The 72,089-nt window shown below is 41.4% G+C and overlaps 2 protein-coding genes across 3 annotated transcripts in view; one reads left to right on the forward strand and one right to left on the reverse strand.

Annotated features, from left to right (window-relative positions):
* Positions 1 to 9,003: 9,003 nt before the first annotated feature.
* On the forward strand, positions 9,004 to 51,373 carry vcana (versican a). Its single transcript, XM_072664495.1, has 15 exons — positions 9,004 to 9,137; positions 10,537 to 10,604; positions 12,972 to 13,343; positions 13,997 to 14,171; positions 14,660 to 14,787; positions 16,087 to 16,380; positions 20,363 to 21,880; positions 25,674 to 38,495; positions 38,609 to 38,722; positions 38,818 to 38,931; positions 41,248 to 41,406; positions 42,046 to 42,128; positions 48,136 to 48,280; positions 48,504 to 48,686; positions 49,661 to 51,373. The coding sequence occupies exons 2-15, from the start codon at positions 10,541 to 10,543 to the stop codon at positions 49,804 to 49,806; spliced, it is 16,317 nt and encodes a 5,438-aa protein (XP_072520596.1). The 5' UTR covers positions 9,004 to 9,137; positions 10,537 to 10,540; the 3' UTR covers positions 49,807 to 51,373.
* A 10,825-nt stretch (positions 51,374 to 62,198) lies between these two features.
* The window catches only part of hapln1a (hyaluronan and proteoglycan link protein 1a), a 10,351-nt gene continuing 460 nt past the window's right edge, over positions 62,199 to 72,089 (reverse strand). Inside the window, exons 2-4 of one of the 2 annotated variants that reach the window (XM_072664596.1) lie at positions 65,661 to 65,993; positions 64,387 to 64,689; positions 62,199 to 64,247 (exon numbers count right to left, since the gene is read on the reverse strand). In XM_072664596.1, coding sequence (XP_072520697.1) covers positions 63,967 to 64,247; positions 64,387 to 64,689; positions 65,661 to 65,993 — 917 coding nt within the window. In that variant the 3' untranslated portion in view covers positions 62,199 to 63,966. Of the gene's footprint in view, positions 64,248 to 64,386; positions 64,714 to 65,660; positions 65,994 to 72,089 lie in introns of both variants that reach the window. The other variant, XM_072664595.1, reaches the window with a different exon arrangement.

Raw genomic sequence — 72,089 nt, forward strand, 5'->3', positions numbered from 1 at the left:
AAACTTTCAGATTTTTGTATGTCTTGGTTAATTGACTTCATACAATATACAGCCCAGCACTTTCCTATACTTTAGGCCTCTCATGAATGATGTAGTTGGTGTAATTTTTCTAGCAGTGGTTTAATAGACTTTTGTCAGGGCATGGATTTGACTTTTTGTTTTTGCGAAAACATGTGACTAAACACTTACTTGAGATTTGTTTTTAAAGACCCCTATACAAGAGATTTTCTCTAACCAGGCAGAGAGTTATTAATGCATTCCAATTGGTCTTTGTGTTGCCATGGTTCTACAAGAACCATTAGCCACTGCCTCTTTTGGAACTGCCGCTGATGCAGCATCACCAGGCGACCAACACACTCGGAGGAAAGCGCCGGGTACCCAGCTCTGATGTGTCGGCTAGCAGACGCCCAGTGCCGGCCAACATGACACTGTAGTGATGTGAGGAGAGAGAGAGAGAGAGAGAGAGAGAGAGAGAGAGACCTACCCACATGGAGTAAGGCCAATTGTGCTCTTGCAGGCTCTGGCTGCTGATGATAGGCAGCATGATTCGCTAGACCACTCTGAGCCCAGAACCCCCTTTTTTGGGGTGTAGTTAATTCAATAATTAATTCCTCCATTAGCAAGTCTACACTCCAAGTAGAACAATTTCTATAAAGCATTAAAAACAAATGAAAGCAGTGGAACCACTTCTAGTGCTACGTAGAACTGTTTTAAAAGGTCCTATAAAGAACATTTTACCAGGCCAGGAACTGGTAAAGCACTGGAATGGTTGTCTGCATTGTAATGGTTCTACTCTTGGTTTAGTAAAGTTTATAGTGTTTTTGTTCATATAGAGTAACTTGTCAGTTTATTTGACACCATTGAGCTAAAATGCACAGCTAGAGACCCTCCCTGATACCACATTTCCCCTCATTAATACTATTCAAAAGCCCCCTGGCACAAAGAGTGTTGTTAAATGGTAGATCAAGCATTACATTAAACACTCTCTCCATAATTATAGTCATAATAATGCTAAGAAGCTTTTGGTTAAATGGGCCCAGATCATATGTTCAGACCATTTGAAAAATAGAAAGCTTTTTTATTGACTATTTGTGCGGAATCAACAAACAAGTCAATTTAGGCACATGGAGAGTTTTCTCAACAATACATACAAGGCACTAAATGGTTGATCTTGCAAACAAAAGCGGCCTACGATTTGTGCTAATGCAAGGTTTGAGAAGAATGCTGACATAGTTAAGATGGAAACCCTTGATAAGTAAAATGCTGACGAGCTTAAGCTTTTGGCAAAGTGGCTGAACCTAGTGGTCTGTTTAAAGTGTTTAAAGTCCTGGGTGGCAAAAAATCTGATTTCCATTGCTCCAAACGGCCTCATTTAAAACTGCCTAAGGATTAGGCTATTTTATTAGGTTAACAATAAAAGTTAGCACGAGGCTAAGTCAGTTACCTGACACTTTGGGAGCACCGGTAATGGCATGCAGAACTGACAAGTTGATTCATGTTCTGTAATAAAATGTATTAAAACCCAACTTTTGATGGTCATGCTAACATATGTTACATTTTTTTATTTTTTAGGCAACATGTGCAGTAGAATTCGGCAGTGTACTTTGCCGGAGGGTGGTTATGGTTGGCTTAAAGCAGTACACTGCTTTACAATGGTGGGGAAAACTGAGGAAACCACAATCAGTTTACTGTAAGTCACTGAAAGCCAACCTTCTGTTTCTAATTATGGATCACAGTGAGTAAGCAATTATTCTAGGTAGGCATCACTTATACTTATAATCTCCAGAGGAAATAGTTGAACATTTGTACATAATTGATAGCACTGTTGAACTGAACTAGTAGTTCTTACAGATGCAGAACATATGTGGAGCATTTTCAGTTGTGTTAGCTCTGTGCCCTGACTCTGGATTTAAAAAGCAATGCTGGATTTAATGTTAAAGTGCAGAAAATCTCAATTTCATTTGCATATTTTTAAAATATTTATATTGTACTTTGTGCACACAGTCCCTCCATTTCATATGTAAATGGAAGCTCAGTTATTTGGCTAGCTGTGTGTCTGTCCCTGTTGCCTCTTAACATGAGGACCAATAAGAGTCAGTTCCAGTAACGCTGGCCAACAGAAGGCCAAAAAAATCTGAATAAATGAAAAAGACCCATAGCCAATACACAGAGTTTTATGATTCTGGCTATAATCCGAATGTCATCATGGTCACACAAAACCTTGTATCTCCAAAATGACAACTGTGCAGGAGAAAGAAAAATCCTTCAAGTCAATGTAAAAATATTTAAATCCAAATCATTTCTATTGGTCAATTTATCATAACATTTTACATGATATAAAAAAAAACAACAACTAGACTCACATTATGTTGAAAAGTCAGAAACAGCAAAAAATGAAGATGCAAGGGTTTTACTGGAGTTTCTAGACATTTTTTACACTTTATACTGCCTTGAGATTTAGCTTTCTTGCTCACAGGGCAAAATCTAAAGCTAGCTCCCTTATAATAAAGCCTTTCAAACCTAGTAAACAAAGATGACATGACAATGATAGCCTTTTTGGCTAAGGCAGTGGCGCATTCTCTCATTGAGGGGTAGCAAATCTAGAATTTCTTTGGTGCTATTCAAAGTACAAATGTTTGAAAGCAGTGTATGCAGTTGTTCTAGCCATTATGTATCTGGTAAGAGCTCTTAGATTATGATTTTGTGAAATTCCAACCATTTGTGAGGCTAATAGGACACACAAGACCCTGTCATGTTTATTGTTGACTAACATCTATAAATTAAGTGAAATTATACATACACCACTGCTCTATAACTCTCTTTAGCAGGCTAATCAGCTCTAGGAGGTCAACTGAGACAAGCTTACTTTAGTTTTTTACTGAAAGTCAATATGAAACTGCAACATACAACATCAAAACGTAACCTAGCTCTTGCAACCTTGAAACGTCTGAGTTTGAGCTATAACTGCCATCAAATATGAACATAAATGACCGTTAGCTTGGCGCTAAAACAATATGGCAAACCTCTGAGAAATTGCATCATCTTAGTGGAAATAAGGGATGTTTATATGACATTTTCATTCATTTTTCATGGAACATTACTGCACACTTGCACAGCTGCAAAACTATAAGTTAATGGCTGTATTTTGCTCTTTGCCTCTCAATGAATAAAAAAGTTTCTTGAAAAGACTGTATGGGTCAGGGAGGACTTCAGCTGTTGGAGCATTTGCAGATAGAACTAAAACAACATTTATATTCAAGGCAGCATTATATGAGAATTTGTGCTCCTGGGCTCGCCCTACAGTTGCGGAGTGTAATTCACTTGGACTCCACTGCCATAAATACAAATCATGTGTTGAGCTCCCCCTCATGGAGAGCTGTAAATGTGGATTTGGTGCCATATAGATATTGAGATACACAGACCCAGCATCTGAAGTAAAAGAAGCATGTGGACGGACATGGTGAGTAATGTTATAGTATTTTACATAAATTTGACACGAATACTCTACCAAAGATATATGGCATTCGCACCTGGAGTGGCAATAAAAATGACGCAATTCTCCCTATTACAGTAAGTGTACCATCAACATGACATGGTACGCTGTTATTTTAAGGTAATATGAATCTCGACTTTAGATTCTGTTATTGTGAGACTTCTATGCCGCTATGAGGGTTTAAACTCGTGAGTATAAAACTCGTGACTTGCCCTAAAGCCAAAACACTAGTCTGGTGAGGGCTGCGTTGACTATATTGGCGTATTACGAGGTCGACTGAAACTTGTGGATTAGTGGATTATGTTGGAACTGCCAATAGCTGCTGTTTACAGTCATTTTCTGTGCTTGTCCTGCCGCTGAGAGACATGAACGAGGACATTTAGGAATTTCAGAAATGTATCTCACATTAGCGTACGCACACTTCATGATTATTGTTCGTCCAACTGAATTTAAAAGTGATTGCAAAGGCGGAAATACGATGCCACCGAGCGGAACAATCACAGTTGTTGCGTTCCGCATCACCATGACATGTAGTAACATTGGCTACATTAACGCTACAAAGTAAGGTACAGCATAAGTTACCTTTTTTAACAAGCTTTAAATAGGTAAAAAGGGACAGATTTTGACTCACATACACACAATATTTTGTAATTCTGTCCTTTATTAAATGATTTAGCTGTTAAGAAGAGGGATCAACACTGTGGATCAGTGAGATAAAACAATGCATCCATTGCCAAATTCCTCCTGAAATTGTCTATACTAAGACGAATACTAGTACAAAAAATCAAGCTAATAAGAAAAGAATGATGTAATGATAAATTGTTTAGCACTGAATTAGCTAAAAGCTGTGGAAGCTCATTGGAGGTCAATTTTGCAAAAGCTCACATTGCTAGAGAAAATACAGTGCAATTTTCCATAAGGGGTCATGAAGGAGAGGTGAAAAGCCACGTGAACATCCCTTGGGCTGCTGCTATGTCATAGCGCTGGGAGATGGGTGACAGGTGCCAGTCTGTAATTAAGGCTCAGTTCCTAACTCTCCACACCTTGACTAAATACATACAGACTCACTTGAACTGTGATTAGCACTTCTCCTTTGACTGACACCTGGTGTCTTCACTCCTCCAGTGATGGACAGTTGTTCTTTTCAGTTGGAGGCCTTTCAATTATATTTTATGCTCTTTCTGAGAGTAGGGAAGACCATAGCTTCTTCTTTTCATGTTAAAGGAAACATAGTGTTCTACATAGTACTAAAAAGGGTTCTTTCACTCTTTTAAAATAGCACAATGCTATATAGAGCCAGAAAGGTTCCGTATAAGGCTTTCCATCATTTATCCAAGCAATTAACCATTTAAGCATATAACAGAATCTTTGAATTGTCATACTTTTATCACTGCCTTTACTAAAGAACCCTTGAAGAACTCCTATCGTAAGATGTGTAGAATGTTCAATAGCAGAAAATCGAGCTTGATCACAGCTTGATTAAGCTGGCGCTACCAATCTCTGGGCTCAGGAGACACATGCCACATAAATGCTCCTTATCTTCTGCAGTTGTTTTACAGTTTGTGAGCTGACACATTCCAAATCAAAGGACATCTAAACACAGCTGCCTGCTTCAGAAGCATGCCTAAAATCAACCATCAACATGTACTGCAATGCTACTGATTCTTCTCTAGCCTTTTAGTTCTCCAGAGATCAAGCCATTAAAAAAATGAACTTCTTAGGGACCCTGACTGGAGCACTGTACATGTCCTAAGAGACATTTCTCCATTGTAAATGACTGTGTGGTTGAGGTGACAAGACAGGCCTGATCTTGAAAGGTTGAGAGATGCAGGGAAAGTGACAGGCTTCCACCGCAGTGCTGGTCCATCCTCTTGTTGCAACTCGCATCGCCAGCGTCGTCAAATCCCCTTTCACCCCATCTGCCTCCCTTCATACAACCACCAACGCAGCTCAAAAGAAGCAGCCCTCTTAAAAAGTGCCGGCCAACCCCGATTACAGTCCACAAAGGAGTGGAAAAGACTCCAGGGGTTTTTACAGGAGCCCTGGAGGGGGGAGCGAAGAAACCACTTCCTGACTGAAGCTATAGTCTGCTTAGATTGCCATTGGAGAAGCTGCCAACGTTTGTACAAGGTTATTTTATGCCTTTTTTTTAATCAAAGACCCAGTGGTCAGATATGGCTGCTAACTGAAAAGTGAAATACATTTTAGAAGCTAGGATTTACTGTGTGTAAAGTTATGGGTCTCAAATTGAGGGTAAACCTATAGTGTAATATATCAGCACTATCTATTTACCCTTACACTCTTAAAAATAAAGGTATAAAGGTTCTTTGGGGGCTGCCATAGAAGAAGAAAAATATGTAAGTGTGGAGAACCTTTAAATTGGCAAAGAACCTTTACATCAAAGCAAAGGGTTCTTAGAAACATGATTCCTTTGGTACCAAAAGAGGTTCTTCTGGCCTCCAAGTGGTCCAGTGGACTAAGATCACTATGATCTGAGGATGATCTGAGGATCACTGTTGAAATCCTGGGTCATGTTGCTTGCCATCAGTAGCCAGAGTCCGAGAGAGCACAGTTAGCCTGGCTCTCTCAGGGGTGGGTTGATGGCACTTCCTAGTTTGATTTTATTCAGCACAGGCGTCTGTTAGCTGTTGTATTGGATTGAGGGAGCCTTGTGCACTGTCTAGCGATGCAGAATCAGTGGCAGCAGCGGCTGCCTTCATAAGTGTCTAGTATTGGGGGTATTGCTAGTGATTGCTAGTTCACATGACTGGGGATTGGGGGATTGATATTGCACTGGTAGTTGGCCTTGGGTAGACAATAGGAATAAATTAGGCCCATTTCTTTAAAAAAAAAGTTGTTCTTTTACAGCATCGCTTAAAGAACCTTTTGTAGCGCTGTTAATTTTGTTGTTGAAGTGTACTATAAAAGCTGTACCAAATCATATCATATGATTTTATGTGATTTTTTAGTCACAATGGCCCTTTTGAGTAGAAACCAAATATTGGGTCATAATTTTAGTTCTGGTTTGTTCTTGGGTGGCCATTTAGCTGATCCAGAATGCAGCAGACTACTTGTCTTCAGTCTTCCTAAGCTTAGCCATGTTGCTCTGTTGCTGCGTTCCCTTCAATGGCTTCCTGTAGCCGCTCACACCATACGTAAAACCCTGATGCTGGCCTAAAACCCACATGCTGGTCCATACCTACAGCCATTCTAGCTTCAATTAAGGCCTTCAAAACACATTGAGGACAAGTATCTAGACTTCTCTTTCTCCTGGCATCGTGGTGACAGAACAAACTTCCTCTTGGAGTCCAAGTGGTTTAAACGGCCATGTGAAGACCCACTTCTTTCAAGAGCAGTCAAATGAACACTAATTTTACACTTATTGAAAGATTTGTGATTGTGTTTGCATTTACAACATCTAGGGATATAGGGTCGTTTCTGGACAGCGTGGACAGTGAAGCACTGTTGTAAGGTGCTCAGGACAGGAGCAGCTGCTAAAGGTATATGTATCAGCTTTCATACTGTGCTGTCTGATATTTCAGATTTCATATCAATCTCAGTGTGAAATGACGCAGCACAGCTCCATGGGCCTGGGATTGTGGGTTCGGTCTTTCCACTCTGCTCACTGTCCGTGAGGAGTTTGGTGTGTTCTCCCTATGTCCATGTGGGTGTCCTCGGGGTACTCAGGTTTCCTCCCACCTCACAAAAACACAGATGGTAGCTGAATTGGCTATGCTAGGTTGCCTCCTAGGTGTGAGTAAACGTGTGTGTGTGTGTGTCTGTGTGTGGTGCCCTGCGACGGACTGAGGCTCTGTCCAGGGGGTATTCCTGTCTTGCTCCCAATGATCCCTAGGCAGGCTCCGGACCCACGGTGACCCTGACCAGGAAGAAGCGGATAAGAAGATGGATGGATGTGAAATTGCAGCAATAAATAAAATGAATACATAAATAAATAAATACTGCTTCTGCACTGTAAAAATATGCGATGAATAAACCTTGAGAAACAGCCTGTGTGTATGTACCATATTCTGAAGATTATTTCAGTGATTGCTTAGAAGAACCATTTTTGTGTGTGTGAAGAACCTCTCGGAGAACCTCTGCTTTATGGAACCAGAAATGGTTCTCCTATGGCACAGCTGAAAACCCCTTTGTAGGCCCGTTATTTTAGGAGTGCACATTACAGTCGGTATCGACCAATAACAGGGACCTCACTGGCATCACATTTGCATGTGTCTCTGCTTCTGTGCGTGCAAGCGCGCACGTGCCAGTGTGCCCTTGTGTGTGTGTGTTATACCACTTAACGAAATGCTCTGATTTAATGGAGCATTGTCTAATATTATTTAAATGACTGTATCTCAGCTAATATTTGGAGTAGGTAGCTAATATTGGTATCATCAGAAAACTGGAGCTTGGCTCTTCGCAGTTTATAACATATTCTACACAATGCTCGAAATGTGGCTCTGCGTGAGTCGAAATCCTGGAGCGTATTTATGCGTAATTATGTATTATACATGAATCCTAACGGCAATGAGAAGATTACCGTTGTGCTGGAATATGATGTATAAACGATGTGCAGGGCTGTACAGTCTGACACTTTGTGGAGCTGTTAGCGAGTGTAGAACCCCCTCCTTATCTGTCTTTGTGTGTGTGTGTGTGTGCACATGAGTGGTCGGACACTCCCTCGTGTGGAAAAGATGGGCAAAAAAGAGGAACCTTAAATTCCCATTTGAATAAAGCTACTACGGGTTAAAATATTGCTTATTTTTGTAATTTCATTTTATGAATGTCTAATTCCGACCCTTTTTCGTAAAAAAAAAATACATATTTATAATAATAATAATAATAATTATTATTATTATATTTTTAATAATAAAAATAATGATTACTATTGTCATTGAAACATTTTAGTGCGAATAAAATGAATAATTCCTAATAAAATGGCGCTTTTCACTGCATTTAACTAAAACAGCACCGATACGGTAAGCAGCTCAATCCTTATAGGCTACAAGTGTTCATGAATACCAGCTTTATACAAGCTACTCCTTCTTTTATGATCGCTATTAAACATTGTAGGCATTTTATCTTTAATTCGTCTATAATATTAAGATGCTGCAGGACGTTACAGAGATGCCATTAATCACACTGGCTAATAACGCATGTGCAGAGACCCCGCAGTCCCCTGTTAGGAGAAGCAGGCAGCTCCATGTTAACGATGTCCAATGTAGACTTTCTAAACGCCCCCCCCCCCCCCCCCTTTCTCTCTTTCTCGCCTCAACACCCTCCCCTCTTCCCCCCGGACCGACCACCCCACCCTACCGTCCACTCACTTTTTTTGGCTGGGCAGCGAGCGCGCCCCTCCTCTCCATCCCTGACGAAATAACAGTGAGTGGAGGAGCTGGTGGACCTCGCCGCAGACAGATCTGCGAGGGTCTCTCAGAGCAGTAGGGCAGACTGAGCCACCACAGAAGAATAGCGGGGCTGTCTGTGGAATAAAGCTCAGCCACAGGGACACATACACACATACACACACACGCTTCGTGGGCGCTGTTTCATTTGGACTCTGGACGCACTGGAGCTTAACACTGGAATTTAAGGACGTCTGAGGACCCATTCACCCACTGGAATTATAATATTTTAATTAAAGGTACAGTATTTCAGTGAAGCGCGTGAACTTCAGACGACACTGGCTGTGATCGATTAGGCTCCGTTAGTTACTGATCCTCGTGCATTTTTGGGGGCTGAATTGTGCGTTTAATTGTGTGCATCGGATCTATATGACTGAAATAGCATCAGTGAAATCGTTACTATCACTTGGGTTGTTTTTGGCAGTACTCCAGCTGTATTGAAGCGTAATGCAAAAAGATCTGTCACACGGAAAACCTTGTATCTCCATTTTTGCCGTGTTTGATGTTTTTTTTGGCATAATGTGTATCTGGCAGTCATTGTTCAGGATGAATGGACCAATAGGAATGCACCAAAATGACTGAGGGGGGAATTCCTAATCCTTTCACTTTGACTTTCATTGAAATGTAGGAACGGAGATACGAGGCTTTTGGGTGACGAGGTTAAAGTTAAAAAGTACAAAAAAAAAAAAAAAAAAAAAAAAAAAAAATATATATATATATATATATATATATATATATATATATATATATATATACATATATGATTTATTTATGAATTTATTTTTTATGAGTATTACGAGGAGATCTCAACCTTGGGCACGCGATTCAGAAAGCAGGTGCTGAGATTCGGTTCGGGCGAAGTCGGGAGTGGCGAAACTTCACGAAGTTGAGGACAGACACTCTACTGCCTTTCCATAGCAGATAGAGCTGAAATCCGCTTCTTGGGGTGGCGTAGTGAGGAAGATGAGGATGACTAGGTCTCACCACACACACGAACATAGGTTCCCTTATTATTGCTCCCTAAATATTAGTGAACGTGTCGACTGAACCTCACTCAACGTCGACTTGGGGCTAATGGTTGAGGAAACCCGTGGTGATATGCTAATTGATAATAGATATCATTATCATCATCATCATCATCATCACCATCATCATCATCACAGCCCGCACACAAGTTTGTAAGTCTTACCCGCCCCCCCTTCACATCCTCCCCCCGCCTGAAACTGAAAGTCATCCACAGTCTTGATCTCCTTATTTCCAGTTCAGGGGCTAAGGCTAGCCGGCTGATGCGTAATTAGAGCCGCTTCTTCTGTAGCATCTCGCCTCTTCTGCCCTGCAGGGGGTTAGGACAACAGAATACTCCACCACCCACCCTCTCAAAGGAAGTGTGTTCCGTTTGACCACCACCAGCCCATCAGACCACCGCAGGCTGATGTGGGAGGCAGGGCATTCACACATTGTTTAACAAACTGTAACAAGCCATTTATTCCTTGGTTGGTTTCATCTCAGGCTTGAAGCTCAGAGGGAATATAGAGCTCCAGACGCAGCCAGAAGACTCTAACGGGGCACCAGTTTGCGTCTTCCAGTGTGAATTAGGCTGTTCACTTTCACTAATCTGTTTCTTTCTTCACCTTTCAGGAAGATGTTACTGAATATAAAACATATACTGTGGTTATTCTGCCTGTGCCACACACCCCAAGCACTTGGTAAGTTCTGCTTTTGGCATGGAAGACGTGTGGTCTATTACTCAGATCCAGTTCAGACAGCAGTGTGTGACTCAGTTGTTGAGACTGTGGTGTGTGTGTGTGGTGTGTGTGAGAGAAAAAAAAGTGAGATTAAAGGAGAGTCCACAGGTTCCTTTAGCATAATTCAATAGATGAGGCGTAAGCAAAGCTATTCAGAGAAACCTACTGACTGATTTCTTCACTGTGGTGGTGGTGGGAACCAGGGGGCATACTGTCTACAGTGCAAATATAGCCCTTTTATCTACGTATCATTAACACCTAACTGAAGGCACTGTTCCTGACACCCACCCAGGCCTTTCAAGACGATTTACATAAACCTACAGAAACATTTCTAAATGCTTATTCCAACAAGTGTCGATTGTTAGAAAGGACGCTACCTCAGTCTAGAAGGTGTTATTACAACTGAGGCTTGTTGGAATAAGCCTTCATATTTTGTATTGTTGTTGTCATGCAAAAACCTTGCAATTCCCAGTGATTTTGGAGCATTTCTGTTGTTTCAGTCATCATACAATTGTGACACAGTGTGTTGAACAACTTATAGATTCACATTATGGCAAAAAAGGCAAAAAAAAGGGCAAAAGTTAAGATGCATGGTTTTTGTATGACAGCGACTAAATTTATATTTAAGGCCTTCTGAGTCAGTAGAGCTACCAGGGAATATAATTGTGTCTTCTGAGTTATAATGCAAAATATGTAATAGCCATAATATTAAAATATTATTAGAATCTAAAAAATATATAGTAGTTTTGCCCCACAGCGGCCTGCGTGAACCTCATTATAAGGCCAAAATCTCATCAAAACTGCTGTACCACAATATATTGTATGTGAGACAACACATTCATATAGTAACTCCATTTGCTGCAACTTTTAGAAGCATTACACTCTTCACACATCGGGTTCCTATCACCACCACTCTAAACAATTCTTATTTGGTAAGTTTCACTATAACAGAGCATTTCACACCAAACCACACTGAATGCCATTGTTTACGTCTCAGCCATGAAATTATCCAGAGCTTTTAAAAGGTTGTTAGAATGACCCTTTAATTCATGCACGGCAGTTTATGAGCATTGGTGCATGTTTCTCTAAGCAATATTTTCTTTCCCACAAAGCAAACTTTGCCCTGTAGCTCCCCAAGACTTAATACATTCTTGAATGCGCTTCCCAGGACCCATACCTTTTAATTAGGACACTGTCTGCGTCTGGTGAAAAACAGATGGCTTCACCTCATCACTTAGAAAGGCCTTCCACACGCTGTAGTGTATACAGCCCTCAGGGGTCATCCCACCTGTCCCGGAGCATTCCTCACTTTGTTGCTCAGAGGAACCAGTGATTTCCCTTTGTCTAAACATTGATGACTCAAATCATTTCCACTGTGTAATGAAAGTGTGTGATTTCTTAAACTGGACCACACTCTTTATTTAGAAGTGAATTGTCAGTACTCAGCAAGGTGAGTCGTAACAGTAACAGTAGTAACAATAACCGTAGTAACAGTATTGACCGTAACAGTAGTAACAACAGCAGTAGCAGTAACAATAGTAACAGTACTAACAATATCAGCAGTAACAGTAATAAAAATAGGGGTAGAAACAGTAACAGTATTAATCATAACAATAATACCAGTAACAGTATTAACCATAACAATAATAGCAGTAACATTATTAACATAACAATAGTAATGGTAACAACAGTAACAGTCTTAACTATAATAGTAGTAACAGTAGTAACAATAGTACTAACAGAGGCAGTAGCAACAGTAACAATATTAAAATAACAGTAATATCTGTGGTAGTAGTAACAGTATAAACAAAAACCATGACAGTAACAACAACAATAGTAACAGGAGTAACAACATCAGTAACACAAAGAGGAGAAATGTTGTTTGCAAAATGTTTTTTACAAGTAAATGAAAAGATTGGCATCTTATCAGTTCTCCTCTAAACAGCTGTTACGTCCCACTGAGATCTTCTAACGGGGGGAAAACAGTGACCTTTTGCTTTCCTATTCTCAACTGAGGCTTCTCCTTGTATGCGTTCCCTGCTGTTCCGTAGTGAGTGGGAGAAGACTTTGAATGCTTGTTGACTTCATCATGGGAAAAAAACATTTGAGATGTGTGATGATTTACACTAATATATCTGCCGTATCCTTAGAGGAATAACTTAATTTCTCTATAATACTTTTACACATAGATCAGATGTATCAACATAAGCAGATTTGTACATGCAAAACATAGGATGTTGGCGTTGGCCCACAATTCCAATATCAGTGCATCCCTACAAAATACCACAAATGCATGCATTTAACCTACTGTATGTTTGACTCTTTCAGCCTCTAGCTCGCTAACAGTGATGCGGCCAGTAAGCGGCTCTCTTTCGGGGAAGGTGGTCCTGCCGTGTCACTTTTCCACCCTGCCCACCGCAGCGCCCAGCAATGCCACCACCTCAGCAGCAGACTACCTGCGCATCAAATGGACCAAGATGGACGGCGATGTGGAGTCTACGGTACTCGTGGCCCAAAGCGGTGTCATTAAAATTGGACCAAGCTACAGGAACCGAGTGTCTGTGCCAAGTCACCCTGAGGACGTTGGGGATGCCTCTTTAACTGTGGTCAAACTGCGGGCCAGTGATGCCGGAACTTACCGCTGTGAGGTCCTGTATGGCATTGAGGACACTCAAGACACGGTCAATCTGAATGTCAATGGTGAGCAGCTCTTCATAAATGTCCATTAATGTCCATAAATTAAATATTTTGGTCAAATTCAAGTCAAGTTCTAGGACATTTTGGTCCCAGAAGTTATTTATTTTTTTCAATGTCAGTTAGTTTATCAGTTCAAGACGTTCAGGTTTAAAGCCCTTCTTCTGTCTTTATTCCCACGTTTTTACATAATTTAGCATAGTAATGATCTCCAGTACACTCTTTCGTCCTGTGGTGTCTTACAGTCTCCTCTGAGACCGTTCCCCATCTGAGGAACTGATTTATGTTTGGACCACGAGAAAGGATGCAATGGGTAGGGTTTGGATAGTTTTGGCTCTGGAAATACGGCAACTCCCATCTCTCTGTGAAGACTCTGCCATTTTAATTGGAGCCATAACTTATTTAGTTACTGTGTGTTTGAAAGCCACCATTAGGGTGGACGGAATGTCCCCTTCACCCACACGTTCATGTTATTGTTACAATTCAACACTCGTTTTATTAACTTGTTTATTAGTGACCCACAGCAATGTTTTTTTTTCACACTGTGGCTTCATCTCTGTTTACATTTTAACATCTGGCCTGAGAGACATTCAGATCTTAGAAACTAGAGTATTTTTAATAAATGGTTGGATGCTTCCTTCGTTTCTTCTTCTGTCCAGGTGTTGTTTTTCATTATCGGGCCAAGACCAGCAGATATACCTTGAACTACAACGAAGCTGTCGAGACCTGCAGAATTGTTGGGGCTACCATTGCTTCTTCAGACCAGCTGAAGGCCGCCTATGAGGATGGATTTGACCAGTGCGATGCAGGCTGGATTGCAGACCAGACAGTGAGGTTAGAGCCTTGCTTCTGTTTTGTACTATGGTTACTGTTGCTACTGTTACCTGTTCCTACACACCTTGCTGCTTTAAGAGAACCACTACTAGCAATACACTTCAAAATAAATGTTTTTTGCACAATGCCATAGAAGGACCTATTTTGGTTCCTCTAGGAACCCTTCAGTTTTCCCTGTATTCCATTTTAGGAAATATGGTGTAGTGTAGTATGAAATACCTTTTTTCTCCTACAAGGACAAATAAATTCAAGAATAAAATATAAATAAATAAAGTACAAATCATTACATGAAGGTTCCTCAACCCTTTAAATGGTTCTTTTTGCTCTGATATCCATAAAAAAACTTATTAACAGGTTCACTTATTAACAGGTTCCTCATGGAACCATAATTGAGTCTTTTTTTAGACAGTCTGAGTGGAAAAGTGCCTAATAAGCAAGATGGTCTGTTATACTGAGTCATTAGATGTTTTCTAATCTTGGATCTATAGATACCCCATAACTAAACCAAGGCCCGGTTGCTCGGGGAACATGCCTGGAAAACCTGGCGTTCGCTCATACGGACTTCGGAACCCCTCTGAGACCTATGATGTGTACTGCTACGCAGACAAGCTCGACGGTAAGAGTGCGAGGGAAAAGGTTCTCTATACATGACGTTTTCCTAGGGCTTTGGAACAGGCTTTGAAAATGTTTTGATAAGACCTTGAAGGGGTGACCTTGCAGACATTTGAGTTTGGACTTTCTTAAAAGGCGACTGAACATAGACAATTATGTGATAATAAACATTATTACTTCTGGCACGTGTGCTGGTACCTTAGAGCCAAAGTAGTTCATTTGATGATTTTGGCGCATTGATGACACATTTAGTGTGGTTTTGAACCACAGTCATACAGTGACATCAACCACAAAATGTACTGTAAGACGGTCACAGAACGTCAAGAACGTCAGTAATGTTCAGAATTGGACGTGGAGTATTTGAAATATTTTTGGCATCATAAAAGATTAAAAGATAGACTTGTGTGAACAGTGACATGTACTCCAGGTACAAGACAGCAACCTCCGCATTTAAAATTTGGGATTTGTCTTTGGTACCTGATGTACTTTAGCCTACAGTTCAGTGTGCTGTGGCCCATTTGGAGAGACACAGAATGAATGTTCACGTTAAGTTAACAGCATCGCCAAATTGCAGTCCCTTCCTGAGACGCCCTGTTGTATGCTGTGGTGGTTTTAATGTGCTCCATTTCTTAATGAAAGTGGATTTGGGGATGCTCGACTGGCTGTAAATTACTAAGATACTATGGAAACCCTGGTTATAACTTGTGACAGCTACACCCAAATCTAAGCGAAAACATGCACACCCTCTTCTGTGATTTTTTTCCACCACTTTCATTTGCATTTACTCCACCACATATGGAAAACATTGTACTTTCTGAGAAAACATTTTGTTTGCGACACATTTTGTCATCAGCTTGTTCAGAAAGACACATCATAGTGCACTGACACACTGTAGAATCTAATCAACTATTAGCCAATGCATGAAAGTACAAAATCCTTATTATTCGCTCTCAGAATCAGTGTTTCAGTACAGGGACAGTTAACCCTTAAACATTGTCCCTGTGTCCCTACTGCAAAACTAAATGTGTGAATCCCTAAAAACGCAATTGGATAGAGGGTCCAGCTTTTTGCAATCATGGCACTGCAAACAACCAAGTAGCTATGTTGTGCAGCCCTAATCACTTCATTGAGACTAATATGTTATCTCGTTATAAGAGTGATGTATTGAAGTCTGAGCCCACATTCAGTTTAAGGGGTTTAGTAGTATGCCGTTTTACAGATGCAGCTGTAGCATTCGAGTAAAATACAATATTGTGAAGATGGTGTCTGTATTATGGTTACTCATTTTTTTGTGCACATACAGGCGAGGTGTTTTTTGCCCCTACCACACGTAAGATGACATTTGAGGAAGCCAAAGCCGAATGTGAGAACAGGAACGCAGTACTGGCTTCCCCTGGTCAGCTCCACTCCGCCTGGAGAAAAGGTCTGGATCGCTGTGATTACGGATGGCTTTCTGATGAAAGTGCCCGCCACCCTGTCGCTATACCCAGAATGCAGTGTGGCAGAGGTCTGCTCGGGGTCCGGACCATGTACCGCTACCGCAACCAGACAGGCTTCCCCGAGACCACCATGAAGCTGGGAGCATACTGTTTCAAAGGTATGATACTTTCATGTGTCTTACAGAGTGCATCTGCGATTAGGTTTACATTTACAACAGCCAAGCTAGTCGTAGAAGTGGCTTTATTATCAGTGCCCAAGAATTAGATTAAGAATTTAGATTTTAGATAAAATTTACAGCCAACTGTGTCATACACATACACATACACCCAAAAAATTATACTTGCAGTGTGTATAATATAATGTTGCTCATTTCTTTTGTTCATCTTTCTTGAGCAGTCTGGCTAATTTCATCCAGTATCACATTTTAACAATTCACGCCAAGCTTAGGCTGACTAAGACCTTAGGCTGACTAAGACAGTCAGACCAGGACAGTTGAAGTATGTTTACATGTAATATAATAACTAATACAGACCCATTGATGCGCATGCTAATTTGGGACATTTGTTGAATGGCGTTTTGAGAGTTGACGCAATTGCTGCAAATAGATACCTGGGAGATTCTGGAGAAACAGTGGACAACTATGTAGCCAGACCTCCAGCTCCTTGATGTCATTTCTTAGAGTGTGCGTAATCTAGTCCCCCACCCATGCAAGCACACGCACTAACTCTTACACACATACACACACACACACAGACACACATGAGTTGGCATGTGGTTTTCTGCATCAATAAAACTCCTTCCTCTCCCACAATAGTGACAGTAAATCCAGGCAGAAGCTTAGACTGTGTGTACATCTAAGCTCTTTTTATTTGTGCTCAAAATGGCTTGCCATTGTTTGTTACATGGAGAGAGAGAGAGAGAGAGAGAGAGAGAGAGTTCACTTCAGTTTGAGACGTGGTGCGCTGGAAAAGTTTACATGAGCCTTAATAGTCTGTGGAGCAGTGGTCCTCTGACCTCACTCCATTTCACTTTGGGTTGCCGCCCGTTTCCTGGGAAACCAGCTTGGGCTTGGTTGGAAAAGTTAAATCATATTTCGTCTCACATCGTACGAAAAAAATAAAGGTACGGGAGACGGTCTTTGGAGCAAAGCCATAGAGCAAGAATATTTAATTTACTAAAGAACCTTTCAGTAGTTGATCATTCAGTGTTCTTTGAAGAACCGTTGCTGGGAAGGAGAGGTGCAAGTGTGAAAATAAATTAACTCATGATGTGTCAGCAATGTATGCAACGTAAAGTAGCCAAATTCTTCCATCTGTTTTGTAAATAAGTCGCATCCACTACGGACACACTTCTGCTGATTCTAAATCATAACTTCCCCCCAATATGTTCAATTTAGAAACTTGCAAAACTCATTGCTTAGTTTGTTATTTGCTAACATTGATCATTTTTGGGAAACTCGCCCCCGTCCCATGACTAACTTTGCCTCAGTATTTTACAGTATCAAAAAAGTATCAAAAAGGTTGACTCACTACTTCCTAAAGTTTCCTTATTCACTTAATACATTAACATTGCCATAGCCCTTCAGTGAACATTGGCCTCATCAGACGAATGTAAAAAAAAAAAAAAAACTTTGTGAACTTTGTGAACTAATAAGTGATTTCCACTGGCATGCCCTCAGGCACTGTCAAGGTCTATATCCATCAGCACGAGAAAGTGCCTAGGTGTTATCTGCTTCCCTTAATTCTCCCATCTACCTCTCATTTCCGCCCACCGTCTCGTCACTTGCACTCACGCTTATCAAAACAGACATGTGAATATAGTAGAAACAAGCACCATGGCTCCAGAATCACTGGCTGTGCTGACCTCTGACCTGGCAGGGCTCTATCTTTTCAACGGAGGCTAATTTAGCTAACTTCCCTCCTGCCAAGCAGGGCGCTCATCCAGAATGACAGCCTGCTGTGATAAGTATTGGACCCCAGGGGTCACCCCAAACAGGACACTGTGACCTCCCTGGTTGTTTGGTCAATTTTAGCTCATTCAGACCTTTCTGGGGTCCATTTGGTTTCCCAAATGGCTGTTCGAGTACCACTGTGTTGTTCGTTAGTCGTTAGCACTGGATTGACTCCTGGCTGTAATATTGGTATGGCGGAAGGCTAGAATACATTAAAATAAGCCAACTAACAAATTAGGTTGTTTTCATTGTGTGGTGTGAGGTTTCTGTCCAATCGCAGATGGTCCAGATGAGTTTCTGAGGGTGTTTACTCAAGGCAGTCCAATGTGATCCATTAAACAAGAATCATTTTGGTCAAAATAGTGCAGGCCAGTCTGTCATCGGCTGTGTCATTAAAGGGTCACTTGTGTTTAATTATAACTGTATTGTGTAGCAATATAATCATAGTTTTTAATAGTGTATTGAGTGTTAATGCTATATATAGCTATATTGAGCTATATATAATAGCTATATTGAGTTAACCAGAATATTCCGATCATTAGATCTACCTCCACCACTATTTAAATTCCTAAAATAGGGATTTTCACCTCTTTTTGTTTTATCCCAAAAGCCTCTGCAGTGTGAATTGACCCACTGTCAGTCAGCCACCTTGAACCCCCTTCTTGCATTGTGGGGCTGAGTGCATTGAGTTCTCTATTTTCTCACAATGACCTGTCTAGTGTGCCAGCCATTTAAAGAAAGAAGAAAGACTCACTCATTGACTGCAGCAGACCACAGTCTGCTTTTCTGCTAGGGAAAATAGTGCCTCACACCTTACATCAGTGATAGCTGGAGAAAGAGAGGGAGAGTGTGTGCTTAATGCAGAACAGCTGGACTTTTGGCTACGGTTCACGTCGCATTAGAGAGGAAAGGTTCCCTAGGCTGTCACTTTTCAGTGTGTTCAGCGAGGGGAAAAATGAACGTTTGGAGGTACTTGGTTACAATACAAATAAGACAAATAAGTACTTCGATGATTTGCTATTGAGCATTGTGTGGCTGTTATGAGACAGTCCTATGACTGACTTCTTTCCTCCTTCTCAAATAACGTTGTAAAATGTTTGCAGCTATCACAGCAGTTTGTAGATGTATCACAGCAGATTTTCTGTAGATGTAAAGTGCTACATTCCTAACAACTCGGGGAAAGAATGGATGGATAGATAGATTATGTAGGTAGGTGGGTAGATACACTATATAAACTAATGGTTGTGGACACCCATTTTAATAAGGGAATTCAGCTACTTTAGGTTGCACTCATTCACAGACTCAGATGTGCAAAAGCACACACAGTACTTGAGAAGTACTGCCAATAGAGTAGGACTCTCTGGAGCAAATAAACATGAACCATTTGACACCATGTCTAATGCCAGGCGTGGGCTAGAGGGGTATAAAGCAATACTTATGGGATGAGTTTAGGATGTGGTGGGGTGGTAATCATCCAACATCCTGACCTCAATAATGGCTGTTGTCACTGACTGCAATTAACAATGCTCCAGATTCTAGTAGAAAGTCCAAAGTCTAGTAGACAGATAGACGGTAGATAGAAAAATAGGTAGGTATGAAGGTAGACAGACAGACAACTTACCATATCGTGTTAAACCACTGTTACTAATTTGCTTCTCAGGGGGATTCTAGGAATATTCTTTTTAAAGGACCATCTCTATTGAGCAATGTTTGGGCAGTGTATTTCATAAAATCTTCATAATGACTTTGCAATAAAGACAAATATATGATGTTCTTATGAGGTAAATTTATTGTAGCAAACAGATATAAATTATGAGCTGTTGTGGGAAGAAGCTACACAACAAAGGGTATGGTGTTTACATGTTTCCAAACTATTTACTTGTGATGTGTTGACTGTTAGTTGTGGATCAGTACAATTGATTTATGAGTTGATTTATAGGCTACAGAAGTCCTTAACTGACACATTTCTTATTTTGACTGGTTGTGCATTTCAACATAGCAGCATTTTCCCAAGAGCCCAGATCTTACTCTTACACATTTTGTTCGTTTTGAGGCAGACATGCTTCAGAGATGTACAAAACAGCTTTCTCTCATGAGTCCTAGGTTTTTGTAGCTGTACAGCATTTATTATTTTTTCATTTATTTGAGTGTACAGCGAATCAGACCGTTTTTCTGTGTCTACCTGTAGGTCATGAGCTATTCAACCAGACAAGCTGGGTGGATGTCTCAGTCCAGCGTGTTACAACCGCCTCACCGACCACAGCCTCCTCAACCACCACCCAGACTACCTCCTTTGAGGCAGAGCCCTCCTTGGAACAAAGTGAATCCACTGACACAGCCGCCGTTCCTGAAGAAGACCATGAGTCCGTAGATGATTCAGGGAACCTAGCCCCAACAGAGCTTCCGTCCATGTTTTCCACCAGCATGGCCCCACTGAGTGCCTCTAGCAACCCAATGGATTTTGAAGACGATGACTCAGTGGTAACCCACCCAGACTTCAACATTGATGATTTTGGCTCTAAATTCACAGATGGGTTAGAGGCACAAGATCGTGGAGATGTAGTCCGTGTAGAATCTACAGGAGAACCGGTCACAGAGACACCGTCTGAAGAATCAGAAGATCCCAGTGTAATCAGAGTGGGCACAATTCCACCTGATGTTCTCATCTCCATTTCTCCGAGCACAGAGCCCATGTTTGCGGAGAGAAAAAATGAGGAATCTACAGTGAGGTTCACAGTAGATTCGGCCTCTTATCTTGAAGAGATGCACATTCAGACGACTCCAGGCATGCTGTCTGTCTTAGAGCCCACGAGCACGAATAGTGTATCTCCAGATTCTGAAGAAGCTTTACAGACGAGTACAAAAGAAGCAGCAGAAGCTGCAAAATCAGATATGGAGATGGTTGCCTCCAAGACCAGTAGTCAAGCACCCTTATTAAGTGAACCAACCACCACACAGGGAGACCTCCACAGTTCACCCCAAACGCCAGTACATATACTCTCCCCAAGTTCCCAGGAAAGCAGCTCCAGACAAAGCACGGAAACAGATGATGCAGGCTTCCCTGGCACCACAGGTGTTCCTACAGATGAAACTCAGACTGCTACGTTTTCTGAGTATGATGAAGATGAGAAAGCAACTGAAGTTGGTGTTATGGCTGGACCACCAAATCTACCAAACATTCCTGAGGCTGATGTATCAGATGTATCAGATGGATTTACCAGCCCTGAACTGGACACCACAACACCACTAATGACTACTGAGGCCACTGTGACATTCACAACCTTTATGTGTAACACACAGCCTGGCTCAGAAACGGAAACAGCAACTCAAGAAAGGGAAGAGATGGATCAGTCCATCAGCCCTGTTGAAGATAGTAGTAGCAGCGTAATTCCCTCTGATGTGACCACACCAGCATCAGCAGCAGTTTCTATGCCCACTGAGTTGGAAACAACTTCTGTATCCAGTGAATCATTGCTTGAGGAACCATCTGCAAGTGCAGCCATTGTGGAGGAATCACCTGCAGGCAATACAGATACCCTTAGTGAGACAATGATCGAAGGCGGAGACATGAGCAAGGACCCTGAGACCGAGCATAAGCCAACAGTGACTCCCGCAACAAGTCCTGCAAATTGTACAGTGTCGGCTGATGGCATGTCCATCCATGTGATCGTCATTAATGTGGACGAGCAGAAGCAGAATGATACAGGTAAGTCCCCCCTCAAATGATCTTGTCTTTTATCAATTGTGTTGCCCCATGCCAATACACATATAGGTCTATTATTCAATGTATTGCTTTAAATGTAGCTGTTTTTGAGGTAGACATTTGAATTTGAAGCACATGGTTCAGTCAGGAGCAGATGTTCGGATGAGTGGCTTGTTTTCAGTTAAGCAAGGAGGAAATAATGTGAATAAGCCTACGTTAAAGTATATAATACAACATATTGTATGGAGATAGATATATAGCATGACATGTACTGTCCATGGTGCTGAATAGCTGTTTTCACTGCCAAGTTCAATTTAAATACATTACATTAAATTATCATTTCTTAAGCAGAAACAGAATTGACAGGTTAAGGTGTTGCTCTTCCTCAAAGCTGAACATTTTAACAGTTTTACTGTTTGTAACAAAAAGCCTACCAAGCCATTAATAACAAATTGAGCAAATTTATGTTTAAGTTTTTATCACACTGTTTTTTGCTTGGAAGTTAGGTGTATTCTCCTAGACCTGTTTGGAAGTACTGGTAAAAGCGGGGCAGGCATGTCAGATCCACTGCTGTGCTAAAGACCTGATTTAATGAGGCTTCATTGTCGTTTTTGTGTGTAGTACAGAAAAGGTCTCTGAATAGATGTCTTCACGTGGGTTCTTTATAAGCGTGCTTTGTTCAGATTATGCTGAGATTAACCAAAGTGTTCTTTAGACTTGGCACTTTCAAACCCGTTTTCTGTTCACTCTCTGTGTGAAACCACTCTTAGCTGCTTTCAAATAAGGATCCCACTGCTTAGTCATTTGTTCAGATGCTTAAAAAAAAAGACTGGCATAACTTTGTCTTCTTTAGCTGCTGTGTAAGAGTGATTGTTTTTGATGATCAAGATATTTTAACGCATCGTATATCAAGATCTAGAAAGGCTTGCCATATGAAACACTGGCTTTATTCGTTGAAGCACCATAGTGACAGTGTCCTGGTTGTAGAACCTTCACTGTCCAGCATGCCGTGTTCTGGCTGGTTTCTTTATGTATTGTATTTTGTGTCAAACGCAAGCCACAATGCAAAGAACCAAACTGACTGTCACTGCGGTTTACAAGAACACTCTGGAGAGGAGCTTTGTGGACAAACCAAGGCAAAGTTGTTTACTACCATTAAACAAGAAGATATATTACAGCGGTGACCACTCATTGTCATCAGCCAACAACAACTGAATGTTATGACATCAGTAAAGAGGCTTGAAATGTGAGGATGAATATGTGTATTCGGCTCTTAGACTTACAGACATTTGGACAGGTTTCTCTGTATATAATAAAACTTGTGTTTTTAGTCATTCTTGACACCTCCAGCCTGGTGGTTGCTAATTATTAGCTTTTTTTCTGCTTTTTTTTTTTTTTTTTTTTGCACAGGTGATGTGGAATCATTTGTTTTCGCTAGGAGATCAATGTAGTCTGCTTTAGCTGGCCTGTTGATTACCGTAGGCCCTCTCCACTTTCTGTCCCACTTTCTGGAGGTTTGGCAGGCAAGCATCTTGGCCCAATACCTGAATAAACACAGATGCCTATTAGCACCGTGAAGACTGGGCACCACAACCAGGCTGATGTCACCTCCAGAGCAAAGTCTCTCTCTGTAAAGACAGCTGAGCAGCCATTGCCTGGCTTTGTGACAAAGGTTGATTATGGGCCACTCTTGCTGGAATATGTTTGGGAGCGCTGCTGGCATGATGGTCACTTAGCCAGGTCTACGCTTGTGTGATATAAACCAGTGGAAAAATTTGTTCCATCTTGTGTGGCATCATTTTAATAGACGCGGAGGTGAAGATTTTAAAGTTTTTTACACTGAAAATATATATATGTATATATACATATACATATATGTCAAATGTCAAATCATATGTTAATCAATAGTATAGTTAAGTTTTACTGCTAATGTAGCACCACAATATTCATGACATTTCTTAGAACCGGAGAAGGCAGATATTCCTTAACCTGTACCACCAAACTACTTAAGTTATGTGGTGACTGGACTCTTGCCCTTAGAGAACTTGTCCTGTGAGGCAATGATTTGAACACAAGAGTGCATTTATGTCTGCTTTCAGCTGCCTGCAATACTCGCCCTTATGACTACACTGCAAGTCGTTTTATGTGACGCCTGCTTTAACAGATGAATAATTTGGCAACAGGGCTTTGGTCAGTGTTCAGTGCCTGGAGATTGAGCAATGTGGGGAAAAGCAAAGGAGACAGAGGGGAGGAGGTCCGTAAATCTGCCTTCCCAGACTCTGTAGCTCGAAACAGGTGTCTTCATCTGTAACCTCTGGCCCTGCAGGTGTTGCAGCACTCAACCACTAATCTGGCCAAAGCTAAAGCTTGTGGGAAATGCTGGTAACTGCGAGCTTTGAAACAGTATGTGGTGGAAATGTGCTTAATGTTTGGTGAATGACTAGTGGAATATGTATGTTATTAGATGTTATTAGGGTAAGGGAAATCACTAATAGATGATTATATAAAGAAGATAAATATGAGCTTGCTGTTTTGTTGGAGAAAGATTGTGCATGACTGTTGAGGACTTTTTTGAGGCTTCTTCCACTTCTGAATGATCTACTGACATCAGTTTGGTTTTTAAAGGATAGATCAGATCACTTGACATGTCATAGAGGCACTTGTTAATAGTCTTGGGTGTTTATTCCCAGAGAAGTGTCTCAAGGGATGCAGAAAAATGTTCCTGCCAGTAGCTTACATCTTTTTTCTCAATACTGTCACATAGGGTCTCAATACTGTCACAAACATTGGGTACAAAAGCCGAATCCCAAAGGTTCTCTCAAGCTCAGCCTTAGTGGCGTGATTCAGCATCAGATGTGTTTCCTGTACAGCTGATAAAGATGAGCAAGCAAGAATGAAGGCAGCATTCATCCTAAGCAACTGACCCCTGGGGACGAACTCTTAATCCTGCCATTGTGCTCACTCTGTCTGCTTGCTCCTGCTTTCAGTATTTGTCTATGTGGTCCTAGGTTAAGTTTATATACACTCTTAAAAATGAAGGTGCTACACAGGCTTCCATTTTTGGTTCCATAAAGTCAACTTTCCTCCTTGCTAAGTCAAAAATGGTCAGGTGATCAGATATTGGGAACATTTACCACATCCACAGCATAACTGGCTCCTTCCACTCATTCTACAGCAATAAAACTGGAGGTCACAGTGTTACTCCAGTCTGAGGGCACAGTATCAGATCTGTGAGTGTGAAGAACATTAGAAAGGTTCTGAGAAGCTTCACTTGACCTAAAGGTCCTTAACTAATTTGAAAGCCCCTGGGAACACATTTTGATAAATTGAATTTTTTTAGTTTAGAGGTGATGGCCGCCAGATGTAAGAGATGACGGGACACACTGGGCAACCTCTCCCCCAGTTGTGGATCAAGCTTTAGCTAGCCATGTTTAGCTTTAGGTTTAGCTTGCCAGGTTGCTCAGACTCAAAAAGAAGGTGGAGCCATGTTAGCTTTGTGATTGGTCAGTTATGCTGACACAAACAGATTTATTAGACTTTGAGGAGATATTTCTAAGACATACTAAGACTAATACGTTTACAATGGGGACCTAACTTCATTCGAAAGAAAACTTCCTGGGTGTTTTAAAGGTACTTTACACCCGCACATCTTTATGGAACCGAAAGTGGTTCTTCTGTGGCATTGCTCAAAGAACCCTGCATAGCACATTTATTTGTGAAAGTGTAGAAAAGAAAAAGGAAGACCAAAGCATGCTTCCAGTTAATCTGACTTCTTCTACTTTCCTATGTTGCACAGCTGACTTGGACTCCCTGCTTCATGTGGGCCAGATCCCTGTTATTCCAGAGGTACCTGATGAGCCCATTCCCTCCCCTGTGAATGGTGAGCCTATATTGGGCCATACATATTTTACTGATGACCTCGCTTCTCCTGATGTCACCACTACACCGGCACTCAGTTTTATAAATGGCATGACTGAGGTGAGCTTAGAGCCCTTGTTGGATGTTAAGAAGGAGCCAAGAGGAGATGTGTTCGAGAGGGTGTCACCCATAGTCCACAACCTCACACAACTAGAAGAAACCGAAAGAGAGACAACATCTCAGTTTGATTACTCACAGATAGAGGTTGACACAACACAGGATGAGTCACTTGCGTCAAGCCAAGGTGTAACCTCGAATGTTCTCTTCAGCACATTGGAGCCAACACTCAATTATGGCCAAGAACAAACTTTTGTAGAAGCCACCCCTCTCTCACATCTTGTGTCAGATCCTGAGGACAAGACACTCATTCATGAGGGAACCATTGTACCAAGTATGCCATTTGAGGCTACAACTATAAGAAGCTCCTCACTAAAACCACACCAGCCGCTGAAGGGATTAGAACCTTCCTCAGACACTTCTGTGGAGCAGAATGCAACAGTGCTGTCATCTACAGCAGACCCTGCCACTAGAGTAGTCACTACAGATCCTAACCAGGTGGACACAAGTGTGAAGGGTTCGTCCGAGACCCCACCACTTGGCTCAGAAACTGTAACTTCAAAGTCAGTAGACGGGACAGAGTCATCTGTTCCTGTCGAGCAAGGATCTGCAGATGACTCGAATTCTACACAAGTTCCTCAGGTTGAAACGGTGGAGACACATGGGGAGAATGGAACAAAATTGTCTGGCAGTTCCTCAACCATTGAAACTGTAGATAATGAAAAATTGACTGATCATACAGAGTTGACAACAAGCACAGAAAGGTCATCAGTTGCTTCCTTCACCAGTACAGCAGAGGTAGTCACAGTTAGCATCTCAAGGCATCAGACTACCAGCTCAGAGAGTAGTGGCACAACTGATTCGGGTGGCCAAACACTTGATTTCATTTCTACAAAGCCTGCTTCACTGTATGGTACAATGACAGAAACTGTGAAGTCCCAAACAGAAGCAACCATACTATCTACAGAACCATTGCAGGTTTCTGTTAGTGGTTTTTCAGGAGAAACATCAAGTATATATAACAAATCGACTGTGATACTAAATCCAGTGACAGTTACATTATCTACAGAAGAAAAAATGAATGATGGGCTGCTAGTTACAAGTCCAAAAGTTCAGACAGCCCCAGACTTTCCATTTTCTGACTTTGGTGGTTCAGGAGACCAGACCCAAGAGATGCCAGTCACAGAATCCATAACAGTTTCTCCACTGCACACTACTACTACTACTATTCCAACTGCAGCAGATCAGTACATCACTAAAACAGCTCCAACGGTTGATGGCACATCAGTCCAGATTGAGCATACTGAGTCTTCTTGGGGTACATTAATGGCATCTGCTTCAGAGAAAGTGGAAGCAAGTTCAGCGCTGCCCTTAACACATGGTGTCATATCTAAAGAGGAGACTATTGAGACACATAGCAAAGGGCCTCTTGAAATAACTGCTTCCAGTGTACCCCAGACATTTAGTAAAGTGATTACTCCACACACAACTGAGCAATTGGTGCACATAAATAATACCTCTGCTGTAAAAGAGGCTACTTTTCCACCAGCTCTTGCAACGTCAGAAGATACCTCAGGTGATCAGGTTTCTGAGCAGATTTCTACAACAGTATCACCTACAGTGGTTTACACCACAGTAGCGGGTGAACAAACTGTGACATCACTGAGACCCAAAGTCACAGAGACTGCGACCATCCAAACAGAAGCAACATCAGGGCCGGCAAGGGCATCAGAAGTGCCTATTATTGATGCCTCTGAAATAATCTTCACCTCAAAAGAAAGCACACAAGAGATAACTGATAAATTTACTGTGGAATCCATAGGAACAGTCTCTATGATGTTTAGTACAGGAGAAACAATAAGCCAAGCTACACCATCAAGTTCAGAGTCAGCTTTCCCCCTTCCTGAGTCAGAATGGTCAAGTGATCAGATATTTGGTACATCTACCACATCCAGAGCATCACTGGCTCATTCCACTTCCACAGCTGTAAATCTAGATGCCACAGTGTTACCCCAGGCTGAGGGCACAGTATTGAATGTCACATCAGCCAAACACCAGGAAACTACCACAACACTGAGTCCCATCACCAAATCTTTGACAGACAGAACAACAGTCTTATCAACAACAGATTACACAAAAGGAACAGAGAGTGGAAAGCCATATTCAACTATAACAAGTACTGATGTCACTTCAAGCTTGCTTCCTGCAACAGGGGATTCACAGTTTTCTGGTGACAAGGACTTCAATTTGTCCAGCACAACCCCCTTTGCCACAGTGCACAGTACATTTACAATTGAACAGGATATAAAAACCCCACAGGGCACAGAAACAACTTTAGGGAGTCGTTCTACTGCTACTCCACAATCAGTCACATCTGGCCATACTACAGTAATCCCAATAACAAGATCAAGCCATACAACAACAGAGTTTGACCGGTCTAGCACATCTGTAATGGAGGCAGTGGAAACCATTCATACTACAACTGAGTCACACAGCCTGAGCTATTCGACAGAAAAGACAACTGACTTCAGCCATCCTTCAAATGTATCGGCCCAAGCAGTTCACACTACAGTTGCATCAATCAGTGAGTCAGAAGACCATGTCAGCCATACTTCAACAGTTTCAGTGAGACCCATCTTCAGTACAGTGGAAAGCTCTAGTACTACGCACTCTACACCAGAGAAAACTAGACCTGGCCACACAACAACAGAATCCAGCCACAAATCACCAGCATCACCAGAACAGTTACTTATTAGTTCTACTTTTTTACCGCCTGAGGAAGGCTCAGGAGATAACATCACTGAGTTGCCTGTTGTTGTTCATCTGACACAATCGGTCACCCCATTCCAGACGGTTTCTCACAGAGTTGATGAAACAGTTTCTAAAGAATCTGAAGGAACTACTTCTACTTTGTTTTCAAGCTCAGGTGTTACTAGTCAAGCCCCTGAAGAGTCAGAAGAGTCAGATGAAGACAGTGCAGATGGTTCTGGAGATGTATCTAGTGCAACTGGTCTTGAATCAGGTCCTCCTTCACAAGCTTCATCAATGGAGTCTAACCGGTCTAGCACATCTGTAACGGAGGCAGTGGAAACCATTCATACTACAACTGAGTCACACAGCCTGAGCTATTCGACAGAAAAGACAACTGACTTCAGCCATCCTTCAAATGTATCGGCCCAAGCAGTTCACACTACAGTTGCATCAATCAGTGAGTCAGAAGACCATGTCAGCCATACTTCAACAGTATCAGTGAGACCCATCTTCAGTACAGTGGAAAGCTCTAGTACTATGCACTCTACACCAGAGACAACTAGACCTGGCCACACTACAACAGAATCCAGCCACAAATCACCAGCATCACCAGAACAGTTACTTATTAGTTCCACTTTTTTACCGTCTGAGGAAGGCTCAGGAGATAACATCACTGAGTTGCCTGTTGTTGTTCATCTGACACAATCGGTCATCCCATTCCAGACGGTTTCTCACAGAGTTGATGAAACAGTTTCTAAAGAATCTGAAGGAACTACTTCTACTTTGTTTTCAAGCTCAGGTGTTACTAGTCAAGCCCCTGAAGAGTCAGAAGAGTCAGATGAAGACAGTGCAGATGGTTCTGGAGATGTATCTAGTGCAATTGGTCTTGAATCAGGTCCTCCTTCACAAGCTTCATCAATGGAGTCTAACCGGTCTAGCACATCTGTAACGGAGGCAGTGGAAACCGTTCATACTACAACTGAGTCGCACAGCCTGAGCTATTCGACAGAAAAGACAACTGACTTCAGCCATCCTTCAACAATATCGGCCCAAGCAGTTCACACTACAGTTGCATCAATCAGTGAGTCAGAAGACCATGTCAGCCATACTTCAACAGTATCAGTGAGACCCATCTTCAGTACAGTGGAAAGCTCTAGTACTATGCACTCTACACCAGAGACAACTAGACCTGGTCACACTACAACAGAATCCAGCCACAAATCACCAGCATCACCAGAACAGTTACTTATTAGTTCCACTTTTTTACCGCCTGAGGAAGGCTCAGGAAATAACATCACTGAGTTGCCTGTTGTTGTTCATCTGACATCATCGGTCATCCCATTCCAGACGGTTTCTCACAGAGTTGATGAAACAGTTTCTAAAGAATCTGAAGGAACTACTTCTACTTTGTTTTCAAGCTCAGGTGTTACTAGTCAAGCCCCTGAAGAGTCAGAAGAGTCAGATGAAGACAGTGCAGATGGTTCTGGAGATGTATCTAGTGCAATTGGTCTTGAGTCAGGTCCTCCTTCACAAGCTTCATCAATGGAGTCTAACCGGTCTAGCACATCTGTAACGGAGGCAGTGGAAACCGTTCATACTACAACTGAGTCACACAGTCTGAGCTATTCGACAGAAAAGACAACTGACTTCAGCCATCCTTCAAATGTATCGGCCCAAGCAGTTCACACTACAGTTGCATCAATCAGTGAGTCAGAAGACCATGTCAGCCATACTTCAACAGTTTCAGTGAGACCCATCTTCAGTACAGTGGAAAGCTCTAGTACTACGCACTCTACACCAGAGAAAACTAGACCTGGCCACACAACAACAGAATCCAGCCACAAATCACCAGCATCACCAGAACAGTTACTTATTAGTTCTACTTTTTTACCGCCTGAGGAAGGCTCAGGAGATAACATCACTGAGTTGCCTGTTGTTGTTCATCTGACACCATCGGTCATCCCATTCCAGACGGTTTCTCACAGAGTTGATGAAACAGTTTCTAAAGAATCTGAAGGAACTACTTCTACTTTGTTTTCAAGCTCAGGTGTTACTAGTCAAGCCCCTGAAGAGTCAGAAGAGTCAGATGAAGACAGTGCAGATGGTTCTGGAGATGTATCTAGTGCAATTGGTCTTGAGTCAGGTCCTCCTTCACAAGCTTCATCAATGGAGTCTAACCGGTCTAGCACATCTGTAACGGAGGCAGTGGAAACCATTCAAACTACAACTGAGTCACACAGCCTGAGCTATTCGACAGAAAAGATAACTGACTTCAGCCATGCTTCAACAATATCGGCCCAAGCAGTTCACACTACAGTTGCATCAATCAGTGAGTCAGAAGACCATGTCAGCCATACTTCAACAGTTTCAGTGAGACCCATCTTCAGTACAATGGAAAGCTCTAGTACTACGCACTCTACACCAGAGAAAACTAGACCTGGTCACACTACAACAGAATCCAGCCACAAATCACCAGCATCACCAGAACAGTTACTTATTAGTTCCACTTTTTTACCGCCTGAGGAAGGCTCAGGAGATAACATCACTGAGTTGCCTGTTGTTCATTTGACACAATCGGTCATCCCATTCCAGACGGTTTCTCACAGAGTTGATGAAACAGTTTCTAAAGTATTTGAAGGAACTACTTCTACTTTGTTTTCAAGCTCAGTTGTTAGCCATACTACCCCTCAGTCATTCACTAGTCAAGCCCCTGAAGAGTCAGACAGTTCTGATGAAGAAAGTGCAGATGGTTCTGGAGATGTGTCTAGTACAGTTGGTCTTGAGTCACATTCACCTTCACAAACTCCATCAACAGAAGATGAGCCTCTCTCAAAGTCAGAGGCAGTTAATCAGACTGAGGGCACAATCCACACATCTTCTAATGAGACATCATCAGTTTTTCCCACCTCTGCTTTAACAGGTACAGCAACAGCTTTCACAGATGATAAGGATGGATTAAAGGACCAGGGTGCTGACATGCCTAAGACTGTTACATCACCAATGTCTGTCAAAGGCGATACAACATCAGATGATGGACAGAAAGACACCACCAGCAGCAGTTTACGTTTGATAACAGGTTTCTTTACAACTGCACCGCTAAAAAGTGATGAAGTCTCCAAAAAGCAAACCCTTGCGTCAACTGCAACTACTGTTCTTTTTCCATCAACCACAGCTAAAACATCAGTGGCCATGCATTCAACATCAGTTAGCACTGATGTAGAAACATCTGGAGACTCTGACACAGAGGAGGATCAGTTCTCTCCCCTACCTGAAGGATCTTCTGAGAAGGTATTAGAATTACCAACAACTGAAGCCAATGAAGAATTTTCTGTGAGAACCGATGAAGCAGAAATCAGTTACACAAAGAGCCCATTCGAGTACTCAAGTGTAGAAACAGCTACAGTTTCCACACAGCATTCCACTCAGCCTTCAACTTCAGAAATTGCAGCTTCATTTGTGGAGCTTGGTAGTTGTGACACTGAGGACACTACAGTTGAAAGGGGAGAGACTGAAGATGATGGGTCTGGTGATGCAGTATCCAGTAATGTACTTGAATCAAATCCTCCTTCTCTAAGTCCACCAACAGTAGATGTGACAGCATCACAAATAGTGCTAGTCATGGACACTGAGGGAACAGAGTCATCATCAGTTTTTTCCACCTCAGCTTTGAGCGCTTCGACAATTGCCTTCACCACTAGATCAGCGGATCACAGCGATTACATGTATTCAACTGCATCACCAACTTTTGTCAGTGGTGTCACCATATCAGATGTCAGAGTGGAAGAAACCACTATCAGCAGTTCACTTTCACCGTCAACTGATTCAGAAGCTGGTCACAGTGAAGTATCAAGTGTCACCAGCCCAGCTATAACAGGTGATGAACTCTCCGTGAAAGGAATCCTACAATCAACTTCAGTTGCTTCTCCTTCTCCATCAAGAACAGATCAAACTTCTGAATCTTACTATAGCACTACCATGCATTCAACATCACACACTGGTATCGAAGTGTCCGGGGCCTCAGACACAGAAGAATCCGCTGAAGAGATGTCGGAAACACCAACAACTAAAGCAACTATGGAATTTTCTGTGAGAACGGACGAGGCAGAAACCAGTGACGAAAGGAGCACGACTGATCATCTAGGAATGGAAAGTTCTACCCTTTCTACTTTGTTCAAGTCTGACTATACTTCAACAGTGTCTTCTAGTCCACTTCAGGGGCATTATATGACTTCGACTACAGAGGCTGGAAGTGGCGACGCAGAGGAAAATGAAGAGACTGGAGATGAAGGTTCGGGGGGTTTTCTAGAGTCAGGTGCTCCCTCACAGGTGCCATCAACAAAAGCTGCCAAAGAGGCAACATCTGTGCTTCCCACCTCAACTTTGACTGGGCCGGTAGTTGCCTCCACAAAGGAAGAGGAACTTACCACACATTTTACAGAGGATGGAGTTAGCATTGCCACTGCTGGCTCTAGAAGTTCCACTGTTGAAACAACATCCAGTGAAGATGCATCACAAACTGAAGTGGTCTCCAGTGCTACACAGTTTACAGTTGAGGGCACATCAGACAATTTAGAGATGTCTGTTTCTAAGCAGGATTCTTTGACCACCACTTTGCCTACAGCTAGTACCTTCACCACTCTGGATGGAGTCAACATCCACACATCCACACAGTCAGTGAGTTCTCCAACTCCCCAACTCTACCAACATATTACAGATCATCAAAGTACCACTGCTATCCCATCTGTTAGTGAAATCGAATCTAGCAGGCCTAGCATGAAGCCCCAAGAAACAAAACAGTCCACCAGCACTGTAATCTTTTTCACAGAAAATGAGGATGAACTCTTTTCACCATTTACAGATAGTATGAGAGACCATAGCACTAAAGCAGAGCATATTACCAAGGATGATGTGATCATTGATGCAGACACCGTTTCAGTGTCAGAGCTCTCATCACTTTTTGCCCCTACAATCATCACAGAGCAAGCTGCAGGTGTACCAGCAGTCACCATGACACTACAATCCTCCAGCATAATGACAGAGGAACCAGAAGGATCTGGGATGGACAGTCCTTTATATGTTGCTCCTTCAAAGGTCATGACTTCAGGGGTATTCACTTCTTCATATTCTGGTCAAACCATCCAGTATTCCACTCCGAGTACCCGAAACACAAGGTTCAGCACATTACATCACACTGATGTCACCCCCCATTCCAGCACCAGCACATACTTTCCTAGTCACACCACCTCATATCGTACTCACAGCACACATCAACCCACATTTACCACCACTCATCCAATCTCCACTACCACTCACCACAGCGAGGCCATTACCAAACCTAGTCATACGACCACAGAGCATCCTAAAACTACCTCACATTCAGTTTCTACCATGGCTAATGCTGGATTTAGTACCACACAGGCCACATTCAAGACTGATGAAACATTTACAGCAGAATCTACTCAAGCTGTTGTAACCACAAAGGATATGGGACCATCAACAACCTTGGAGGGAACTGTTTCTAAGTCAACAATGCTGTCAGCTTCATTCATTACATCCTTAGAAGAGGAAGGTTCTAGTGAAGGTTCTGACCTAGGAGTGCAAATGTCCACATCTACACACCCACCCCATCAAGTTTCATTGTTATTTGCTTCCACAAGTGTTTCGCCATTTGTTGATTTAACTCCATCCAAGGAAGACTCTACTGTAGAAGATGCTTCATCTGCAGCACCAGAATATGGAACTGTTCAGCCAGGTGAGAGCACTAGCTCTGGACAGAAAGCCGTTTCTTCAGTCTCCTATCTCATGAGCACTGCATCTTTGATCAAGGACACAGAGAAACCAACAGTGGACACTTTAGTTACTGACTCAGAAACGGGCAGTACTTCTGATACAGAGGGTCCTTCTACCGGTACATTTACTACAGTGTCTCCTGAGTCAGAAACCAGTGAGATATTGGACGATAATGGCACAGCTACATCTTTCGCTACCACCATGCAGCCTGAAATACAGACTAGTGACTCTCCATCTGTCTCATCTGATCAGGTGACAGATGAGGTAACAGCAGAGTCGGAACCAAGAAGCTCAGCAAGACCTTTGCTTGATTCAACCACATGGAAGACAGCAAGCCCATTATTATCATCAGTAGAGAAATCTTCGGGTGATGGGCCTATTACATTTTTAGGCCAAGAGTCAACAGCAGTTCCTCCCAAAGTGACCACAGCCCACAAATATTTGTCCACCGCTGATTCAGATATATTAGTGTCACCATCTAAAGTAACTGATGGAACCACACAGGAAAATGTGCAGTCTACTCCAGATGTGCCAAACGGACCAGACTTTTCAGATGGTTCAGAAGATAAGCTGTCTCCAATTACACATAGACCAGAACTCATAGACACATCTACTTTTAGTCCCATAGTTGAAGATCAAACATCTTTCTCTGAAACAACCACAGGTGTGTCAACAGAGTCAGACACGGATGCAACCTTTGATGGCACACCTGAACTTTTTGTTGTAGAGTCCAAACCAGTGTTTACTGGAACTGAGACCACCACACAGGTTGGGAGTAAGCTTGCCTTTGAGAGTGAAGCCCCAGAATCAAGCTCATCCATTACTCCCAGCAGCACAATCTCTCAGAGGCCAAGCATTTCGGAGACAGTGCCTTCAGAGATGTCTAGTTTGTCACCTACACAGCATTCCAGTATACTGTCTCTGGGCTCAGATTTCCCAGAAGGAAGCGGAGAACAGTTTGGCAACACTGATGACCAGACAGATCCATCCACAAGTCAGTCCACACCATATGATAGAGCCATACTGAGCTCCACACTATCTAGCAGTTTAGAAGGCAACAAAGAGCTGACTACTGCCTTTTCATCATCTGATACGATTCATACAGTAATTGAATCCACATCACCACTGTTACAGGACAATGGATCTGGTAGTGAGGAAGATGTGATTGAGAAGCAACAGGTAGTTGGCCAAATTGAGGAAGCTGTAACTCCTAGAACAGAGATACCTATTCAGGAGACCATAGCTTATTACACAGCATCACCAACTTCAGTGTCTATAGAGACTACTGAATCCGGCACCATCAAAGAGTATCGTGAGACCACCGCTACTGGAAAGTCTGAAGGAGTAGCAACAAGTGAAGCAACAACAGTCAAGTATGATGATGGTTCAGAAACAAGTAGTATTTCTGTTGTGCAGAGCTCTACTGACAGTGAAGTTGAAACAATGTCGCCCAAGACAATCACCATAGAAGTGTGGGGTTTTAATGGCACAACTAACAGCTTTGCAGAGTCTACAACAGCTGTGCAGGCTGCTGTGGCCACCACTGAGCGTGAGAGCCAGACTGATATAGAGACCACCACACAATCTGAACCTGAGAGTGAAACTGGCACTGATGAGGTAACAGCAGAGACCAAATCGTTTGGTACAACAACATGGAAGACATCAAGCCCATCATTATCATCCTTAGAAGGAAGCTCAGGGGATCAGACTACTGTATCTGGAAGCAAAACGGCCACAGTTCCCTCAGCATCAGCAATAATCACAGCATCTGTTCTGTCTAAAGCAACAGTTACATCTCAGCCTTCCACAGATACCCAGACAGAACAAGATTTCCAAACAACAACAATTTCCATGGTACCCGTGTCCACATCAGACAGTGAGAAGTCTAATCAACCTATTGGCACTGCAGCAGAAACGCTCCCATCTACAGAAGACATCCCAACAGCAGAAGGAGTTTCTTTAAATTTTTCAGATGGTTCAGAAGATAAGCTGTCTCCAATTACACATAGACCAGAACTCATAGACGCATCCACTTTTAGTCCCATAGTTGAAGATCAAACATCGTTCCTGGCTTTCTCTGAAACAACCATAGGTGTGTCAACAGAGTCAGACACTGATACAACCTTTGATGGCACACCTGAACTTTTTGTAGTAGAGTCCAAACCAGTGTTTACTGGAACTGAGACCACCACACAGGTTGAGAGTAAGCTTGCCTTTGAGAGTGAAGCCCCAGAATCAAGCTCAGCCATTACTCCCAGCAGCACAATCTCTCAGAGGCCAAGCATTTCGGAGACAGTGCCTTCAGAGATGTCTAGTTTGTCACCTACACAGCATTCCAGTATACTGTCTCTGGGCTCAGATTTCCCAGAAGGAAGCGGAGAACAGTTTGGCAACACTGATGACCAGACAGATCCATCCACAAGTCAGTCCACACCATATGATAGAGCCATACTGAGCTCCACACTATCTAGCAGTTTAGAAGGCAACAAAGAGCTGACTACTGCCTTTTCATCATCTGATACGATTCATACAGTAATTGAATCCACATCACCACTGTTACAGGACAATGGATCTGGTAGTGAGGAAGATGTGATTGAGAAGCAACAGGTTGTTGGCCAAATTGAGGAAGCTGTAAATCCTAGAACAGAGATACCTATTCAGGAGACCATGGCTTATTACACAGCATCACCAACTTCAGTGTCTATAGAGACTACTGAAACCGGCACCATCAAAGAGTATCGTGAGACCACCGCTACTGGAAAGTCTGAAGGAGTAGCAACAAGTGAAGCAACAACAGTCAAGTATGATGATGGTTCAGAAACAAGTAGTATTTCTGTTGTGCAGAGCTCTACTGACAGTGAAGTTGAAACGATGTCGCCCGAGACAATCACCAACGGAGTGTTGGGTCTTAATGGCACAACTAACAGCTTTGCAGAGTCTACAACAGCTGTGCAGGCTGCTGTGGCCACCACTGAGCGTGAGAGTGAAACTGCCACTGATGAGGTAACAGCAGAGACCGAATCGTTTGGTACAACAACATGGAAGACATCAAGCCCATCATTATCATCCTTAGAAGGAAGCTCAGGGGATCAGACTACTGAAACTGGAAGCAAAATGGCCACAGTTCCCTCAGCATCAGCAATAATCACAGCATCTGTTCTGTCTAAAGCAACAGTTCCAACCCAGCCTTCCACAGATACCCAGACAGAACAAGATTTCCAAACAACAACAATTTCCATGGTACCTGTGTCCACATCAGACAGTGAGAAGTCTAATCAACCTATTGGCACTGCAGCAGAAACGCTCCCATCTACAGAAGCCATCCCAACAGCAAAAGGAGTTTCTTTAAATTCTGAGGATACCTTGGCATCAAGTGCACCTACAACAGAGCAGACAGACACATCAACTTTTGGATCCACGGTTGAAGACGTTGATGGCACATCTGAATCACATATAGTAGAGTCCAGACCCGATTTCAGCAATACTACAAGCACCTCACAACTTGAGAGCATGACAGACTTTGAGAGCACCACACTACCTGAGAGCGAAACCTCAGAATCAAGCTCAGTCATTACTCCCTACAGTACAAGCGCTGAGAGCTCAAACATCTCAGACAGACAACACTCCACACCATATGACAATGTCCTAGAAGGAACCACACTGTCTGAAAATGAGGGCTCCACGATATCTAGTATTTTAGAAGACAGCAAAGAAGTGGGAACTTCCATTGTCCCATCATCCGAAGAGGTTCAGCCAGTCATTTTATCCTCAGGTACCTCAGCCCCACTGTTGCAGCATCATGCCTCAGAAACTGGGTCTGTTGGTGGGGAAACTGCGTCAGAGAACCTACAGGTAGTTGGCCGTATTGAGGAAGCCATATTTCCAGTCACTAAGATGCCTATTGAGGAGACTATGGATTACACATCATCACCCTCTGGAGCTCAGAAACACACCGATGCTGCTGCTTCGGTTGAAGATGTACTTGACCCAACGTTGGTTGAGGGCCTACCCCCTAATTCAGATGTGCAGAGTGCAACACCCACACCTAAAGTGCACACCGATCTTGGATACACAGTGATTGGGGAGACATTTGAAATTGAAGGTATAATACGTAAAACTTAAGTTGATCAATACATTATGAATATTTGGTATTTTTCAGTAATTATTCTCTGTACTTTTTATTGCTAACATGTCTTCTGCTTTTTTTATCTGTAGGTGTTCATTCATGCTCTAACAATTCATGCATGAATGGTGGCTCATGTGTAACAATGGGTAATACCCACACCTGCAGCTGTTCACCTGGATTCACTGGGGAGCAGTGTGAAATAGGTAGGCATTCTGCCTATTATTTTATTTGCTTAGTATTTTGATTACATAGTTTCTGTGTGTGTATCAATGCTCATTTTAATCTCATCCTATTTTAGACATTGACGAATGCCATGAAAACCCATGTCGCAATGGAGGTACCTGCGTGGATGGGCTGAACTCGTTTAGCTGTGTGTGCCTACCAAGCTACACTGGGGCTCTCTGTGAGCAAGGTAAGAAGCACAGTAATTAAATAATATGTCGAAATATGATCCAGTACAACTGCCATGTAACATAAAATAGCGTCTTGAATGCTAAAACCATTAAAAGTCCAGTAACCAAGCCGTGCAGAACATCATGTGCTGTACACTCCCAGCTAACATGTCCATGTTGGGCTCTTATGGGTAGTTGAGCTAGAGACCAGAAAGTTGTGGGCCCCATCTGGGTTGTACACTGCACATGGGGCCTAGATGGGGGCCATTTGAGAAAGCCAACTGGGTTCCAATAACAAAGTATATACAAATTCACTCACACCCAAACCTAGCCCACTTTCAACCCATGTGAGCCCCAAATGTGCATGTCGGCCGAGTTGTATATCAGGGGTGGGCAATTTCATTCCTGGAAAGCCAGATTTCTGCACAAGTTTGTGCTGTTCCTGCTCAAACACACCTGATGTTCAACTCAGCTGTTAATGACCAGGTTTTAGGTCTGTTTGGTTCAGAGGGACTGAGAGGTTCTTATCATTATCAGAGACCAGTAGACAGGCCAACCGACAGATACAATGATGTTGCCATATTTATATATATTTAAAATTTTCCATTATTTGACCTTATATGATGTATTGTAGCCTGTCTTTTAATACTCTGTGAAGAAAAGCTCATTTTGGGGTGTTGTGTTTTGTATGTTGATGACCATTGATCTTATTCACTGCCTCAGTGAATGGGATGGGACAGGGGGCCATGTGTTAGCATTATTATGATTTTCCACGCTAAAAGACCAGATAGTCATTAAATCTTGAGCATTTAACAGCCATGCAGCAGTGTTTAATACAAAATCATTTTACAGCCTCATTTTATAGCAGCTCTCCAGATTTATTCGCAGTCATTTGAAATTCAAAACAGACATTTAAGTAACACACATTTACTTTGGATATTAGAGTTTGCATCAATAACACAGGCATTAGGTCCACTTATCACAACCCCTCCCGTCTTCCCATTTCAAGCGGGGTGATTCAGATCGAGTGTAGGACAGCTTAAAACACAGCTGTTTTCTCAGACTCTTAATGCCAAAAGGGAAACAACAGAACCACTAAAAGCTGTGAAACAACTATTTATACTTTAAGAATGGACCAGAGCACAGGCCAAAAAGAAGAGGCATTATCAGCGTTAATCAGCGTTGTTTTTTTAGCATTAGCAGATTATTAGCTTCAGTACACTTCAAAATGGACTTTTAAAACCACTGGTAAATGTTTCTTAATAAAGCTCACATACTGTATATTATTGTCTTTTACTGGAATGAAAGCTTGGCTTTGCAGAGGTTCTCCTTCAGCATCTTTCCCAAGAGGTTTGATGATTAAGTGCTAGTCATTAGCCTCTCTGCCAGGGCTAGTCTGCTCCAACCCAGGCCATGTTAAACAATATATCCGAGACTGAAACAGTGCAGCTTAGGGCTGATCCAGAAACAATGATTAATTAAACATGGTTCATTTCTGGAGGGATGTTTTCATAGCTGTTTTCATAGTTTATTTTCATTCATTTTCAACTGCCATATTACGACTATATAGACAAAAGTATCTGGACACCTGCCCATTCATCGTTTCTTTCAAACTCAAGGGAGTTACAAAGAGTTTGTGTTAATGGGGAAAGGGAGGTTTTCTAGTAGTCTTTGGAGGCCTTGTCTATTGCGCCTTGTTGTGAGAATTTGATTGCATTCAGCAATAAGAGCCTTTGTGACGCCAGGATGTTGGATGCTTACCGCCCCACTTCATCCCTATCTTCACAGCTCATCCCACTTGAATGGAGCACCATCGTTCCAGAGAACACAGTTTCACTGCACCACAGCTCAGTGCTGAGGGACTTTATACCCCTCTATCCCATGCCTGGCATTAGGCATGGTTAATGTTTATCTGCTCCAGAGAGTCCTAATCTATTGGCAGTACTTCTTCTGCAGGGTCTAGACAAGCTGTGTTAGACATGTAGTGTATTATGGATCCTGATCTCATGCTCACCAATCTCACTGAATTGGTTTGCAGTTAAGTAGGAGGGAGGATGAAAGAGAGATAAAATCAGCAGCCCTCAGGTGGAGCATTGTAAGAGGGAAGACCTTCAAAGATCAAGACGTTCTCACACAAAGCATGCTGTCAGATTTATGGTACTCCTACCAGTTTACTCTAGAAAGATAAGGCCATAAAACATTTTAGGAAAGAGATAATACCTAGAGTCAATCACCATTCTCAGTTGACTTGGAACTCGTTTGAGAAAGCATGTGACCTACTTAAAGTCTTCTTTCTACAGAAGTTAAACTTTCCTCTCATTTCCTCTCTTCTGCAGATACAGAAACGTGCAGCTATGGCTGGCACAAGTTCCAGGGGCACTGCTACAAGTACTTCCCCCACAGGCGCACCTGGGATGCAGCCGAGCGTGAGTGTCGCCTTCAGGGGGCTCACCTTACCAGCATTCTGTCCCATGAAGAGCAGGACTTTATCAACCGTAAGTGCTTGAGTTTAAAGGGCTTTCCATGAGTGGATGTGGTCTGTGAACTTTTAATTGTCCAGATTTAATGCTGCTAATATGGCAATGCTAATAAATAACAGACCACACTGTTTCGTACACCATCTGAATGTCAGCTGCCCTTTACATGGTGTGAGCAAATGAACCAATAGCAGTGATTCTCAATGACTTTACCCAGGCTGGCTAAAGAACCCACTCTTTTTCTTTACAGTTTGGAAATACAATTATCGGCATATATTATAAATGCCAATGTTATTGGCCTTGGCTAACCTGTTACGATTTTAGTACCTAAAAAAAAAAAAATGAACCCTGTAACCTATATGCCTTGCAAGACTTTCTCCAGTCCAAGTCTCCAGACAGTTTGGAGTAGTAGGAAGCTCTGCCAGACGGTTAAGAAAATAGGCTAATGGAGGTTGCTCAGGGCAGTTACGGAATAGAGAGGTGAAGTTTATAGCCACATGTTTTCACCACTCCACTAGAATGGAGCACAGCTTTCTTGGGCCTGAGAAACAGGAAGTGTACTGTGCATGCTAAAACTGCCCTTTTATTTTTAAGACTGAGCAGGCTCACCTAATATGGCAGCAGAATTAACCTACGTGCTCTGTTTTATCCCCGCAGGACTTGGCCACGACTACCAGTGGATCGGCCTGAATGATAAGATGTTTGAAAACGATTTCGGATGGACAGATGGCCGTGTTGTGGTAAGAGACGTCACTAAGATTTATGTCTTTCTCTTCCCAGACAATTCTGGAGATCTTTGAGGAATGATGGCCACTTTTGGATGGTGCCTTGCGGCTTATCTATGAACGCTCAAATTGTTAACAAACTCTCTAGAGAAACTCCCTAGTGTTAGAATTCCCCTTTGTGCTGAGGGTAATGTTAGGTTAAGGCACACATAACCTAAGATATCATAGAAAGGACACAAAAGACACAGAGGACATCTTCAAAGTGTTCCAGTGTTCCCACTCTAATTCAAAATGCACAAACAGGATTAGCGTCTCTTACGATGTCCGCTGCTTTTTATCAGTGTATCTCTGTGTATGTACGCAGAAAAGTGTGTGTGTGTGTGTGTGTGGGGGGGGGGGGGGTGTAGGCTTGCAAGGCGCGCCTCAATTGTTCTTTGAGCTGTTCCTCCAGCGCACAGGAAAGTGGCTAATTACTGCTTTGGGTCGTTTGGTGCCGATTGGGCTATCACTTCAAAGACGCAGGCTGCAGCCGGGGGATGGGGAAGAGAGAAAGGCCTTAGGGGGCAGGAGATAAGCGGTGTTCATCTGTGGAGGTCCGTTCCCAGCTGAGAGATTAAAATAAACCTGCGAATGAGCGAAGGGGGAGGAAGCTGACAGGTGCGGACAGGTAGCGGCTCTGTTCAGGAAACGGAGAGGAACCAGCCATACAGATGGGCAGCACCTGGGACTGCACACAGCAGTGAAGGATAAGGCCTTGAGGGGTGTGAGTGTGTCTGAGTGACTGTTTTTGTGTGTGTGTGTGATAGTGATGGGGGTTAGATGAGTGTGATGTGCTCTGAACTACATTACTCCTGTGCAAAAGTAGGGGGGGTTATTGAGAACCCTGTTTTATTATTTTTTTTGTGTGGACAAGCATAACAGCTTTTTAACCAAACATTAAACTCATCAACTCACATTACAAATATTAAAATCATCTCTGTGATCTATCTGACCTGAGCATCATGCTTTTTTTCTTTCCAAATCTGAGATTTGAAGCTGTGTTAAACATTTAGAATTATGGCCTGCTGTTTGAACAGCACAGTGCTGTTGTAAACATGTACTTACAGCTTTGTGCTGTATTTAGGTCTACTTTGGCCATTATGCATCAGAATTTGGGGTACTGTGAGGTATTAGTGCCAATATTATCAAAATATCTTCATGTGTTTATGAGGCCAATAAACACATTTGGGACAATGTACACTGTATAGACAAAAGTACTGGAACACCCGCTCAATAATTGTTTCTTACGAAATCAAGTGTATTAAAAGTCCCTGCTCTTGTTGGAGTAACTGTCTTCACTGTCCTACTAGATGTTGGAGCATTGCTGTGAAGATTTAATTGCATTCAGCCACTGTTTGTGCATTTGCACATCTGTATCAGCAGTGGGTGCAATTTAAAGTAGCTGAATGCATTCCTTAGAAGGGGTATCCACAAATATTTGGACATGTAATTATGTTTAGATATTGTTATAAAATATTATAAAATATAAATGTAGCCTTTTAACTGGTTTAGAAACCGAGGTATTAACGTCGGATATGTGTGGATAAGGTCTTAGATATTTGGGGAGATATATATGTGAAGCTGTTTGTCTGGGCAGTAAACATTTATTAGACATTCACATTAGAATAAATATAAATAAACAAAACTAGTTATTTTAAATGAATTTTTTTGCTTTTTTTGCTGTTGTTTCTTTGGATTGAAACAACAGTCCCTCACAACAGTTAAGGGGTATGTATGCGTGTGCATACATGAGTATAGGCAGGGAGGTGCAGTGGCTGTGAGAGTGTTTGTGCGAATTAGGATGTCATTAAGGTTGTCATGAGAGTAAAAACTGTATCATTACAGAAGGCCTGCAGGAAACAGGGGGTAGCCTGTAGAATAGTGTAATAACAGGACACGTGGCAAAGTGGTCTGAACGGCTTTGAAGTACCAGTCGCAATCCACAGTGCTGCTGAGAGATGGCAGCCATGAGCAGTGTGTTCTCATACAGGGAGCATTCCAAAGACAAGAGACCCTCAGCTGTTCAGCTAAATTGCTTCAGCTGTTAAGTACTGATTGACTAGATAGGGGGTGTCCATTTCTGACATCCTTTGGAGATGAAATCTCACACAATTCACAATTCAGTTTTTGTCAGAATTATTTTAAACATGAATATATGAATATATACACAGTCATTTCAGCCAGCACTGGTTTAGAAAGAACTCCCACTCAGCCCAGTCAGCTCCACTGACCATATAGGAGCACATTGTATTTCTATATAATTACAGACTGTAGCCCATCTGTTTCTCTACATACCTTGTAAACCTCCTTTCACCCTGTCCTTCAATGGTCAGGACCCCACAGGACCATCTCAGTGTCACTGCAGTGCTCAGAATGACCACCACCCAAATAATACCTACTTTTTGGTGGTGGTCATTCTGAGCACTGCAGTGACACTGAGATGGTGGTGGTGTGTCAATGTGTGTTGTGCCGGTACGAGGGGATAAGACACGGATAGAAGCTCATCTGTTGCTGCACAGTTTGTGTTGGTCATCCTCTAGTCCTTCATCAGTGCTCACAGGACCCTGCTGCCCACAGAATTCTGTTGGCTGGATATTTCTGGTAGGTGCAGGTTCAGCAGTGACGCTGAGGTGTTTAAAAACTGCAGCAGCATTGCTGTATCTGAGCCACTCGTACCAGCGCAACACACACTACTGACACACCACCACCATGTCAGTGTCACTGCAGTACTGAGAATGACCCACAACCCAAATACTACCTCCTCTGTAGTGGTCCTAAGGAGGATGGACTGAAACAAATGGACTGTTATTATAGAACTACTAGTATCCGTCATTACAGAGAACACAGTTCCACTGCTCCACAGCTCAGTGCTGAGGAGCTTTATGCTCCTCTAGCCCATGCCTGGCATTAGACATGATGCCAACACGTTCATGCCCATTTGCACATATGTCAGCAATGGATACAGCTTGAAGTAGCTGAATGCATTCATTGGAATGTCTGCAAACATTTGGACATATAGTGCCATTAGTGTACATGTTCTCCACCCTTTATTTAATGTTAACAGAATGCGACTGATTGCGTTGCCAGATCAGCATCTACCGTAGCCACCAGTTTGACACATTCTTGGCAACACCCACAACAGTGCAATATTTCGATACACTCTCTTGCCGTTCTACTGTATGAGCAGAATATGGGGCAAAGTCACACCCATAGTGTAACAGCCCTACAGAATAACATCCACTTTGACTATAAGCAGCAAAATCAACTCAAGCCTAAGTCGTAAACACTCCATTTATTTACATCTAAAGAGAGGCAAGGCTGGTGACATCATACTTGGGCATCGAGGTGCTCCATGGGAGGGGACAAGGAAAGAAAGGAAACTGAAAGAAAGGAAATGTGCTGGACCCTGTAAAGAGTTACAGCACGTCCCCTGGAAGTACCACGCAGCCTGAGCGATCGTCCGCCATCGCTCTGTGTGGAGTTCATCATCTGGTGTTGCTAGTATACAGGGATGACATTTATTGTGGGCTTTAGCCAGTGACTGTGGCCAGCTGGCTGTTTGGTAGAAGGGGCCACAGATTGGGAGAGCTGATCAGAGAGTCTTATAAGTTTGATTATAGCCTAGTACTGTTTGTGTACCTTGCTAAGCTCAGATTCTCACTGGCTGTACTGTCTCCAGACTAGGTGGGTGATGTATCTCACAGACCTCAAGTTAGAGTTCAGTGTATATAGTAGCACAGAATCATCACTACTGTTCTGTACAATCCAGGCCTGAAGAACCCTCATCGCTGCATCAAGAAGTTCCACATGATGTGCCTTCTTTAGTTCTGGAGTTGTGTTGTCTCTGACACATTGAATTCGCATAATCTTTTTTTATTATTTCACATGAATATGAAGCACATACTGGCCTTCTCTTGTTACAGAGACCATTTTAGATACTTTTGAGATACAGTACACTCTTAAGGGTTCTTTGAGCGATGCCATAGAATAATCACTTTTAGTTCCATATAGAATTGTGTGAATAGGGTGAAGAACCTTTACGTTGGTAAATAAACTACTACTAATTCTACTATAAAAAAGGCATTGCTCAAAGAACCATTTGTAGCACCTTTATTTTAAAGAGTGTATATTGCAATTTGAAATTTGAAAATTGAAATTTCTTAACTCCCAGGCCTATAAAGTTGCCGTTAAATTGCAATAGTTTATTCAGTGTGGTTTATAATCACTGGTAAAGTATCAAAACTTTTGTTCATTCCCTAGTCCCTACAGTCCTGTTCTGAATTCACTGAATTTGTGACATCACAAAATCCAACACACTTACATATCCATCTTTTAGGTCCAAAGTCGTTTAACCCCACCCATTCACACTGAACATATGAGGAGTGTCACAACCTGAAATGCCTTATGAATGAGGTACAATGTGCCTTAAAGGCACAGCCAGCTTATTTCTGGGACTGGGAAATACTCATGGAAAATGTAAGCTGTGGGACTATAGGGACATAGACCCTGTATGGAATGAGGCCTTTAATGCTAACAAATATTCAAGTGTGCATAGCACACTGCCTCTAGTGATACTTCAGTTTAAGTGACATTTAGGTGAGGAGGTACACAGCTCCTCCTCGTGGACTCTGATGTGCACTACTACTACCACCACACCATTTCTTGTTGTCCTTGCTAAGAAATGATTATTGCTGTTCTCCACGTTTTACATCATTAGTGATTCATAAGCTTCTTTGTAATGCTTTTAGTGTCAGCTTAATGAACCCATAAGAGAGATGAATAAGCCAGCAGTCGAAGTGCATTCTCACATCATTCAAAAGATGCATTACCGTCAGCAAGCTGTTGACTGCCAAAGCACCAATCTTTTTACTCTCAGAGCAGCTTTCAGAAATCCCGGCCACCAGTATTTTTCCACTGCTCATCAGCAGGGGACAGGGTTAAAAGTGAAGTCTATTAGCATCAGGCGTTAAGACCAATCTGTGGGATGGGGCATTTTAATAACTGTATATATTAGACATAAATATCCATTTTCTGTGCTACTACACTGCTCACTGCACTTTTCCATGTTGCAAAGACGCAATACTGTTGCAGCTATATTCACTGTCAGGATGCTACACATTCTGCTGATCAGTATTGTCCATCACAGCTAGGTAACTGTCAGTTGGATATGTGGTGGTAATTTTGATTACTCCAGCTATACTGAATATGAATATGCAATTAACCCTAAAATATCTGGGTCTATAAGAAAAACGTTTGAGATGTGAACCTAATAACCTGGACCCAGTCACACCCCTGGTGCCAAAGATGAAACATACCAAGCCAGATAATTATGTCAATTAAAAATAGATTTTGCTTACTTTATTTTAAGATTACGTCATGAGACTAGATGTATAATCAACTAGCCTTCATTAACTTTGGTCGCCATAATCTTATTTAGACAGAAAACCTAATTACACTTACTTACACTTACTATGTATATATATACTATACATTTTATTATATACACTGTACGTATTTAACAGATCTCCTAGAAATGAAAGAAATTAGTTGTGCAGTTTTAAAAGCTCTTTACTATGAAAGAACAATAAAATATGTAAAAAAAACTTTACAACAGTACAATGTTTTGTTAGCTATAAATCTTTTTTTTAGAGTTTTTAGAGTATCGTTATGACATCAGATTCTTCAAACCAATACAATTTTTACTGGTTTTAAGATTATGAGTACATTACAGCATAATGTATTTTTCTCATTATAAAAATGTAGTCAAATTAAGTGATATTTTCGGACAGGTTGATTTTTTGTATAGAACCACCTGAGCTCTAAAATAATCCTCCGGTAACACTGTGTGCACGGATTGGCATTAAGCAAAAGGGTCATTCTTTTGACATGACTTTATAAAGGGGAGTGACTGCTTTTAAGTCATGCAGAAAAAAGTGATGCTTGCTCTACCCAGCACTCAACTACTTGTATTCTTTTCTTGCAGCAATATGAGAACTGGAGACCCAATCAGCCTGACAGCTTCTTCTCTTCTGGAGAGGACTGTGTGGTGATGATCTGGCACGAGGATGGTCAGTGGAACGATGTTCCCTGCAACTATCATCTAACTTTTACCTGCAAGAAGGGCACAGGTGAGGATGTAAAGGAAATATCTAAGACTCTGCTTATATACAACTCTATATGTACAAGAATATGGAAAACAAGCACTTCAAATAACCACTTGAGTTCTTCAGAAGTGCTGGATCTCCATGTCTTGGGGAAAAATGCAGAAGTGAACACCCTAATGTTAAAACTACATATGTTCAAATGATTATTAAGCTTATTTCCCTACTTTCTGTTCTCCCCTGCTTACAGTGTCATGCAGTCAGCCTCCGCTGGTGCAGAATGCTCGCACCTTTGGGCAGATGCGGCCGCGCTATGAGATCAACTCATTAATCAGGTACCAGTGCATGGACGGCTTCATCCAGAGGCACATACCCACCATTCGCTGCAGAGGAGACGGCTCATGGGACCTGCCCAAAATCTCCTGCATGACCCGTAAGTTCTATAAAATAAGCGTCCTGTAAACCTCAAATCCATACTTCAGGTTGCTAGTGACCTGCGATAAAAGTAGATGAATGCACTAACACACTAACTAACTATTTTTGAACATAGCGTATATGGACATTGGCTAATGTAATGGCTTATTTTGGATCGAATACTGTACTTATATTATCCCATATAATACTGCGCTCTTGTGATATAAAGCCCAGTCATTATTGGGTATACACAAATATAGGAATTCTGGGCTGAATATAGATACACTGTATGTACAAAGGATTCCAGACCCTCCTTTTAATGAGTTCAGCTACTTAACCGCGTACCCATTACTGACCCAGCTTATTTAATCACCATAGAAAAGCATTGCCAGTATAACAGGACACTCTGGAGCAGCCATGCATAAGACTGAAGTCACCATGCCCAATGCCATCCGGTAGATAGAGGGGTATATTGCCATTCTCTGGAATGGCCATGCTGTGTAGTCTGAGGCTAGGTTTAATACCTGTCTGGGAAACCGGCCCTTTGTTTCATAACGTAATGTCGTTGGTGTTGATACATTAATTTTTATAAAATGTCAAAATTTTGATTGCATCTAACTGGACTGGCATTGCACAAAATAAGTATCTGTAAATGATGTGCCAGTATTGATGTGATACAGATATCACTGTGCATTTCCCTGACAGCAAATGAGTAAATAACTTCATCCAAATCTAGGAACCAGAACACAGCCACGACTGGCACAGATAGAAAAGCTGAAAGGACATTTCACATGGTTGGCTGGAGTTGAGATTAGGGATCACATGTGGCCAACAATCTTAAATGTGGCTGCTACAGCTGGGCCAGTTTTGGTGTTATGGTAGAGCACAGTGATAAAAACAGAAGTCCACATCAATAATGAAGGTCTTGCTAACCTGCTTTTAGAAAACATTTTGCAGTCAAACCTAAAACATGTTCCTTCGCTTCCTTTGCAGCCTCCAGCTACCAGAGAGCGTACAGCCGGAGGTATCAGAACATAAGAAGCTACAGCAACCATCGGAGGAGATCTGCAGAGAAACCCGATTCACCCCAGAAACACCATCACCGCCACGCTTTCAAAGGCAGCCGGACCAAACACTAGACCTACTCGCTACGACAGTGTGGTCCCAGCGACGAGTTTCTTCTTCGAGGGATCACTACAAGAGCTTTTTCACTTACCACATGATGGACCTTCATGTGATTTGAACGATCATAGATGCATACATATATATGGAAACAGGACAAGGACAAAGATCTGAGGTTTAGATACTGGAATCAATGCAGTGCCTTTTCAGTATTTTAAGAGCAAAAAAAAAAAAAAAAGTATTCTTAGCTGAGCTCTGGAAGAAAAAGAAAAAAAACTCAGTATTTCTGCTGGATGACTGATTCTTTTTTAGAGAATTTACAAACAGCCTTTCTACTTCTGCTTAGGACCACACAGTGCCTTCTTTGTCAAGTGCAGAGCACTTAAATGCAGAACCAGCTCGTAGATTTGCAAGAGCCATAGAGATCAGAGACGATGTGCTCATCAATGCCAGCACCATACAAAGAACTTTGAGCCAGAAAATGTCCCAGCACACATCTCCAAGCTTGCTGTGGTTCCATGTTTTCGTACGGATGATGTGGGAGAGTTTTTCAGGTCTACAAGAACGAGAACCATCCTGAGGCTGCACTCTCAAGACTTAATGAGGACATTTTAAAAAGTAACAAAAGATATGGAGATGGTCAGTGTGTTGTTTTGGGGGGTGGAGAAGATTCTAACAGCATATTGCAGTAACTGTAGTTGGACTTGAGCTTTGATTCCTGGTCCAGAAGTGATGCACGCTACAAGAAAACTCATCCAAAAGAACACTTAAGTGCCTTGACCAAGGCAGCATAGTCAAGACTGTTCTAAGGCCAATTGGAGTCATCTTGGTTTACAACACAAAGACAAAGGTTTCACTCACATTTAACTCCTTCAGTTTTAACCCTCGTAATCCTTCTTTTTAATCCTTAGAAGAGCTACCGTGCTCCAAGCTTTCCCTGCTTTCGTGACGTCTTTAGTAGATGATGTAAAACTACTTTTTAAGAGAATGTACTTTGTGAATTGCTCAACAAGACTTGAACCAAATGCCTTTTTAACAGCATGCATGTAATTTATTATTATTATTTTTTTCAAGCTGCTCTTCGTCTTCTTGTGGTTGGGTTGCAGTTAAAATGCAACATCTTGGAGATTTAACACGTCCTGGCAATGTAGATTCGTGTGGAGGACTGTCACCGACAAACGACCTGTGACTGATAGGATTTTCGCTACTCAGACACACAGAGGAAATGGAAACCGACACAACATTTGGGGTGTTTTTTTTTTGATGGACTATGTAGAATCCACCAAATCTATCAGCCAGCACAGCTTTGCTTCACAGAATAACGGAATAGCTCACTGCTCATTTTCATAATCAAGGTCAGCCTTATGTTCATCCCAAGTGTTTTCAAGTTTTTTTTTTTTTTTTTTTTTGTGTTTTGTTCATTGTGTTTACTCGAAAATGCACATATCTTTTTATATTTATAGTATAACATGTTTATTGTATAATGTGAATGTCTGGGGTTGTGTGTGGAAAAAAACAATTGTAAGGAAAGTTGCTTTTTATACCATGTGTCACCAAAGAGAAAAAGAAAGTTTATTCCATTCATCTACGACTCTGGGTCTTCTTCTGTCATAGGATTGGTGCATAATGAGGAAAATGAGGTTACTGTAGGTGATATCAGTAACGGTTTGGCCTAAAAGGTCCCTACATTTTTGGGGGTGAAGTGATTTGCAAAGCTCAAAACTACAGTGAGTACAATGTGGTTCTGTCTTGATTCAGTACATTTTTGAATATAGCAAAGAAATGAGTCCCAGAATATGGTAACCTCTTAACGCAGCAAGGCTTATTACACACTAAGACTTGTTATTCAGTAACTACGTGGACGTCTGTACAAACTGATGGGGCTTTTCTTTGGTAATATAGGTTTGTAATAATACTTTCAGCCCACTGGCGGTCCATAGGCTGTTTAAGGTATAAACTATATTAATATATGTTAATTTTTAATCTTTTACAAATCTTTTACTTCCAAATGTAACAAGAATATACAGAGCTCTAAATATGTGCTACACAATACCCAATTTCCCAAAAGATCTTAATATTAAGATCATCTTAATTCATCATAACTCAATACTGTATAAGGAAACATAAAACATGCATATTTCACACATTTTTCAGTGAAAGCATTAAATTGAACATACATTTCCTCACTTCAGAAGCTCATAATTGCTGCAAAGTCTAAAACTGCATTGGAGAGAGCAAAAGTTTTAATACAGCCTAAAACTGCATAATTTAATTAAAAGCATGTAGTACTACAGGAATGTATACAGTGCAGGTTTTGGCCAGATAAAAGGCCTCCAGTATACCACCCTTTAACAAAGAAAACCCATCGAATTCATAATATTTCAATAAATATATAAAAGCCTATGAAAGCCTCCAGCTTTACTCAACTTTTATAACAGGATGAACCCAGATCACTAGTTTATTACATTGACAGTGGTTTCCATAAAATAGGGGAGGTGAGGGACCATCAGAAGACACTGAAATGTGGATTTTTCCATATGTACTGCAACTGCAACTGTATAGTACTTTTATGGATTTATATGGATGATCTTTCAATTTTTAACAACATTTCACATCTCATTTACAGCACAAATGTTCTTTATGGATCCAAAAGAGATCCATCACTCCATGCACCCAAAACAACCTTGATCTTTCTGCCTGGGCTTCTTATATGGAGATGAAATTACTCCAACACACATGAAAAAAAAATGCCTTAGAAGTTTTACTTTTTGACCAGCAGATGGAGTGAGTGGTTTAGTCTAGAGACACAGTCTCAGCTTCTTTGGTATAAGATCAGTGCAAGAGGCAATACCTCACTGAATACTGTATCTATGTGATATGAATGGGATGTTCAGCATCAGTAGCAATAATGAAAGCACTTCTCATATGTCATTAAGTTTTCACACCTTTACCTTTTTGTAAGAATGCTAAAAGCATACATTTCTCAGTGAGAAATAATGAATATTATAATCTCTCACAAGGTATGTGCAAGTGTTCAAAGAGCTTGATAGCCAAAGAATTAGGCATCAAAGAACTCTTAAATGATATGGTTAATACTGTTATAACAATACAATGATTTAATTATGTAATTAATTACATTGATATTTAATTTACATTTTCTGAATTTACCAGTTTGAGTCAGCACTTCTGCCTTTTTTTTATTTAATTTAATAAAACATGAGCTTAGAGGATTATATTGGACATTTTATCTCAGATGTAGCATTTAGTGCTACTTATACTTTATATTTACTAAAAAAAACATTAAAAATCAACATTACACAGTCTATATTTAGGACAATTAAAATTTCCTTCTTGTCCTCAGACTCAAGCAGTACTAGCTAGGTTGTTTGGCTTAGTGGCTATCATAGCCTAGATACACTCAGTTTTAAATAAAAACAATAGCTAATAATAATAATAATTTAAATAATAATATAAACAAAATAATTTAAACAATCCCTGGCCAGGATGCCAGTCTACTGCAGGTACATCACACACCCTCGTTTACTCGAGGTGATGCAGTAAAAACACAATACTCTGTGTGGTTTTGGAAGGTGAGAAGAAACAGAGGTTTGAACTATTAACCATGGATCAGAAATAATACACAGGGATAATACCAATATTATTATTATTATTATTATTATTATTATTATTATTATTATATTATAACCAAAATAATACAGAGCAGATATACGGTTCACACATTTCCTGAATCTTTCCATTGTGTCTCATAGCGAGATTGAAAGTGACACATCAACAGTTACGAGGCTTTGAAGAAAGGCGTGTCTCCGCTGTTTGCCTCTTGTCTGTGATTGGTGGATCTGTGCGCCCATCTATGGTTTTGTATGAAACTGACCAATGGACACTTACAAACTCTGATGTCTTCTGACTCTTTGTGAAGCTCAGGCTTTTAAGCCCCAAAACAATTCGTCCACATGAGTGAAGGTATGTTTTTATAGGAAATCATAAGAAATGTTTAGGGTTAGAGTATCTCTTCACACAGTGCTCTAGGTCACATGGGGTCTCATTGCAGAGAGAGAGCTGAGATTCTTCTAAACATTTTGATATGAAACATGTGGGTATTATCTTATATGTCCCTGCCTTTAAATGCATATTTAAGAGGAGAAATGGAAAACATGTCCTTAGACTCCAGTGCTTCATTTTTGGAATTTGACATTTTTGATAACTGATAACCCCCTGCTGGGCTGGCATGCTCATGTAAGTGTTTTAGGGCCATAATCAGCATCAGAGATGCTGCTGGAGATGGACAGAAAACCCTGGATATGTATAGACAGGCCCTTATTCATGAAGTTACGGCTCCAGTGCTCAGCGCCAGTGCCTGTTACATGTTCTGGTAATGAACAGGCAAATAAGCTAATGCAGTTTCTGAATCAGAGCCATGGATTCTGCTAAATGAAGCAGAACAGCTGGTTGATACAAGGCAGCTAGAAATAAGAAAAGATTATATATGAGCAACAGAAAAACATTTTTTAAATATAAACCTGCCAGGATGGTTCAAGCTCTTGTTAACACGTATTGTTAATGACGGCTTTTAAGGGTTAAACGTCAGCCAAACCACCAAGAATGCAAGATAGACTGATTTAGCTCTGAGAAATAAAGTTTGTAGGCTTCTTGCTGTATATGACAACACAGGTCGCCTGGTTGACCCTTAAGTGTTTTGTCAGCTGTGCAAACAAGGTGTCTAAAGATGATCAGCCTGGACATGCAGAACGTGTCGTCTCATGCTCTTTTTCCCTACATGTCACACTGCGTACGGCAGAGACGCTCGACCCCAGTGGGAGAACCTAAATCAGATCTATATAGAAGATGATCCCTGGACTGATGTGCAGTTAATCTTCAGTGTAACAGCTGTGAGGCACAAAACGCATGTCCCAAAGGACCCCCAGTTGCTCTTTGTTGTCTCTCCATGTCCTAAGCAGTTGCGAAGGTCAAGCTAAAATCGGACTGGAGCGCAGCGAGGGCTGGGAGCAAATGTGCCCAGTCAGGGATTCTGGCAGTGGCAAATTTTTCTGGGATTATGAAACAGGAAAAGGGAGCAGTCTGTGGAAGAGTGATGCCCGGTTGCAGTAGAAAATGAGGTGCCAAGGAAGTGACCAGCCTTGAAGGATTTACTTGTTTTAGTGAAGAAAATCCCCTCGGAAAAGAGACAGTGAGATAGCAGCTTTGAAGGGTGCTGAAGGATGCAGGGCTGCAGAATGTACTGAGACAGCATTATGGAAGCACAGCAGGTTTGCCGAAACTGATCTGAGGACTGTTTGTAGGAGCTCTGATTGGATCATTTTAAATGGACCATATGTGAACAGAAGAATTGCTCATTCTAAATTCTAATTAGTTGCTGATTCTACTCCACCCAACTATTCATGTACAGCATTCTTTATTTTCTAAAGTGCATTTCAGATGGGATTGGTTTTACATGGGGAAGACCATTTAACATGCTTTTACATGTGGAAGCTTCCATAAAAAAACAGCCCAAATCAAGCTAATATGGGTATGTTCACATTACCATATGATTTATGGCCCAATGTGACACAGATCAGATTTTTTTCAGAGCTATGTGGACATGTCAAATCTGACCTTTTCAAATTATATGTGGTTCTAGATCGGAAACTTATTCACTTTGTGGGCATGAATGAATATAAATGATCAGACTGGCTTGTATGCATCTTTTTGCCTGTACGTATGGGCTTAGTGCTGTTGGTGACAGAGGCCAACCATTTTTCATTTTTCAACCATTTTTGCAAAGCGCAGAGCAGTTATTTCATTGACAGTTTACTGTACTGTTTGTAGGAGCTGCACAGGACGATTTCCCCAAACAAGATCTTTAACGGAACACCATGAAAAGAATCTACAGTCTTGGAGATGTTTTTGCTTGGCTGCACAAATTAGTAATAGCCTCACAAACTGTGCTCAGAACGGCTTCCACAGTGTATTATTATTAATATTGTTAATGTTATTAGCAGTATATTTTCACCTAATTAACAAAAGGCTACTTCTTTTCATTGACTCATAAGCCTGTGAAACCATTCTGAGCAGCATCATGTTCCTTGTTAACTGTAAATTAGCATTCAGCATCTTCCTATTATGAGCAGGTTTTGCTTGATTTGATTGTTCCTGTGGTTCTGCTGCTTTTCTCAGTTAATTGCAGCTCAAAAAAAAGACAAATCAGAACAGTCTCATTTGGGTATATTTTATTAGGGGCTGTGTGCAAAATGCTCTGCAGTAATCAAGGGGTCCCGTTAACACTTCAGTGTTGGCTGGCTGCCTGCTCATTCACCTTACTCATTCACCTTAGCCATACTGATGCGAGCCCCAAAGGCAGTAAAATGCTCAGCTGAGAATTCTTTGTTCTCTAAATCTATAATGTCCAGCGACATGACCTTTCTTCATTTTTATACCAGAATAAAGCCCTTCTCTGACAAGTTTCAAGAAACACTTAGTTTCACTTGGCTCTATATGCTAGCTATGATGTTTCCAGTGGCAAATGTCTCTATTCCAGTATGAATTTAAAGACTACACAGGAAGCACTGTGATCTTTCAGTACACTAGTAGTGCCAGGATAGGGGCTCTAATATTCAGATGCCTCTAAAGGCCTTCATTATGTGGATCAAATGTTTCTAGATGTTGGAGCTAAACTCAGCAGAGGGGTAGACCAGGATTGGGCACCCTGTTCTAAGAGGAATAGAAGATTTAGAGATTTAGAGAGAAGTAGAGGGACCATATTTTGGTTTTCAAGGCAGGAGGGTCAGCATGGGGTGGAAGACTGGGTGAGGGGATACATTTCATTTTCAAATTTCTTGCACCATGGCAATGTGTATGAGGCAATTTTTCTCCATTCTCCAAAATCTTCAAATGAAGCATTTAGCACATTGTTAAAATAACAAAAAAAAAAACTGTTACTAATTTACTTCTGTTTTTCTGTCGCCAAAAAGAGAAAGTATATTTGGCTTTACTGTAATTTTGCTACTTTGGATCATGCCATCAGCCTGCAGTGATTTGAGAGTAGACTAAAAAGGGGAAAGAACTGTGATGACTTTGGGCTGGAGTTCAGGCAGGCTACCGCTTGTGGTAGGTAGCCAGTCCCCCTTCTTTAGAAAGTGGTGCCAGGAATGAGAGATGAGTAAGCTAAAAGGGGAGTGACAGGGTGGTGAAGGATTGCAAAGACTCATCAAAGACATGCAAACAAGGTAGAGATGGGACATTATAGGACATTAGAGAGGAGGGGCTCAAGGCACATTTCTCCTTTCAAAGTTTTGATCTTTCATAACATCACAAAACTAATCGTTAGCATGTTCTGTTTTATGTGTTGTTTTTTAGGGTGTGTGGGTGTGTCTTTGCTATCGTAACGATGGGATAAGTACGACTTGTGTGGCTTGAAACTCACAAAAGGCGTATACTAAATCTCTTCATTAATCATGGGTGTGTTTTGGGCGTAATGTGCAATAAACCAATCAGCACGGCACTTGCCATTCCCTTTAAGAGCCAGGTGCGGTCTGACTTTGGCTAATTTCTATTTTAATGGCGCAGCGACCTGGACGTGTCCAGCGCTTCTCAGCAGAGGAAACTGACCTGCTCGTTCAAGATAGCAATGGACGTCTGACTGTTAATGTCTCCCTAGGTTGTTTTCAGTCAGTGGCGCGCCTGTGTTTTCCATTGCAAGATAGCAATACGCTAAAAATTGACCTGAACACATCTCACTTCGAGACCACCGCCGCAGATATATTCACAAGCACTGTTGCTTTTTAAACGACGCAGGCAGAAAGTGTAGATGTAAGATGTAGGATAGCAATGAGCATCACAACACGCAGGGTGTAAAATAGGGTCCCATGAAGTTTCTCACTAATAAATATTACATTGTGGTGGCGTTCATCTGTGCTCATCTTGTAAATGTGACAGAACACTGATCTGTAAACACTACGGTTTGATCTTTATCGACTTTTTTTCAACATTTGGCAGCTTTTTTTGTAGTAGCACACAAGTCATGATTTCAGGTTTCAATACTGTTTCTTTATGGCCTTGTAAACTTGGAAGCATGTTACATCCAACATGTCCAACAAGCCAGTTGCAGCATTAAGGCTGGTCATAATGAGAAACAGAACCAACCCAAACATGAATCATAAAATGCCACAGTTTTGTTAAGATTATGAGCCATCCATGATGTTGAATATTAATGAATGAAAGAAAACAGCTTTGTTTATTAGGCTGAAGTAAACTAGGCTATTGTATGTATGCATGTAAGTTACAAGTTCTAAAAAGCTTTTTGGAAGTGCAGAGTCGCCCCAGCATGGTCTGGCATCCGCCACTACTTTGCAGAGTGTTAATGCAGAACAGGATGTAGCGCTCCTATAGTCTAACCTAGGAATGTATTTACTACCCAGCAACAATGAGCAGATACAGAAGATTTAGGATTTTGCCAGTCTAAGAAGGTGGTGGTGGGGCGGGGGGGTTAGTATTATTTAGTATTATTTAAGTAGTTTAGTGTTATTTAAGTTCACTCTTAGTTAGTTTAATTATGTAGCTTAGTTAGTGTTGTTTTTATGTATTAGTTCACCTCCACTATGTACACCTCTAGCTCTGGCTTTTTAATAAATCATCAATAAACAAAACAAGAAAAAGAAAAAGAAAAAGTGTCCCTGGCTCTTAATTGTAGCCCTACCACATAACCAGGTAGCTCAGAATGAACTCAAGAGTGGTCAGATCTGTCAGTTCAGTTCCTTTGGGTGGCTTGCCATCAAAGTTCACAGAAGAGTGAACTCCTAGAAAAAGTGAGGCAATCCAATCTCTCAAAAAAAAAAAAAACCTCACGGCAGAACCCGCTGCTGAGTACAGTAACTGAAGAACATGTGCATTCACCTCAGAATCTCCAAAAGTCTTAAATAACACCAGAAAAAGTTACTAGATTTGTCGCTAGTCAACACTTAAATGGGGCCTGCAATCTCTGCTGCACTACTCATACCCAATCAATAGCAGCTGAGGCAGGACAAACTAGACTCCCCTGTATGATTGGCTGCAGCACATCAGACTCAGTGCAATTAACTTAACCCCTTAACTGCTAAGGAGATTTTAACTGTGCTATCTGTACCTCATGGAATGGAGGTTACAGGGGGTCGATTCATGTCTTGAACCTAGGAAAACCCCATTCCCACCACTTACAAAAAAAAAATCCATTTTATTATTTTAAGAGACTTACACCTCTCAAAATAACGAGAAATCATTTCAAAACTATAAGTTAGCATGAGCAGAGATCTCAGGATTATGAATTACTATGTCAAAATAGTAAAAATTAGCTAGTATGTCAATATGATAATAGTCTCAATATAAAGAAAAGGTATCTAAAAATAGTGAGTTATTATCTCAAATTAATGACCTAGTATCTTAAAATAAGACAATATCTCAAAATAAAGAATTAGTCAAATAATTCTAGTCTCAAAATAATAAAATGGTATCTCAAAACAATGAGACAGTATCTTAAAATAATGAGACAGTATTTCAAAAATAACAAATTGGTATCTCACAATAATGATATTGTATCTCAAAATAATGAGGATCTCAAAACAATGAGACAGTATTCCAAAATAACGAATTAGTATCTCAAAGTAATGAAATGACATCTCAAAATAATGATGATCTCTAAAACAGTGAGACAGAATCTTAAAATAAGACAGTATCTCAAAATAATGAGGCAGCATATCAAAACAGTGAGACAGTATCTCAATATAATGAGACAGCATCTCAAAATGAGACAGTATCTCAAAATAATGAGACAATATCTCAAAATAACAACTTATCTAACTCTTATTTTACTTTCTCAAATGGTGCTGATTTTTTTACTTATTGTTCTGTGAATGTACATTTCATGCTTATGTTCTTTTAGGTGCTGTATGGTCTACCCTCGTATTTTGTGCACTTACCAGGAGGCCAGTTGTGGTTTAGTGCATTTGTGGATCTGCATTGTAGTGCCCTAGCCCAGTTCAATGAGTCACTGTTCAATCAAACATTTGCATTACTGACCCAAGTCTGGCAGTTTGCCTGACTTCACAATAAACAAGCTTTTTGTTTTCTAATTTTTGATTGACAGTTGCTTTGCCGGGGAGGGGTTTAGCCAAAGAGTTTAGTTGACATAGAAAAACAGAAGCTTTCCATCTGAAGGGTAAACCAGGCTGCAGAAAGACTATTTTATTGCCCGTTTCCTGAATTATTGTAGCATCTTCATAATTGATGCCATACTGCCATACTGCTATACCATTTGTTCAGTTGACTGGACAAGTGATGACAACACTGCAGCTGTGAGGCTGATGCCTTTTAAGCTATTGCATACTAACAAAGTCATTCTCATTTATTGTGAACGGTTTTGAATAGCTTGATGTTTCTGAACTTTTAGGGGCTAAGAAAGTAACACAGTACGTAGCATTTCAGCAACAGCAGGTCAGTTGCTCCCTGTCTTTTTTCTTTCTTTACTTTTTCTACACTGTGTCTGGAGAGACTTGGAGTGTGGAGAGTGGAGAGTGACTTATGCTAAGAATGTCACAGGAGATCCAGGAGAGATGGATATGAATTAGTGCTGGAACAACATGAATTTAGCTGTAATATTAAAACTATGCAAAATCATTTTAGAAAAGCACATGTTGTGTCCTATGTGACACTTCTGCCCACCTATCTTTGTTCTGTAATAACCATAATAGCTCCTTTACTTCTCAATCAGTTTGACATTTTGCTTTTAGAGTGCATGTTTATTGTTGGAAAACCTGGCATTCACCGTGCAGCAAAGCACTACAATTAATCTGGAAAATCAAAAAATAATACTGCTATTGCTATTGTTTTTTTTTTAAATAATAAAAACAACTTCGCTAACATGCCCATGTGTGGCCTGCATGGTTAACTGGGAACCAGAACGTTTTGTCCTCAGGTTCCACGTTGTCCCCACATGTGGATGCCCACCAGCGTCAGTGATGGGACTAGGAGGGGATAAACATGGGCCCCATCTGGGTTTTACACTGCACATGGGGCCTAGATGGGACCCATGTGAGCTTAAGGTGTGCTCATCAAAACATATGCACAAACCCACTCAGAGCCCATGCCCACCTGAATCCCACCTAGCCTGCATTCCATCCGTGTGAGCCCCAAGGCACAAATAATGCCACTTAAACTGGCATTCTGCCCCATTTAATATTGTTTAAAGGCATTCATACGTCCTTAAATAAGCCTGACGTTTTGGAAAGTGTAACATGCTAGCGGTCCTTGGTTGCCCATGGAAAATCAGTGGATCAAGGGCTCTGATTCAAATATATGCAGTAAGCCCAGAAAAACCCAGATCCAACTATGAGTCAGTAGTGCTGCTTTCAACATTTAATCGATAGCAGACTAAAGAGAACAGTAGAGGGCTATAATTTCCACACTCTTAACTGATGGTTTTGCCAAAAAAAAAGAGGTCTTAGAGGTCCTGAATTGATTTTCCTATGAAGAGCCCAATACCAAAGCACGCACACATTTGTTGAGGGATTTTTTGCAGTGCTTACATAACAGCCTGGGACTTAGGTCTGGGCAATATCTTGTCATTATCGGAATATTCTAAAATATATATCTTATACAAGATATTAAAAATTCTAAAAAATATTGTACCCACTTACTGGTTACCATCTGTGTGCAATGAAAGAATGGGGGGAAAATGTGCACAGGCTGTTTATGTAGAAATGCTTTGCTTTCTGGAGGCATGCCACTCAGTAGAGGACAGTTTTGGGCAAATTATGCTGTTTTTGGTCTTGCAAATAAGTACTAATAATTTATCAATGTGTTTATTATATCTTGCCATGTCTGTTATATAAGATTATAGAAGAGTTTTTGGTCATAATGCCCAGCCCTACTGGAAGTGCATAGCATGTATGGTGATTTTACCATTGTACCACCACTGCACAGCAAGTTCAACAGACTACAACAGACTTCAACCTCTATCCAGGGAGCAATTGGATTTAGGTGCCTTGCTGAGCTCAAGAGCACTTCAGCTATTGATGCCAATCCTGTGGGTCCAACCAGCAACCTTCTGGTCCCAATGCTGCTTCCTTAACCTTTAGGCCACAGCTGCTCCTGTACCAGGAGTTGAACCGGGGTCGCCTGGGTAAAAACCAGGAATCCTAATGGCTAGATGTACCAGGCACCATAGCACAGTAACTATTTATGACCTGCCTTTTTACCCAGGCAATTATATTTGGCAGTGTAAAATGAAGTGAAGCAATGCTGGCATGCGCAGTGGATTTCATACTGGCCCGGACTCGCATGCATTTACGGGGCCCTTGCCACAAGCTAATCACGACCACAATTTTACTAATGAATGAAATAAAAACATCTATGAGTCGTTCCGTGGGTTTTTATTTGTGGGTTTTTATTTCTCATTTGGAAAGTTGACTTGACAAAAAGTACACTGCATTTTAGAGTAAGACATGGTTTCAGCTGAGTGAGGTTTTCGTGCATAAAAAGTATAAAAACAATAGTTAAAAAAAAGCAGACAGTCTTCTGTGTATGTGCACCTTGGCTTTTGCAGTACAGAGTGGAATAATAGGTAGAAGTTTTGTCCCGTCACATAAACAAACCCACGTGTCAATAGAAACAGAATAGACCCTGCATAGCGTATGTGGCTCTCAAAGGCAGGTGATACTGACTTAGTCTGTGAGGCAACACAAATCGCAGTTTATCAAGCCAGCAAAGGGTTTTTTGAGCAAAGCCATAGAGGAACTACTTCTGGCTCCATAAATAACCACTTTGGTTTGAGAGTCTGTGAGTGTGAAGAGCCTTTAAATTGACAAAGCCTTTCCATCAAGTGAAGGTTACAAAACTGTAACTGTGCTTAATGGAACCAAAAGCGGCTCATCTATGGCATCGCTCAGAGAACCCCTTGTAGTGGCTTTATTTTTAAGAGTATACACATAAGTGTGCATGTGTATCTTAGGACAATCTGCACAGCGTTCAAACTCACGTCAAATATAGTAAATACTGCTGTAAAACTGAAGTTTTGCCCCTTAACTACACAACTGTAATTCTCTAAGCTAGTCTTTTGTAGCGCTGTTGCATCCTGCTGAAGATTTAATATGCCTCTGCGTGCAACGTGACTGCGTTTGCAGTTCTTCACTATCATTCAGAAATCCATTGCATCGCCAGCAGCTTGTCAGACTTTCATGCTTCAAAATAAAATTGTGCCAGCTGTGATATGACCATTTCAGACTCATTTGGACTATTTCCCTAGTCCAGTCTCCTCCCTCTCTTTCAGGGATAAGGGCAAAGAAAAGTGATTTTTCCCAAAAGAGAATGCGTATGATATGAAAAGAAACGTACAAATATTATAATAAAACATAAAGGCATTATAAAAAAGGAAATCAAGTACTGAACTGCTGTAAGGGGAAAGTTAAAAAAGCTCAATTAATGCCATTATCTCTTGTGATATGGCCAGTTAGTTACCAGGTCTGGGAGGTTTGGGAGGTACCAAGGTTTGGGCCACATACATTCATATTAAATTGTAGAACAAATGCTTTATACTGGAAAGTTTTTTAACACATGACTTTTAGTGGCCTTTACTTAGACTTGGCATTTCAACCATATTAAACTCCTTGTCAGGCTTCCCATAATTTAATGTATTTGCTTGTTTTAGGCTTGCCGATTTTGGTCAAAGGATTGAAAATGGTATAACTGGAAAGATATGCGTCACTCGGTCGTGTATGTAAATCAATGCAGCGTCAAGCAGCAGAAATGAATAAGGTAAATAGTGTTCAGTAACTGAGTAACTGTATTCTGGAATGTTACAGTTTCAAACCGTCTCAATATCTTGAGCAGTGGTTTCCAACCTTGGTCCTGAAGTACCTTTGAATCTTGGTCCTGAAGTACCTTTGAATCTGCTCCAACCTATCTAATCCAACAAACTGTCACATCTCATTAAACAGGCTGTATTTGAGTTCAGGTGCGTGTGGTGGAACAGGCCAGGCTACAGAACCAAAGTTGAAATGCACTGCTCCAGAATATAAAGATTATCACAGTTTTAAGGCTAGTTCTTGCAAATTGGCTGCCCAGGTGTCAGATCTGATACTTGTGTTGTTGCTGCTCGTCGGTCGGTCTGTGAGCTAAGGTGATCTACAACCTCACTACTGAGCTTTGTAGCAGTAGGCGCCGTAAAGCTTGTGTTTCTTGTCAGGGAACCCAATGAAGCGGACGGCGGCTTCCGTCGGGCTGCACTTCATTCTGGGCCTGGAGATGGGGTAGCGCACACTGCCATCTGACAACCAGCCGGCATCGCAGCGGTCATAGCCATGCAGCTTCCAAGCAGCAAACATGTGCCCAGTCTTGGCAAGCTCACCTCCATCATTCTGACAGGCCTGAACTGCCTCGTTGTAGGTCAGCTTCTGGTCAACAAAGAAGACTTGGCCTGGGTAGTAAAATGGGTGGAGAATGTTAGAAACAAGGCTAAGACAACCTAGCTAACAAGCTGGAATGAGACTGGAGGAAAAACAACTAGCACAAAGGAATGGCTAGCATGAGAGGCTATTGATAGGGGGCTGACTCACCAGTGAATCCACTGGTGTAGCAGAAGACGTCAAAGCGGCTGTTAGATTTGTCCCGCCGACCATAGCTTCTCAGCCCGGCCCCGTTCCTTCTGCCTCCGCATGGCTCTCTGGGTTTGTTGATGGGGTACTGCACGGTTCCGTCACTCAGCCATCCAGCATTGCACCAGTCCAGCCCACCTTTCCAGGCCTGGTAAAGCTGTTCGAAGGTGGCCACCACAGCGTCCTGGTCCAGGCAGGCCTTCTCCGCATCGTGGAAGTTCAAGTTGTAACGCCCCACACGTGGGGAATATGGAAAAACAACCCCTGTGAAAGAGAGTGATGCTACCCCTAAGGAAAAGTTCGACTTGGTTTAATATTAGGGCGTTTTAGCAAAGGCACGGCACTTCATCACAATAAAAGACAAGAGATCCACTTATGGCAGTGAGCCTCTTATTGTGACTCCTTTGCTTTAAAGTAATGCTGAAGATTAAATGAATCAATACTCCTGGTAGGAGGTAAACACAGTATAGCTAAAGTGAATGAACAGATGCGATATATCGCAGAGAAAAGGCCGTCGAATTTGCATAAATACATGAGTGGGGAGCAAAGGTTATGCTTTTACTAGCACTGCTGAACAAGGAATGAGGGATTTCTTATCCCTAAAGTGCTCTCTGTGTAAATCCTAGGGCATGTATATCAAATGCCAGGGAACTAAGAAAAAAATGACTATCTGGGCTTTGCTTCAATTGTGGAAAAATGACTTGCAGCCTTGACTTGGGCCTTTCATTGTTCTCCTCTGTGTTCCAGTACTAACAGTGTCTATTTGTGGCAGCCTGTTTTGATTATGACCAGACGATCTGCCTGTTTTGAGCCAGTCTCTCTTAAAAGTCCGGTGCCATGTGGGCAAGGGCGGCCTTGGCCAAGGGCAAGGAAATAAAAAGGCATAAACTAATTTGTATGTTAACCAAATAATACACATAACACCCAGTGCTTCAAATGTTCCTTTAAGTGATGCCACAGAGGAACCACTTTTGGTTCTATAAAGAACCATGTTTCTAAAAGCAATGTAATGTAATGTTCATGAGGTCCTTAAAACTGGTGTGAACCTTTAAAAAGTTCACACCTACATTTCTACCATCTCTATTATACATATGGTTCTTTATGGGACTAACAGTGATTCTTCTATGGCATCACACAAAGCACCTAAATCTTTATCAAAAAAATACCTGTAAAATCCACAGAATCACATTTTATGAGACCATATCTTTTGTTTGAATTTTGCGGAAGTTAATTACCTTGCATCCGAATGTCCACCTCGACAACATTTTCGTCCATGCCGTTCATGACCTCACACTTGTACGTGCCAAAGTCGTCCAGCTCGATGTTGTTAATAATCAGGCTGGCATCATTTTCATCAGCCTCCAGGAGGTGGGCATGGTTTTGGAAGCGTCCATATTTGATCTTATGGAAGCCCATTGAGACCAGCACGTCCACTTCATTGAAGGCGCCCTCAAGCTTGGTCCACTTGATTCTGTTTCCCATTACGCCAAAAGACAAGCTAGTCTCACGATTCAGCCGGCAAGGCAGGGTGACATTGTCTCCAGGGCTGGCATGGATTTGTATGTGCTCTGGGGAAAAAAAAAAACACATAAAGAGAGACAAAACTGTTACTGTTCTGCAAGTTCTGCAAAGTAATTGCAATTTCATTTGGTTATTTATTTGAAATTGGCCAAAAATGTGATTCAGTCATGCATGCTTGTTTTGAGAAGAAGGAGAAAGCATGGATTTGCATAAGCACAGCTTTCCTGTCAATCTAACTGGAAAAGAACACACTGTACTACACTTCCATTTGGAGGAAATTATCAAATTAGATTTCGGTGGAGTGAAAATGTCTGCCTGACATTTTCTTCTGGATCTCTGGATCAGATTGTCAAAACGACACATTGAAAACAACTTCTTCTCATTGACCAAAGTGCTGGTGGTGATTTGCTGTGTTTGTTTAAGGTTAAGGGCTTTAATTACCTGGGCCTGGGATCCCTAATCTAGGGTATCTTTTAAAGAATCCAAGAGCTTCTTCATTCTCACGGTTCCTTATTTGGAATCTTTATTATATCACAAAAACCCAAAGAAGCTAAAGGATCTCCTGGCCCATGGTTCTCCATCTTCAAAGCCTTAACTCTCCAGACGTGAATAGATTTAGCTTTGGGCACCAGCCAGTCTTCTCCTTCCTCCAGTGGTTCAAACTGTCTTCAGCTGCTTTCAGCCAAATCATTCAACCACAAATGAGAAGAACTGTCAAATGCAAGATTAGGTCTTAATGAAGATGAAATGTTTATCTTTCATCCAGCTCATCTGATTTGTGGAAAACATGAGCTTGGCACGCCGCCAGCCCCAAACATAAAGACTCCTATTGTACTCTGTGACACGGTGCAGCTACCTGACTACTTCCATTTCACAGGAAAGGAACTCGTTTTCTGTGACCCTGCGTCCGTGAACCCTTGACCGCCACAGATCCTCTCCCCATTTGATTGATCCTCTCCCACATTTATTTGTTACCACCTTTAATGGTAATCACATGCTTTACTAGATGTAAAGGACCAGTATTTTTTGGAAAACCCAAGTTCTTAGATAAAAAAAGGAGAATTTGTTTTAGTATAGAAATATTGTTAAATTATTCAAGCTCCAGTCCATGTGGTCCGTATATTTAGATGTAATTGAAGAGACAAAAACAGCCTGTACTGAATTAATTACTTTTATATTTTTCTTCTGCTGAAAATCTGAGTATTGCTTTGTACCTTCTAAACATAAGATGTTTGAAGATGGCTCCGAATCGGAAACCTGGCACTTTCCTCCAAGCGTGTCGGCTGCCTTGTGATGCTGCATTATGCGGTTTGATGGCTTGGACTGTAGGAGAGTCCAATCCAATGTATGGGTGGGTTAATTGGCAGGTCCAAATTGTTATAAAATAGAGCTCAGTGTATATATATATATATATATATATATATATATATATATACATACACACACACACACACACACACACACACACACACACACACACACACACACACTGAAATTGGTCATTTCTTGTGATATTACTACCCAACATATTCTGAACAATTTGTAATGTAAAATTTCTTAATCCCTTAGAATTAAACATGTGATTTGATGCCTCATTCAAAAAGCAGTCTGGGATGACACACTCCTTTTAACTTTAGCTATTTAGGGTAGGGAAAACATCTATAGAGGACAAAGTCATGATATAGGTAAATGCATTGATTCTTCTGACATCACAAAACCAAAGAATTGAAAACAGGTTGTTTTTACATCTTATTTTCTGCAAATGACTTCTTCATATGGAGAGTCAATGGGACATCTTACTGTTAACCTACCGTCTTACAGTTTTTGCATTAAAAAATCTGTTATCTGTGATTTGGGCCCTTAAAACCATATACAAACAGCCTACACATCAACTTATTTAATAATCTTACCATATTCTGGTTTAACTGCCTTTAATGAACAATATCATTCTGAAGAATGTTTAATTTCTTAAACATCACTTGTCATTCGCAGCTGTGGTCTTCTACCTATCCCACTCTCTTTTTAACTGCTGCAGTTAACTGCCTGGCATCCTCTGGAGCTCCCCGATCCTTCAGTCAAGCAGAGGTGTTGTCCTGCAGGCTTCCGGAGCCATGGCAAAACCATCATTCGTGAAACGTTCCATTACCAAAATCGTTCCCACATGTGCTGCAGCAGATACCAGATCGCTACGGGTTTTCCTGCCTTGCGCCCCAGACCATCTCTACTTTCCTCAGTCTCTTCTTTCTTCTCTGCCCCAAGACACTCCTATAACCTTACAATACCCCATGCCCCAATCCTTTATCTTCATCACATACATTCCACATGTGGAGAATGCATTTACCACGCATCTAAGCACGTCAAGCACCATGCATATTACAACAATGAGGCAGTGTTCACTTGGTATCACCTGCATATGAATTAAGCTCTTGTCTTTGCTTAATAAACTAGAATGAAATGGACGGTGAGCTAACACAGAGGCCAAGGCAAATTGCATAATGGGCCATCAAACAGCAGCTCGCCAGATGTGACAGCATCTGTAATTTATGATGCAGAGATTGGGATTCAGGTTCCACACATATGGGCCTTAGAGAAAGAGCTTACTCTTGTCTGGCAGAATGGAAACACTGAGAGGGTCTAGACACTTTTAAAAGTGCCCAACTGTGGTTTACGACCAAGGAGCCAGTAGTGATTTAGAGGGGGGCCGATTACAAAGGCTGAAGGCCATATCTTTTTCATGAGCTAGAAGCTAGAAGACCAGAAAAGTGGGCATAATGATAGCATACCTTCATTTACAGTGTAAATGCTCTATGAATAAAAAATGCCTTCAACTGATATTGATATATTCAAGGGTAAGCTAGAAGATCAGACAGCTGGGTTAAAGGCAAAATTGTAAGTTAAAAGGGTTACTCATCAGCTTTCATTGACTATTGTTTTAATCCTTTAAAGCCTGAAACATTAATTGCCATAAAATTTGATTTGATCTTTTGAATTAATAACATTTTTAATAATTAAGTAATAAATTTTAACTTTGCCTATATATCTTTTTTGAATTATTGACACATTATAAATGTATTACTCACTGCAGTTTTTTTAAGCCAAGTAAAACATGTAGAACACAAAACTGTTACACAAAACCCTAAATTCTCTTTAAATGTTTACTCAAGTAATTTCCAGCTATGAAACCTGCTAGAAAGATTTGGTTTTTAGTTTTCTTTTTTATGTAATAAATTCTTATTTATGTGTATAATATAATATTATAATAATATTTTTAAATAATAATTTAACATAAAAAATTAAACTACTCACTATTCACTTACATTGTCTTACTTTAAATGACTCATATCAAAGTCCACTTATGATATTTGTGGCATTTTATGTACCAACAACAGTCATTGTTCATCTTCACACAATAGTTCTCCAACATTTGTATCCCTTAGAATTAAACCGGCTGTTTTTGTTCTGTGCCTTTAAGCCTTGTATGTCTATAAGCTATGTTCTGATTGGTTGCTTTGTATTGTGCCAGTCCAGGTTTAAACACTCTTTCTAACTTCAGTTTAAATGGGCGGAGCTAAACTGCTGTAGACTGAATAGAGGTTGGTATCAGATGGTCTTGAGATTGACATGTTACAGCTAGTCATCCTCTTTGTTCTGGCCTCTGTACAGTTAAGCACAGTAGGCCCTGAGTTACTCCTTTCTCCCAATAAATGTGCTTTGCATTACAGTTCTGGCTGCTGACTACCTCTCCCACCACCCCACCCCCTAATTCTTGTCTGACTTCCTACAAAGAATATATATCCCATTCAGCAGCCCTTGACTGTGGTCCAGAAACAGTGAGAGCAAGAAGTGTGTCTTGCCTTGCTCTCCTCCCACGGCAACAAAAGGGCCGAACAAAATGCCCAGTGCTTGTAAAAAGTCAAAGGCATGCATACTTAGCTGCTTGGCACCGTGCTTGGAGCATTTCTTTCCTAGCCCACAGCTCTTATACAAGGGTCCTTGTTGGGTTGGGGGTCAAAAATGAATTTTCCAGTTCTAACATTCATACGAATATTGATTAGTGATCATCTTCACTGACAATCTCTGGCAAGGTGGTGGAAAAATGATCCCATTGTAAATATTTACATGGACTCACATGGATGACAGTACAAAGTACAGAAGCAGCCAAGGCCCGCTGCCATTTTACATGCGAAAGCAATCATTGTCACTCAGTAAAAGAAACGTTACACAACTGGGGGATCAGGACCAGCTGTCTCAATGTGTGGGGGTGGTGGGAAGGGGGTTGTTGTAAATTTATGCTAACACAGTGATTTGCGGGGTAAATCATTCCGCATCGGTCCGCAGCTTTCTTGCATCTGCTATACTGGCAGACAAACTGGCTTTGGACACGTTCAGGAAACAGTTAGTAAGCCCCCTTAAATCTTTTACATTCTAATTACACAGTTCAGGGTCTGTAGGGATGTGCTGGTTTCTGGTTTGCTGGTTTGGGCCGCACAGCTGTGCCTGCTCATGCGACACTCCCATTAAGGACATAACACAGTCTTGGGCACTCAAACGTCCTAACCATCTTTGCTGAGCAAGCAACAGCTCAACACAAACATGTGTTTCTCCACACAGCTGAATGCCACTCCCTCTTTCATGACATTTGTATGGAAGATGTGCGAACTCCCAGCATTGTAGGCAAACTAGGTCTTTGCAAAAGCACACTGAGGGAAGGCTTTCTGGCTTGCTACTAGAATTTTAGTCCTTACTTTAGGTCTTACTTTACGAGGGTAGTAAACTATAGCCCTCTAGAGATGATCTTCAGATGCTCAGTTGAGTTTCTGGTGAACCTAAGTGGAGAATCAACTGGGTTAGGGCTAGGTTAAAGGTTAGGCGTGAAGCATTGAATCTAGTCCATAGTTCTAATATTTCTCATTCTCAGTTTTTTGCTTAAGCCAACGGTCCAGGCTAGTGGAGGTGGTAAAATGGTATGGGGAATGTTAACTTGGCACACTTCGGAGCAGTTAATATGAATTGACCATTGCTTCAATGCCGCATATAGCTAACCATGTGCATCCCTTCATGACCACAGGTCACACATTTTCTAATGCCTACTTCCAGCATGATGATGCACTATGTCGCATAGCAAAAGATATCTCTAACTGGTTTCATGAATCTAATAGATCATCTTTGGGATGTGGTAGAACACGGGATATACAGCTTTAAGGTGCTCCTGAAACCTCTCCAGGAACTGCATGGCGTATCAGATTTAGGATTCAGTGAATGCCTTATCATAACTGTAACCATAAAATAGTCTTCCATATGATCATAGACCTCATATTCACAAGCACACATATACATGCTCAGTCTAAAGGCTGCACGATGCCTCACCTCCCTCACAAATCAGTCCTGTCCTGAGCCTTCCCCAAATGAAATAAAGCACACAATAGCCCAACCCCCCCTCTCCTCCCAAAGCCACAGCCCAGACCCTACCCAAAGCCCATCCAGCCCGCAAGCTTAACAGACCATTAGCTCAGAAGGAAAGGGAGAGACATTTGGCCAGAGTTCAGGAAGGGGCTCCGTATGCAGGAGCTGTTAATCTTGCTCTCAGAGCCTGTCACAATTGCACAAAGTGGTACTGGTGAACTGAAAGGATCTGCCACTGCTCCTGGCCCTGCTCCAAGATGCACAAAGCTACCCATATAGCACACACACAGGTCTGGTCTGTAAGGTGCCGCAGAATGCTAAGCATTTGCACTAAAGCATAGTATCACGTCTGCAACAAAGCCGCTTTACGCACTGTTGAAAGGATGCCTCGCCTCCCACAGCTGACTGCCAAATGTCGCAGGACATGGCTTAAAATACAGCGTGTTTCACAGTAGTTGTACTGCTAAGTGGGCAATATCATGGCAGAATGAGGCTAAATATAACATTTGAAATACAAAGACTAGTATATTGCATACAGAATATATTAAATATCATCTAAAATAATATAAATCACATAGAATAATATATTATAATATATCCCATCCATTGTTTTAATATATATATAGACATCATATTGAAGTATGTTCCATATAAATTTGCATAAAAAAAGTACAAAATGGAAAATCCATGTTCTGTTTTAGATATTTTTCATTCCCAAGCCTCTGGAACCCAATAAATCC

This window comes from Salminus brasiliensis, chromosome 20 (genome assembly GCF_030463535.1).
Source record: "Salminus brasiliensis chromosome 20, fSalBra1.hap2, whole genome shotgun sequence".
NCBI classification, from domain to species: Eukaryota; Metazoa; Chordata; class Actinopteri; order Characiformes; family Bryconidae; genus Salminus; species Salminus brasiliensis.

What these genes read in the sequence shown, in the direction of transcription:
- vcana (XM_072664495.1), top strand. Translation starts at nt 10,541, where the DNA reads ATGTTACTGAATATAAAACATATACTGTGGTTATTCTGCCTGTGCCAC. An exon ending in TGGGGCTCTCTGTGAGCAAG is followed by an intron (nt 38,932 to 41,247) that starts GTAAGAAGCACA and finishes TCTCTTCTGCAG; the next exon opens with ATACAGAAACGTGCAGCTAT. An exon ending in GGACAGATGGCCGTGTTGTG is followed by an intron (nt 42,129 to 48,135) that starts GTAAGAGACGTC and finishes CTTTTCTTGCAG; the next exon opens with CAATATGAGAACTGGAGACC.